The following is a 72089-nucleotide window of genomic DNA, read 5'->3' on the forward strand; positions in this document are numbered from 1 at the left end:
AACCCTGACGTGTTCCATTTCCTAAGTAAAAAGAGTTTGACAGATGTCCATTGACCCGGACTCGAGCGGTGGGGCCTGTGTACAGGGTCATGATGAAGTTGAGCATCTTCTCACCCAAACCCAGTGACACCAGAGACGCTTGCAAATAGTCCCATGCAATTCTATCAAAGGCCTTCTCTGCATCCAGGGAAAGGAAAAAACCGGAAGTGTTAGATTTGCACATCCAATGGTGAAGGTTAAGGGCCTTAATGGTATTGTCCCTTGCTTCCCTTCCCGGTATGAATCCAACCTGATCTAATTTGATCAAGGAGGGAAGCAGGGGGAGAAGTCTATTAGCCAGGATCTTCGCAAATAACTTAACGTCCACGTTCAGCAGGGAGATGGGTCTGTAGTTGGATACCTGCGTGTTATCTTTATCACCCTTGGGGATAACCGTTATGTGGGCCTCCAAAAGACGATGTTGAGGTAGGGGGGATTTGGAGAAAGTATTAAACGCCAAAAGAAAGGGGGTACCTAAGATATCCAAGAAGGATTTATAATAGGCTGCGGAGAAGCCGTCGGGACCCGGACTCTTACCAGGTTTTGTCTGCTTCAAAGCACACTGCAGCTCATTCAGGGTCAGATCCGCTTCCAGAGAGTTGGCCAAGTCTTCCGAGAGAGCCAACGGACCGTGGAGCTGGAGAAATTCAGAAATCAAAGAGGCCCTGGATTCGTCAGTGTGCGGAGGTGGGCGTTCAGGAGGAAGGTTGTATAAGGATCTATAAAAGTGTTCAAAATGGGCAGCAATATCAGGATTAGATGTGGCCATGGTGCCATCGGGACCTCTAATTTTATGTACCGTCATACTGGATCGTTTCTCGCGGAGAGCTCTGGCAAGGAACTTTCCGCTCTTGTTAGCAAATTCATAGTATAGTTTTTGAGAGAGAATGAACCGTTTCTTAACCACCTTCCCCAATTCTGTAAGAAGCTGTGAACGTGTACACGTAAGTTCGGATAGGGTCGACGCAGCCAGAGACCGCTTATGTGCCCTCTCTAAAGAATGGATCTTATCTGTGAGGCGTCTCAAACGCTCTTGTCTATCTCTTTTACGCTTCGACGCAGCTGCTATGAGGACGCCCCGAATGACACACTTATGAGCCTCCCACTGCGTGAGTGGGGAGGTATCAGGGGAGCAATTGAAGGAAAAGTATTCAACCAGATTGGTGCGGATCTCTTGTTCGATTGCAGAGTCTGCAAGAAGGGAGGCGTCTAGGCGCCAATATTTCGAGCGTGTGTAGGTATCTGGGAACCGTAAAGTCATGGTAATGGGATGGTGGTCGGAAAGAACCATTGTTTCTATAGAAGCAGCATGGAGTAGCGGGAGATCTGATTGCGACAGAAAAAGATAGTCTATCCTGGAGTACTTATTATGTGGTGCGGAATAAAATGTGTAGTCTTTCACCGTGGGGTAGAGAGTTCTCCAGGAGTCGTGCAGTTGTAAGTGTTGTAATTGTATGTTTATTTGTTTGAGGGTCTTAAACGGTAAAAAGGAGCTTCCGGAGGAGGAGTCTAGCAGAGGATTTAGTGGGACACTCAAATCGCCCCCTAAGATCAGAACACCCGAATGGAAAGCATTGCTTGGTATTAGGGGCGTACACATTAGCAAATGTGACGGGTCTATTGGCTAATGAACCCTTTATGAATAAGTACCTGCCTTCAGGATCAGCAAGGGAGTCTGACATAGTAAAAGGAAGATGTCTAGCGAGTAAAATAGCTACCCCTTTCGACTTGGCCAGAGGGTTAGTGGCATGGTGGACTATGGGAAAGTGGAAATTAAAAAGCTTGGGAATAGAGTCCTGACAAAAGTGCGTCTCTTGAAGGAAGACTACATCTGCCTTTTGTTTATGCAGATACGAGAGCAACATGGAGCGCTTTTCGGGTGTGTTCAGACCCTTGGTGTTGAGTGAGAGGATTTTCAGGGACCTTGGTCTCAAGACTGAGGTGGGGGATGGCATGTTTACCAATCAGTATTGCGAGTGTCCAAAGATGCAGCGCCCCGGGGGGGGGGGGGGGGGGGATTAAGGGAAAGAAAAAAAAAAAGGGGGGGACCGAGAAGATAGTAAGAGTAAACGGCTAGAGGAAGAGACCTGCTATTCCACGTGAGAGAGGAAGAGAAACCAGAAAAGAAAAAGACAGAAAGAGAAAAGAAGAGGGGAGGAGCACGTAAAAGAGAAGGAGACGAACAGTATGAGGCAAGTAAAGAGAAAAGGGAGAGTCGAGATAGTGAAGATAGCCATAAAAATATTCAGTAAGAGCTCGCAGAGCCTACTGTGTTGGGAACGAGGTAGACGACGAAACCAGAATAGAACCACCGCCGGAAACCACCGTGAGATGTGTAAAAATTGGTTTATAAGAGCGGAATTTGAAGAGGGAGGAGTCTACAGCGACCCATATTGCAGAATAAGCTCGGGGTACGATATGTAGCGCAGGGCCCCAGCCCTCGCTGTAGAGTAGCAGGGCACATAAGAGGGAAAAAGAAAAAAAAAATTTGGCGTCGAGTACAGCTGCATGGGTAGGGGCGGGGGTACAGTATGAGTGGGTTAAAGCCAATTTGAGGCTACCTTAATCAGAAATGTACCTAGAGCGTCAGGGTTTAGAGGCCACAGCTACTTGTGAGCCACCAGGTAATTTTGAGACATTTGGCAGGCAAGTAAGGGGGAAAAGGCAATATGTGGAAATGTAGGAGGCCGTATGAGTAGTACAAGCATCCCCTTACATGAAACATAGTATCAACAGGACAACATGTGCAATAACAGGGAAATCAATGCAAAAACAGAAAAAACAGCGTAGAGTCCCAAGCATCCTGCAAAAATATCTGGGCTACCCCAGGATCAGCACCAATCAGTATATCACATAGAGTAGAAAGGCTAAGTGTCAAAAAACAAAACAAAAAAAAAAACCCCATCTGTGGCATCCCCCTATAAGTCCCAGCTTCCTCCCCGCACCCAACCCCCCCTCCCTCCCAGGCCCCCAGCACACCCCCAAATGCATCATATACTGTACTAAGTCTGTCAGGGTCTCCTTTGAGGACACCGATTAAGCAGAGCATGTCGGGACGGGCAGCAGAGAAGCAGAGGTCATCTGGATACTTCCACGGAGAAACAGGTCTTCTTCCAATAAAGCGGGAGGAGGCTCTGGGGGAACAAAAAGGACAGGGACAATGGAAGACAGACGACTCAGAGGCCCACATTAGATTGGAGTGCGTGGGGGTCTAGCTCATAGGGCAAGTCGGTGCGAGGTCTGTTGGGTAAACCGGGATGCTGAATGTCGACAGAGAAGAGAGAGCTGAAGATTAGGTCATCTGTCCAGGAGGAGGAGCCATTCGTATGATGTATAGATCTCCTCTGACCATGGCGTAGAGACGATCAATAGGGGGCTCACAGAAATCCACCATTCGTTATTTGCGGAGCAGACCTCAGGGGCATTGATTCCCTTTTGGGAGGTCAGATAGTGAAATGAAAATAATGAAGGTCCACTGATCATTGCGTGGGAGAGCGAGGAATCGCCGGGACTCATGTGGAAAAATGGTATAGAAACATGAGGAGAACAGTAAAACTGCAGGCACCTGATAAAAAATGCGCATGAGTTGCAGGAGTAGATGAGGATTAGGTAGGATTAGGTCTCGTGACGTGACTTTCTATGCGCAGGCGAGGCCGTAGGGCTAGGAGCAGCCGCAGTACCCCCTGTGGGGTGTCTTGGAGGAGTCGATGGGACTGTCTGACGTCTACGATGGGAATGGCCTTGCCAATCCATTGCGTCTTCCGCAGATCCCGCGTCCAGGGCCGGCTGCAGTCCCAAGAGACCATACCAATCTGGCAGGTCTATCGGTGGGATATTCAAAGAGGAACAGAAAGACGGTAGATCTTCGGGATTTCGCAAGTTAAAGGTGTGAGCACCAGCCTGTACTGAAAGGCAAAAGAGAAATCTCCACCTATAGGACAGATTTCGGGAGCGAAGCGTGTCTAGTAATGGACGCAGAGCTCGTCTTTGGCGTAAGGTCATGCTGGATAAGTCCTGGTACAGTTGTATTTCCGCCCCTTTGTAAGTTATATGTCTTCTGTCCCTTGCACATCTGAGGATATCCTCCTTGATCGGGAAGCTGACAATGCAGCATACAACATCCCTGGGTGGGTCCGCGTCACCCCCCCTAGGCCGGAGGGCCCTATCTACGCGCTCGATGTCAATTGGAGTTGCTGGTGGGCGGCCTAGGAGGTCATTAAAGATGGTAGTTACTGCCTTAGGAATGTCAGTGGCTTCCACGGATTCCGGCATGCCACGTATTCTGATATTGTGTCTACGGCCACGGTTGTCTAAATCCTCGATATGCTTGTAAAAATCCCGGATAGTCGAGGTGTGCGACTCTGACTGTCGCTGTAAATATACTATGGCGGTCTTAGTTTGCCTAGCGGCCATCTCTACTTGTTCCATTCTGGACCCCATAGCGCGGATATCCTCGCGCAGGTCGTTAAGGGCAGTGGTCAGTGTAGTGGTTAGTGTGACCTTAATGTCTGCAGCCACAGCTTGTAAGTCCCTTAATGATAGGGACTGTGTGGCAGAGGAGATATCATGTTGTAGCACTGTATCCTGGCCAGCGTGTGTCTCAGAGCAGGGAGAGCAGCCTGTGTCCTCGGCTGCAGAGGGAGGGGGAGAGGGGGACGGAGAGAGAGAGAGGGAGAAGGCTGCGGCCCTGCTCTGTGTTGGTGGGAGCTGAACAGCTCCTTTATGTTCCTCCCAGTGGAGCTAGGGCCCCTTGCGGACCGGGACCGTGCGCCGGAGGGCATCCTGTCGGGTTTCCCCATAACGAAGGGGCACTGTCTCACCCGACTCCTCTGTGCGGTGTGGTGGATCGGTCCGGCCGGCGGGAGCTCCGGATTTAAGCAGCCATGCTTGTCGGTGGCTAGCCACGCCCCCTGTTAGTGGTATTATAACAAAGACGAAGCAACTGGGAACAACAACAACTCAGCCACATAAAAAGAAAAAGCGGTGTCAGTGCATGCTGAAGCGCACAATGCACAGAAGTTGCAATAGCTAAACTTCGTGTGGCCTTCAGATTAGCACAACAGTGTGTAGAGAGCTTCATGGAATAGGTTTTCATGGCCGAGCAGCTGCATCCAAGCCTTACATCACCAAGTGCAATGCAAAGCGTCGGATGCAGTGGTGTAAAGCACGCAGCCACTGGACTCTAGAGCAGTGGCGACGTGTTCTCTGGAGTGACAATTCATGCTTCTCTGTCTGGCAATCCGATGGATGTGTCTGGGTTTTTCCCAAGTGCAAAGTTTGGTGGAGGGGGAATTATGATGTGGGGTTGTTTTTCAGGGGTTGGGCTTGGCCCCTTAGTTCCAGTGAAGGGAATTCTTAAGGCATCAGAATACCAAGCCATTTTGGACAATTTAATTATCTCAACTTTGTGGAAACAGTTTGGGAATGGCCCCTTCCAGGTCCAACATGACTGCGCTCTAGTGCACAAAGCAAGGTCCATAAAGATATGGATGAGCGAGTTTGGGGTCGAGAAACTTGACTGGCCTGTGCAGAGTCCTAACCTCAACCCAATAGAACACATTTGGGATGAATTAGAGTGGAGACTGTGAGTCAGGCCTTCTCGTCCGACATCAGTGCCTGACCTCACAAATGTGCTTCTGGAAGAATGGTCAAACATTCCCATAGACACACTCCTAAACCTTGTGGACAGCCTTCCCAGAAGAGTTGAAGCTGTTATAGCTGCAAAGGGTAGACCAACTCAATATTGAACCCTACAGACTGGGATGTGGACATCATGTACATGTAAAGGCAGGCGTCCCGATACTTTTGGCAATATAGTGTAAGTGTGTATACACATGGTGGAAGAACTTACAATCTATTAGGGTACAAGAGGGGATGGAAAAGCTGGGAGAGCTTACAATCTATAAAGATATAGGGGAAGATATCAAAGGAGGCGGAGCATAGATGCTATTAGGGTATAAGAGAAAACAGAGAAGCTGGAAAAGCTTAGTATATAAGGGTATGTGGGGGGTACAAACAGTAGCAGAATTTTTATAATCTGTCAGGGTATTCGGGAGGATACAGATGATGGAAAAGCTTAAAATCTATTAGGATATAGGGGATAATACAAAAAGTGGAAGATCTTACAATATTTTAGGGTAGAAAAAGGATACAGGAGGTGGGAGAGCTTACAGTCTATTATGGTACAAGTAGACATGATATGATACAGAATGATGTAAAAAGGTTAGCTTTACAATTCTTCAAAGAATACCAGATTAATATTAGTGAATAATGTCACTGAAATTGTCTAACTTGCCAAGGGTCATGTTTAGTCTAATTTGCTTAAGGTAATGGCTGCCAAAATGCTAAACCTTGCCATATTTCCAGTCTGAGATTGGTGGTAACATATGATGCATGTTTCATCATTTTTATGCATCATATCTAAGGTCCCATTCCACCTGTGCAATGCTATGTGCTTTGGCGTGATAGCATCCCAATAGCATCCCAACACACCTTCATAATGTATAGCACTAGTGCATTGCATTGTAGTGTGTTGCATTGTCAAAAATATTGCATGTATGAATTTTGGGGTGTTAAGTAGCCAAATCAAATGCATAAGTTACCTTAATGCACTGTAAATTAACACATGACACAACGCACTTCAATGAGTTTGTGTTTAAAGCACTGAACTTAGTCTTCTGCAAGAAAAACATTAACAAATTATTTTAATCACATACAGATAGACTGATGCTCTGCATCTTATTTATTGTTTTAATTATAATTATTCATGTCTTTCATAAAACCTGATAATATGCTCTCAGTGTATGTTATATCTTTCAGACTTTAAAAATGAACTTGCTATGTTCAGAGGTATGGCTTAGGAAGATAATAAATGTTTGAAAGCACCTTTCCACAAATCCATTTCCCTTGGGGCTCCTCCCTGGGAGGAAGCCTGTGTGAAGATTGTGGTTTGGCCCACATAGCCCTAGTCTGGGTGCATGTGCTGAAGGCCCAAAGAACTAAGCTAAAGCTAAAATATATGATTTAAGAGAGCTGGAATGAGCAAGATCATTCCAGTCAGAGTGTCTCAGAGAAGCTGGGGAGAAGCACTCATCAGGTCAATGTAAAAAGAATTATTTACTCCCAAGCTCAGGTATTTTTGTCCAGGGGCAGACTGACCATTTGGAAACTCGGGAACTGCCTGAGGGGCTGGGGTCAGTAGGGGGCCCCATGAGATGCCCCTGGTACCTTTTTCATAGGCTTTTTTGAGTTTGGGCAAGGACACAGGGGCCCCACGATCCCCTATTGCCTGGGTGCCCCATGAGTTGTCAGTCCACCCCTGTTTTTGTCTACTTACAGGGAACAGGGCCAGATTAACATGACAGAGAAAGACAATGAATGCTCTTACAGGGTCATAGATTTGCCTGATTGCTCCTCTGCTTCCAGCATTTTGAGGCTGCTTCTAAGTGCCTTTTGCCATTGCAGAATATATGTCCTTCAATTGTGTATTTTGTGGGCATCTTGCATCTCCAACTCTCAGCAAAATAACAATTTAAAAAAAGAAATAAAAAGCTAAAAAGACTAAAGTCACTGGGTTCCAACTTATTTTTTGCTCTAACAATCACCAAGGATCAAATCCTAAGAAATGAGATGCTAGCCCTCTAAGTCACCTGGGAGTCACCTACCACTGCTGAGAGGTAAGGGGGTGCTATGTTTGCAACAACTAACAGGACATGGAGATAATAAAGATAACATTACCTGATCCAGACAATTTAAGCATCAGCCGACACTTTCATATCTCAGATACAATATGTCCTGCCTAGCAAAGTTAGGGAACAATACCATGGCCCTCCAAAGATAGAAATAGCACCACATGTGTTTACTGTGTACACAGGAATGCATGGCCTTGTATTTTGTATTATATATTGGACTGGAGAGTAAATAAAGCAGACATATGAAAAAAAACTGGAACAATGGTTTAGAAGTAATAAACAATTACATCAATAGAGGGTTACAAACCCTGCTCTTGGAGGTCAGGAATAGAATTGCATTCGTTGCCATGAATAACACAGGCTACACAATCCTGTGCTAATAAAGCTGTAGTTATGGGTTGTCAATCAACCCATATTCAACCCAACCCACATCAGCATCATATTCTCATGCAATGCCAAATTAACAGAGTCCAGTGCAATTGGTTGCACAGCTCAGAATATGACCCAAACCACACATATGGGAACCAAATTAACACAATGAAAAACTTGGCCAATAGACACTGTAGAATTACATATACAAAAAGCAGTACTGAACTTTTCACTGTCCCTGTCAGGGCCACTGATAAGGCAGTACAGCTGGCCCTCCTGTACCGGGCCCAAGTCCCATCAGTTCAAAAGGAAGTGATCGCTGTACCTCCTTGTTGCTGAAACCGATGCACTTGTGCCTTCCCTGCAGCGCTGTCAGCTTCTTCTCATCTCCCTCCCTCCAGCTGAGCTTCAGGGAAATTGGTTCCAGTATTTGTGCTCCCCTCTGCTGCAGTGGTGTATTTAGACTTTGTGCTGCCCTAGGCAACACAAATATTTTGCGCCCTCCCCCAATGAGAGAGCGAGAGAGTCAATAAGTCTTTGTATATATATATATATATATATATATATATATATATATAATTCTCTCTCTCTTTCTCCCTCTCTTCCCTCTCTCTCACCCCCCTCCCTCTCTTCCTTGTCCCTCTCTCTTCCCCCTATCTCTCTCTTCTCTCTTTCTCCTCCCCCCTCTCTCTCCCCTCACTCTCGCCCCCCTCTCCCTCCCTCCTACCTCTCTTCACTCTCTCTCTCTTTTCCCTCTGCCTCACCTCCTCTCTTTCTTCCCCCTCTCTCTCTTCCCTCTCTCTTCCCTTTCTCTCTCTCTCTTCCCCCTCTCCCCTCTCTCTCTCTTGCCTCTCTCTCATCCCCCTCTCTCTTCCCCCCTCTCTCTTCCCTCCCCTCTATCTCTCCCCTCTCTCTCTTCCCTCTCTCTCATCCCTCTCTCTCTTTACTCTTTCCCCTCCTCTTTCCCCCTCTCTCCCCCCCCCCCCTCTGTCTCTTCGCTCTCTCTCTCTCCCCCCCTCTCTCTCCCCCCTCTCTCTTCCCTCCCCTCTGTACCCCCTTCTCTCTTTGGTCCCCCCCCTCTCTCTCTTCCCCCTCTCCATCTTCATTCCCATTCTATCCCCCCCCTCTCTCTTCCCTTTCTCCACTCTCTCTCTCTTCCCCCCTCTCTCTTGTCTCTCTCTCCCTCTCTCTTCTCTCTCTCCCTTCCCTCTCCTCTCTCTCTCCCTCCCTCTCTCTTCTCTCTCTTCCCTCTCTCTCTCCCCCCTCGCTCTCTTCTCATTCCCCTCTCTCTCTCTTCTCTCTCTCCCCCTCTCTCTCGGTTCTCTTTCTGTCTCTCTTCCCTCTCCCCCTCCCCCTCGCTTCTCTCTCTCTCTTCCCTCTCTCCCTCTCTCCCTCCCTCTCTCTTCCCTCTCTCCCTCCCTCTTTCTCTTCCCTCCCTCCCTCTCTCCCTCCCACCCTCTCTTCTCTCTCTCTTCTCTCTCTCTCCTCCCTCACTCGCTTCTCTCTCTCCCCCCTCTCTCTCTCCTCTCTCTCTTGCCCCTCTCTCCCCTCTCTCTTCCCCCCCCTCTCTTTCTTCTCTCTCCCCTCTCTCTCTTCACCCTCTCTCTCCCCCCTCTCTCTTCTCTCACTCTCTCTCTCTTTGTTTCTCAGATTGTATGGGACTGCACACACACACACACACACACACCTCCTCCAAGGGCTGTCCCCTGGTTCTGGCTCGTCAGCTGCTGGAAGGAGAGGTACAGGAGCATCGTTCTTCAACTGCCCTCCTCCGCATTGATCCTCCTGCTGTCCAGGCCACTGCAAGAGTACCGAAGGTACCCCTCTGATGGAGGTCCTGCATGGCTCTGTCTGCCGCTTCTCAAAAGGTCCCTTCTTCCGAAGGGTGGTGACACCCCACTAAAAATTGCCACCCTATGCAAACGCCTTGTTTGCCTCACGGTAGATATGCCTCTGCTCTGCTGTCCAGGCATCCCTTGTGTGCCCCCCTCTCCTGCAGTTCTGCTGGCTTCCTTCCTCTCCTCTCCTGCTGGCAGCTGCTGTTGGCATACAGGGAAATGGTTTCAGGATGGAGGCGGCAGTAAATATGTCATTTACCGGACCCTTCCATTCCTGAATGAACACAGCTCTGATCGATCCTATGTCTTTTCATCACTAAAGCATAGTAAACTGTGTTAACTATGCTTCAGTTTGCGAATGAACAGGAAGCCTCAGAGAGCTTCCTATTCATTCATCTCCGGTGCAGTTGAGGATGCAGAGAAAGGAACTGCTAAATCTATGTCCTCAGTCCCTTTCTCAATCTCAAATGTGAAACATCTGTTTAGACCCCTGATATTTCACCAAAGTCCTCCCAACGGGGCAGTAAAAAAATTAAAAATAAATAAACAAATAAATAATAAGATTCTAATTTTTTTTTTTTTCTAAATGAAAATTGAAAAAAAACATTAAATTAAGGACTCCTTTACATGTGCTTTACTCTTTGAAGAGCAATCAGTATTTGGATCACTCTTCAGAGAGTATTTGACAGGCAGTGAGAAAGCATATTGCCTCTTCACCGCCTGCCTTAACGCCACACAAGTGCACCACAACTGTGTGCTTTGCATGTGGTTGAGGCACTTGTAGAGCAGCGCTATTCACTTGAATGTGTCTTGTTCCATAGGGACATAATTTCTGCCATGGCTGCAGGCATGTGTACACCCTAGCCACTGCCTCTGTTGCTAAAGATGATAGCAGTTGGTGGACAGTAAAAGAATAGCTCAACCGTGTAATTTTTACCGCCCCAAAGCTCATGTATGAATGAGTCCTAAGGATTCATTCACACAGGAACTCTGGCAATGTGAATGAGGAGATTGTTCACATGACCGATGCCACCTATTACCCTAAGGGGACACAGAAGCTATACGAGCACAATTCCAGGTCTTAATTTGACAGGGTGAAGGTGTGGGTGAGTGGCCCTCAATGTACAATGTCTGTGTTCAGGGTTCTACACCTGCACCCACATGTCTGTCAAATTAGGACCTGTGACTGTGTTCATGTAGTTGTTACATCCCCATAAAGTAATATATACTGACTGCACACAGCTCCAAGGACTCCAGCCACAAACAAACAAACCACTGATTCACACTGTACAGGCTACATCACCCATGTGAATGACCCCCAAGGCCTTATTCACACACAGAGCTTTACCAGGAATTTTGTTGTGTCCACTAATAATGATTTTAGTGTATTTTTGTCAAAAATATAAATTGACATTTTTGGGCCTGGGGGGAGGGCGTCTGTCAGCTAGACTGTACGTGGCCCATAATTTCTAACGGCAGCCCTGGTCCCTATTAACAGACCCTAAAGCTGGCTATAGATGGTTCTTTTTTTTTTTTCAGCCTGCAGGCCGAACCAAAAAAAATGAACAGATTCCTCTATCCACACAAGGTGGATATAGGAAACCCACGTCAGGACATTGTATGCTGTCAGTGTGCCAGTGGCTCCTACTGCTATCAGGATACACTGATCAGCAGCTACAACCTATAGTTTTCAACTGCTTCTTCCTAAGTTGTCCCTCCTTTGTACTGATGCACAGACCTCTATAAAAATGTATTATTCAGCTATCAAATGTTCTGCTATGCTAGAGCTTTATTGTAACCTCTATATTTTGACAATTTGTTTTTGAGAAAGCCAGTACAAATGAAAACCACACTTTTGTTGTTCCTAAATTCTTCATGGCCCTCATAACTGGAGTTGGAGCAAGGGAGTGTCCTATATGTAAATATAATTTGCGCTAAAAGGTTGGAAGGTATACATAAATTCATGTAGAAATCTGAGCACCCTAAATGGAGAACTTAAAGTGGTTCTAAAGTCACAAGATTTTTTTTTTGCTGCTGCCAAATCCAGTGAGGAGGGAGTGGGGAGCAGGACTGAGCTGTGCTGTGTGTGTCTATGGATGCACACAGCCTGGCTTCGGAGCAAGCCCATACATCTGCCCCCATAGCAAGTGGTTTGCTATGGTGGGAGACACAGAAAAGTAAGAGCTAAGAGCACTAGCGGGGGACTTCAGAAGAGGAGGTTCAGGGCTACTCTGTGCAATACATATGCACAGACTAGGTAAGTATAGACCTCTTTTTTAATTTAGGGTTGGTTCACACCACATGCAGTTCAGTGCATTTTGTTTCTGCATCAAAAATGCATAGATAATGGGTTATATGGTTTCCAATAGCATAGCTCACACCAGTGCGGTGAGTTCCAGGTCCAGAAAAAAAAGGTAGATCATGCTGCATTTTTTTGCACTGAACTGTACTGGAGTGTGGTAAAATGCATCAAAAATGCACTGGAACACACCAAAACACATTAAAATGCAAACAAAATGCACCGCAAAGCATAAAAAATACGTCAATAACACACATGCAGAAACGCATCCGGATTGCATCCGGACTGCGTTTCTATGGTGTGAGCTGGCCCTTAGGTGAAAACATTGGAGCCTTTAGAATCATTATAACAGTGAATGAGAGAAAACCTGTACTGAAATATGGAGGCTGCCAATTCTAAAATACTAGTTATCTGGCTTTTTTATTGATCCAGGGGTATCAAGACTTTCTAATTTACTGACCCGGAACAGGTTTGCAGACATTTGTCTGCCTTCATTAGTGCAAACTCAGGAGCAGCTTGTTCAATTATACTGTATATATATACACTATATTGCCAAAAGTATTGCGACGCCTGCCTTTAGACTCACATGAACTTTAATGGTATCCTAGTCTTAGTCCGTAGGGTTCAATATTGAGTTGACCCACCCTTTGCAGCTATAATAGCTTCAACTCTTCTGGGAAGGCTGTCCACAAGGTTTAGGAGTGTGTCTAAAGGGAATGTTTGACCATTCTTCCAGAAGCCCATTTGTGAGATAAGGCACTGATGTCGGACGAGAAGGCCTGGCTCACAGTCTCTGCTCTAATTCATCCCAAAGGTGTTCTATTGGGTTGAGGTCAGTCTAGTTCCTCCACCCCAAACTCACTCATCCATCTCTTTATGGACCTTGCTTTGTGCACTGGAGCGCAATCATGTTGCAACAAGCAGGGGCCATCTCCAAACTGTTCCCACTAAGTTGGGAGCATGAAATTGTCCAAAATGGCTTTTTATGCTGATGCCTTAAGAGCTCCCTTCGCTGAAACTAAGGGGCCAAGCCCAACCCCTGAAAAACAACCCCACACCATAATCCCCCTTCCACCAAAGTTTACACTTGGCACAATGCAGTCAGGCAGGTACTGTTCTCCTGGCAACCGCCAAACCCAGACATGTCCATCGAATTGCCAGACAGAGAAGCGTGATTCATCACTCCGGAGAACACGTCTCCACTGCTCTAGAGTCCAGTGGTGGCGTGCTTTACACCACTACAACCGATGCTTTGCATTGCACTTGGTGATGTAAGGCTTGGATGCAGCTGCGCAACCATGGAAACCCATTCCATGAAGCTCTCTATGCACTGTTGTTGTGTTACTCTGAAGGCCACACAAAATTTGGAGGTCTTTAGCTATTGACTGTGCAGACAGCTGTCAACTTCTGTGCACTGTGCGCTGCAGCATGTGCTGACCCCGCTCTGTCATTGGCCTACCACTTTGTAATTGAGTTGCTGTTGTTCCCAGTGGCTTTGTTATAATACCACTAACAGTTGACTGTGGAATATTTAGTAGCAAGGAAATTTCACGGATGGAGTTATTGCACAGGTGGCAACCTATCACGGTACCACGCTTGAATTCACTGAACGTCTGAGAGCGACCCATTCTTTCTCAAATGTTTGTAGAAGCAGTCTGCATGCCTAGGTGCTTGATTTTATACACCTGTGGTTACGGAGGTGATTGGAACACCTGAATCCAATGATTTGGAGAGGTGTCCCAATACCCTATTGTATGTAGATACAGTCAGGTCCATAAATATTGGGACATCGACACAATTCTAACATTTTTGGCTCTATACACCACCACAATGGATTTGAAATGAAACGAACAAGATGTAATTTAACTGCAGACTGTCAGCTTTAATTTGAGGGTATTTACATCCAAATCAGGTGAACGGTGTAGGAATTACAACAGTTTGCATATGTGCCTCCCACTTTTTAAGGGACCAAAAGTAATGGGACAATTGGCTTCTTAGCTGTTCCATGGCCAGGTGTGTGTTATTCCCTCATTATCCCAATTACAATGAGCAGATAAAAGGTCCAGAGTTCATTTCAAGTGTGCTATTTGCATTTGGAATCTGTTGCTGTCAACTCTCAAGATGAGATCCAAAGTGCTGTCACCATCAGTGAAGCAAGCCATCATTAGGCTGAAAAAACAAAACAAACCCATCAGAGAGATAGCAAAAACATTAGGCGTGGCCAAAACAACTGTTTGGAACATTCTTAAAAAGAAGGAACGCACCAGTGAGCTCAGCAACACCAAAAGACCCGGAAGACCACGCAAAACAACTGTGGTGGATGACCGAAGAATTCTTTCCCTGGTGAAGAAAACACCCTTCACAACAGTTGGCCAGATCAGGAACACTCTCCAGGAGGTAGGTGTATGTGTGTCAAAGTCAACAATCAAGAGAAGACTTCACCAGAGTGAATACAGAGGGTTCACCACAAGATGGAAACCATTGGTGAGCCTCAAAAACAGGAAGGCCAGATTAGAGTTTGCTAAAGGACATCTAAAAAAGCCTTCACAGTTCTGGAACAACATCCTATGGACAGATGAGACCAAGATCAACTTGTACCAGAGTGATGGGAAGAGAAGAGTATGGAGAAGGAAAGGAACTTCTCATGATCCTAAGCATACCACCTCATCAGAGAAGCATGGTGGTGGTAGTGTCATGGCATGGGCATGTATGGCTGCCAATGGAACTGGTTCTCTTGTATTTATTGATGATGTGACTGCTAACAAAAGCAGCAGGATGAATTCTGAAGTGTTCCGGGCAATATTATCTGCTCATAGTCAGCCAAATGCTTCAGAACTCATTGGACACCACTTCACAGTGCAGATGGACAATGACCCAAAGCATACTGCAAAGGCAACCAAAGAGTTTTTTAAGGGAAAGAAGTGGAATGTTATGCAATGGCCAAGTCAATCACCTGACCTGAATCCGATTGAGCATGCATTTCACTTGCTGAAGACAAAACTGAAGGGAAAATGCCCCAAGAACAAGCAGGAACTGAAGACAGTTGCAGTAGAGGCCTGGCAGAGCATCACCAGGGATGAAACCCAGCGTCTGGTGATGTCTTTGCGTTCCAGACTTCAGGATGTAATTGACTGCAAAGGATTTGCAACCAAGTATTAAAAAGTGAAAGTTTGATTTATGATTATTATTCTGTCCCATTACTTTTGGTCCCTTAAGAAGTGGGAGGCACATATGCAAAGTGTTGTAATTCCAACACTGTTCACCTGATTTGGATGTAAATACCCTCAAATTAAAGCTGACAGTCTACAGTTAAAGCACATCTTGTTCGTTTCATTTCAAATCCATTGTGGTGGTGTATAGAGCCACAAATGTTAGAATTGTGTCGATGTCCCAATATTTATGGACCTGACTGTATATATATATATATTGTGACAGTGTGGCGATCTGTCACCCTGGATTCTCAACAAGGCAGGTTGAGGGGCTCCAGGGTAAAGGTTTGATATGGAGGAAAGTGGCTTTTCATTTTCCTCCTTTGTTTGTAAGGTCTGTTTTGGGATCTGGAGCCTGGAGATTTCAAAGAGATCTGGGAGGGATGAAATCTCCAATCCTGGGACCAGGTTTTGGGATAGGCCAGGAGACTGATTGCACAGGTGTGTGCAGGCCTTTAGAGAGAGTCAGGACCAGGGTTCTGGGCTCCACCCCGGCAGCTAGGAGTCAGCAGGGCTCCACCCCGGCAGCTAGGAGTCAGGAGGGCTCCAATTGGAAGACAGGAGGTCACTGCCTGGAAGTCAGGTGGGCTTCACCTAGGAGAGGTGGAAGCCAAAAGCAGCAAGGGGCTGCTAGAGTCTAGCTGTGTGCTAGCGGCGTGCAAGAGCCATGTCTTGAAGAAGTCTGCAGGAGACAGACATCAAGTTGAGTATAAGCCAGGAGGCTGAATCGGTGTTTTGTGTGATGGTGGATACCCCTGCGTGGGAACCTCTTATGTTATTGAACTGTCATTTAAATAAAAGTGGGCTAAAAAAGGCCTTGAAAAATAAGCGAGTAGCTGTGTGCATTTAAAAGCTCTACCACGTTGAAGCGAGTTCCCACAATATATATATACAATGTATGCATTTACAGTAATAGAGAAAATGAGTAGTTACTTAAAAGTGAAGTAATATTAATTCAGTTTTAAATGGATGCCAGTGGATTGACTCTCCACTTTAATTTTCACTATTCCCCATTAAAGTTTTCATCTCTTGCTCATATTACTGACTACAATATCATCCAAGAGTACCTTACTTCATTGTTTGTAATGTAATATTAATGGCCATGGCAAGAGCATGGTGTGAGGATTTAATTTGAAGGGATCCTATTTGAATCTCTGAGAGATAAAATAAGCAAGTAGATTAATTACTTTGGTAGCATTATTTCCATGTATTTTATCAGCTTAAAGTAAAACTTCCCTTTCAATGTAAAAAAAAAAACTTTAAAGTGGAATTAAACCCTAGTGGTCTCTTCTGTCATAAATGCTTCTCTTGGCTTGTCAGTGGTAATGTACACTGAGCTGTCATTGCACAGCTCAGTGCACATTTATGACACTGCTCTGTGCTGTGATGATGTGACTCCTGTGTGCAAGGGTGGGAGCGATGACATTGCAGCCCAGCAATTCAAGTGGCTGAACAGAGCAAGCCGGAAGGAAGACTGGGTGAAGATGGAAGAACCTAAGCACTGACAGTACAACACTGGAGGGCTTCGTTTGACAGGTAAGTCTGTCATAATGTGCTAATATGCTGTGCATACTAGCACATTGTGACTAACATCTCCTGGGGGCCAATTTCATGAAAAAAGCAGAGTTTAATTCCACTGTAATTATTATGATAATATATAAAATTGCTAAACAAACTGTTTTGCAATTCAGTATTTTACAAATGAAATGTCTATTTTAATCTGCAGCCATCTGATTTTCTAAAACTGCCAAAAAATTAAAATGTTGTTTCCTTGGAACCATGGCAATGCTGTACATTGTATGTGTACAGAATATCACCAGCCCAATATCACCCAACATCCCAGCACCCTGGTAGTAAGAATATGAATACATGTGTCATTACCCACAGAACAGCAGTAAGTAGAAACTTACATTGATGTTTGCTGAATATCCTTGCAATGTATTTAATTGAGCTAAAGATCATTGTGTCTTTTCAACAAATTCCACAAATATGACTATACATTGAAGAATAAGTTCATTCAAACTTATACTTCATACATGTCTGCAAGCAGAGGCGTAGCTAGGGGGGTCAGGGGGGTACATATGTACCTGGGCGCCAAGGTACAGGGGCGCCAAAATGAGGTCACAAGATCACTGCAGTTGCTGCAGCAGACGTGTCATCTGATACGTCTGCCATCCACAGTGAGTTATGAGAGGAGAGAGCAGCCAGCCGGGAGAGGAGCGGAGAGGAGGGCAGTGAGCCGGGCATGTGCCGGAGGGGATGAGGGGAGAGCCGAGGCGGGTAAGTAGTGTCATGGATGAAGGGGGGTGTCTACAGGGACCATATGAAGCGGGGGGTGTCATGAGGTGGTTGTTCGTCCCCGGGTGCAAAATATCCTAGCTACGCTTCTGTCTGCAAGTCTAGTCACACAAGTCTATTGAGTGGAAGGACTGTGATCCTTACCCCACTTTGACAGCAGTAAATGCACGATCTTTTGAATTTTTCAGTCTTCACTATAAATAAATACAAATGATCACAATCAGGAACATACGTACAGTAGCTTGCATCTTGCCCATCTTTACATTATTCAGCTAATGTTCGCATAAGTAAATGTTAGTAAAATTAATATTCTATATAGTAATATACAGTATATCATATAGAAAGAACACATTAAAAATGGATTCTTTTTTACAAAAGTATGGAAGACTAGATTTGAAATTAGAAGCATACACAGCAAACTATTTTAAAACCTCAGCTATAAAATAAATGAATATGCTTAGTGAGGTTCCGTGGGTTAAACACACTGATCACCATAGTCTGTAATATTTATATAGTCTTGTATGTGCAAGGTCTATGAATTATAAATGTATTTCATAATTGAAAAACATTAATATGTCTTTAATACCTGAATTACAACTGGCATGTTTTTCAATACTTGGGAAAATTATATACTGAATTATTTATTACTAATTGGGTTCAGGTGAGCATAATTTGGATGGCCAAGGGTCACATTTTGTAGGCCTACTGAAGACCACTGAAATAAAAACCCCTACCTATATTATTTGTGTATTGCATTTAGTACATAAAAAATATATTTATATTTTCGAAACAGGTAAAGAACTAGTAAGAACTTAATTTAACTGTGGAGTAGATAATAGCTAGTACACTGTAAATGCAAGCAGAGCCAGCTCCATCCTCACATTGATCATAGTCTTAGAGGGGGGTGCTAAATCTCAGCTGTAAGCATGCAGATCAGTTCAACTACAAGTTAAGTCAGTCTAATGCTGCTTTTAAAGAGTTGATGTCATTGGCCATTGAGTAGAAAGCTCTGAAGCCATGAAACCAGCATTAGCCCAACTCTTTATGAAGTTGGCTTCAGTTACATACATAGGCAGATGGAGGCATGAATATGAATTAGGTTTTTTATGGATTAGGGCTATGTGATCTCAAGACTAGTGATGAGGACAAGGTCCAGTCCAAGCACAAGTTCAGACCAAACTTTGTTCATGTGTTTAGTCAAGTGCTGGACTTTTTACCTGTTCGGTGGGAGATAAACATAATAAAAAATTGTATTTCTACTGCTTTTATATATGACAGGCTCCTATCTGTCAGTGGTTGCTGAGGAAGCTGCAAGTGCCAGGACCCGCCACATCCTTAGCAGCCAGTGACATCACCCAGCCCTATTAATTTGTGAAATGTAAACAAAGGGGCGGGGATAAGGGGACATCACTGACCAAATATGGCCATATGCATTATTTGGGCAATGACCTTGACCAAATATGGCTGTGGCCATATTTGGCTAATAAAGTAACCTGGGATCCACATTTATTTTTAACGGCAGGGCACTGAAGATATCATTTAACACTAGTCAGAGGATTGGATGTGTTTGATCAGTCAGCTGTATTTTCTTTCGGTGGGCATTGGGTTCTGCTTGTGGTGATTGATTTAGATCTGCATTGCACGGTAATGTGATTGAGGATTGTGGGACTTTTTTTTTTTTTTAAATAAAGAAAATAAAAAGTGTGTACGTGTCTATTTACTGTTTACTTTTTTGTGCATGTCTATTTTCCATACATTCACTCACATGGGAGGACAGTGTCTGGGTTCCCTCTTTTTTTAAAGGGGGCTTACAGATTCTAATAAAACATGGAAAAATGGTGCTTTATTAGGGGGGTCCCCCCATGTTGAGTGCATATAGCCTGGTATGGTCCATAGGAGGCACAGGCTTGTCCCCGCCCCCTTTCCTTGCCTGCTAGGTTGCATTATTATTATTATAATTATTATACAAGATTTATATATCACCAACAGTTTGTGCAGCACTTTGCAACATTAGTGCAGACAGTACAGTTACAATACAAGAGGAGTCAGAGGGCTTTGCTCATTAGAGCTTACAATATAAGACGGAGGGTCAAGTGATACAAAAGGTATTAGCTGTGGGGGATGAGTTGATGGAGAAACATAAAATGCAATGTATTAGTTAGAAGCAGGATAGGCTTCTTTATTGAGAAGGGTTTTCAATACAGGAGGAAACAGAGGTACAAAATCAGAGGAATCAGAGAGAGTGGTACAAACGGTGATAACTGTGGGGGGTGAGCAGATGGAAAAAGTGGAAATATATTTGTCAGGTGGTGACAGGATAGGCTTCTCTGAAAAGAAGGGTTTTCATCTAAAAGTGGACAGAGTAGGAGATAGCCGGATAGATTGGGGTAGGTTCCATAGGATGGGAGAAGCTCAGGAAAAGACTTAGAGCAAACATGAGAGGAGGTAACAAGGGAGCTAGATAGCAGGAGATCTTGGGAGGAACGGAGAGAATGATTTAGCTGGTATTTTGAGACTATGTTAGTGAGGTAGTTGTGGATGGCTTTTTAAGTTATTGTTAGTACTTTGAATTTAATTTGTTGGGTGAGTGGCAGCCAATAAAGAGATTAGCAGAGAGGGATAGCAGACACTGAATGGGTGGTAAGATAGATAATTCTGGCAGCAGCATTTATGATGGACTGAAGAGGGATAGCCTATGCAAAGGTAATCCGATGAGGAGGGAGTTGCAGTAGTCGAGGCAAGAAATGACCAGAGAGTGAATTAGAAGCTTTGTGGTGTCATTGGTTAGGTAGGGGCATATTTTGGAGATGTTGCAGAGGTAGAGGTGGCAAGCTATGGACAATGATTGGATGTGGAGTCTAAAAGAGAGTTCAGAGTCTAGGATTACACCTCACACCTTGGCATGGGGGCAACGGGTCGGTGGTTGTGCCATTGATATGTTGGTCAGTAAATTAGTAATGTATGAGGAGACTGATGTTGTGAGTTGAGGGGTAGAGATATAGATTTGGGTTTCGTCAGAATTGAAATGACATAGAAAGCCATGGGAGGCTATCACCTGACCCAGGGAGGAGGTGTAGATCCAGAATAAGAGAGGTCCAAGAACAGAATCTTGGGGAACCCCAACAGAGAAAGCAAGAAGAAAGGAAGAAGTAGAATTGTAAGTAATACTGAAAGTGCAGTGGGATAGGTAGGATGAGAACCAGTGAAGAGTACAGTCATGGAGACCAAAGAAGTAAAGAGTTTTGAGAAGGAGAGGGGGTCAACTGTATCAAAAGCAGCAAAAAAGGTCCAGAAGTAGGAGTACAGAATAGTGTCCATTGGTTTTATCTGGCTTGGATAAGGATCTAGTATGAATTTTTTGGGGGACCTCACATTTTTTCTTGTTTCTTTGTGTGCAGCCCCCCTTAAAAGTCATACCAGACCAAAAGAGACTGGTATTTGGGGGGACACAACTTTTTTCACCATTTTGCATGGGGTCCCCCGTGACATATATACCAGAATCTTCTCAAGAATAAGGGTCTGGTATGTATTTGAAGGGAGAACCCGTGCCAAGTTTTGTGTGTGTGTAGGTTCCTTATTAACATCTATACCAGAGCTTCATCTAGGGAAAATGTCTGGTATTGATGGAGGTAATCCTCAGCTATTTGTCTACAAACAAAAGTAAAACAGCATTTGCTGGCAATTTAAACAGTAATCTTTTTTTTTTTTAAATCAGTTTTGCTAAAGTAGCTTGCATGTATTGTACAGATGTACAACTTCACAGGCTTGTTAAGGGAATCCACCATCATGATATTTAAAGGAATTTTGCATTTTTAATGCTGATCTTAAATTATTATTAAAATTGTTGCTCCCCACCAAACAGAAATTTAAAAAAAGAAATAGTTTTGCTTTGATAATTGTCCCCCAGGGCAGTGCCTAGCGTTCCATGCCGTTTGTTTTACAGTCTTTTGCGTATTACTGTTTTATCAGCTCCCATTGACTTTGTTGGGGTTCAGATTCCACACCTGAGCATTAGTCATATTCTGCAAGCCTACCTTAAACTGAACCCAGACACATTCAACTCACCCAACTCAAGACCTGACTAATTCTGTTTTGAGATGAATTGGTTGCTTAGGAGGTTAGTCCAAACAAAAACAAGGAGTTCAAACAAATTGTCCTATAAGCCAGTCTAAGACAGCCTGCAGTTAGCCAAGTGTATACATCCCACAATCCTCATTAATTTATAGTACTTACCTGCACTCAGGTTATGCAAACTAAAGTATTTACATACTGTATTATGAGCAAACATGAATTCACTTTTGAACAAAGATTCATAAATCCCTGTAGCTATGGGCATTTTGACGACATTCATTATAAAAGTTCAGCACTGAATTCTTTACTATTTTCCTATTACTTTCTATTACTGCAGAATCTCCTGGCAGCCTTCCAGTTGTAATGTGAAAGATAGGTGTTTCTAAGCTGTTAGATACATGCTAAAACTAACTTTAAAGCTGGCCTTTTTTCCCAGAGAATAGGTTCAGGTACTCCTCCCAAGTCACCCCTTGTCTCCATCCTCTACCCATCTCTGAGCACTGTCCATTGGTTCCACCCTCTACCCATCTCCCAGTACCATGCCTTTTAGAGAATACAGAACCAAGTATTATTTTGTGGTGCTAATGAAGTTGTATGGAATGTGTTAATGATAACAAGATAAACAGTAAAAAGATCCCCTGCACCCAGCAACAATAGACCCCTACCAGCAACAACAGATCTCCCAGCAGACAACATCAATATTACCTCCAGCAGCCAGCAACAGTAGACCCCACCCTCAACATTAATTCCTTCCCAGCAACAATAGCCCTTCCCAGAAATAACAGACCCCCCTCCCACAACAATAGATCACCCCCATCAACAATAGGTCACCCAGCAGCCAGCAACAAATGAGTTGTTAAAGTTCTGGATCCTGTCAGACTGTCTTGCAGGATCCAGGGTACTCTGCAGAGTAGCAGTTGGTGCCCTGTACTGAAAAAGCACTGTTCGAACAGGCATCATCACAGATACAGTCAGGTCCATACATATTGGGACATCAACACAATTCTAACATTTTTGGCTCTATACACCACCACAATAGATTTGAAATGAAACGAACAAGATGTGCTTTAACTGCAGACTGTCAGCTTTAATTTGAGGGTATTTACATCCAAATCAGGTGAACGGTGTAGGAATTACAACAGTTCACATATGTGCCTCCCACTTGTTAAGGGACCAAAATTAATGGGACAATTGGCTTCTCAGCTGTTCCATGGACAGGTGTGTGTTATTCCCTCATTATCCCAATTACAATGAGCAGATAAAAGGTCCAGAGTTCATTTCAAGTGTGCTATTTGCATTTGGAATCTGTTGCTGTCAACTCTCAAGATGAGATCCAAAGAGCTGTCACTATCAGTGAAGCAAGCCATCATTAGGCTGAAAAAACAAAACAAACCCATCAGAGAGATAGCAAAAACATTAGGCATGGCCAAAACAACTGTTTGGAACATTCTTAAAAAGAAGGAACGCACCAGTGAGCTCAGCAACACCAAAAGACCCGGAAGATCACAGAAAACAACTGTAGTGGATGACCGAAGAATTCTTTCCCTGGTGAAGAAAATACCCTTCACAACAGTTGGCCAGATCAAGAACACTCTCCAGGAGGTAGGTGTATGTGTGTCAAAGTCAGCAATCAAGAGGACTTCACCAGAGTGAATACAGAGGGTTCACAACAAGATGTAAACCATTGGTGAGCCTCAAAAACAGGAAGGCCAGATTAAAGTTTGCCAAACGACATCTAAAAAAGCCTTCACAGTTCTGGAACAACATCCTATGGACAGATGAGACCAGGATCAACTTGTACCAGAGTGATGGGAAGAGAAGAGTATGGAGAAGGAAAGGAACTGCTCATGATCCTAAGCATACCACCTCAGCAGTGAAGTATGGTGGTGGTAATGTCATGGCGAGGGCATGTATTGCTGCCAATGGAACTGGTTCTCTTGTATTTATTGATGATGTGACTACTGACAAAAGCAGCAGGATGAATTCTGAAGTGTTTCGGGCAATATTATCTGTTCATATTCAGCCAAATGCTTCAGAACTCATTGGACGCCGCTTCACAGTGCAGATGGACAATGACCCAAAGCATACTGCAAAAGCAACCAAAGAGTTTTTTAAGGGAAAGAAGTGGAATGTTATGCAATGGCCAAGTCAATCACCTGACCTGAATCCGATTGAGCATGCATTTCACTTGCTGAAGACAAAACTGAAGGGAAAATGCCCCAAGAACAAGCAGGAACTGAAGACAGTTGCAGTAGAGGCCTGGCAGAGCATCACCAAGGAAGAAACCCAGCGTCTGGTGATGTCTATGCGTTCCACACTTCAGGCTGTAATTGACTGCAAAGTATTTGCAACCAAGTATTAAAAAGTGAAATTTTGATTTATGATTATTATTTTGTCCCATTACTTTTGGTCCCTTAACAAGTGGGAGGCACATATGCAAACCGTTGTAATCCCTACACCGTTCACCTGATTTAGATGTAAATACCCTCAAATTAAAGCTGACTGTCTGCAGTTAAAGCACATCTTGTTCATTTCATTTCAAATCCATTGTGGTGGTGTATAGACCCAAAAATGTTCGAATTGTGTCGATGTCCCAATATTTATGGACCTGACTGTACATTGGAATTCCCTGTCCCCCGTTTCTTCTACCTTCACATGAGTGTGGAGAGAAAAAAAGGAGTTTTATTTCTCACTAGGTGTTTGTCTGACAGTAGGGCTGAAAATAAATACAGGATATAGGAAGGAACAGGAGATTACAAACTTCTACACACAATGCCTACCCTGCAGTGTAATGCACCCCCTCCCTTGCCTCCTAAAAAGCCTTCATGAAGTGGAGTTCCCCCAAGACCCTGCAGTACATTGCCCCCTACTGCACTACAGGTATGAGGCACTACACTGCAAAGGGCTGAGTTTGATAAATCTCTGCTACATACAGTGCCCCTGGCAATGTACTGTAGTGCTCCCCAATCCACAGCAGTGCTCCTAATCTACCTTTAGTGATCCCTCAGCCAGTCTGAGTGTTAGAACTCCAGAGTCCATATTAGAATTCCACGTTCTACCTCACATTGACCCAGGCATTCTTCTTTCTGCTTACCACCACTTTAAAGGAATTTTACTTCCAGTGACCACCAATACCAGGGTGTTCTTCCTTCAACTGGCCACCAACAATAGTGCGTTGTTTCTATTACTGACCTCTAGCACAAGGATGTTCTCTTTCTCACTGACCATTAGGCATAATTCCTTTTAATCACCACCGCTGGGACATTTTTACCTCCCACAGACACTTCAACGGTCTTCCTTTTTCTGACTACCACCATCAGGGGCTTCTGCCAGTCAATATGGTACTGAGTGTGTCACTGTGGACATGCTTCTGGTTTTCTTGGTGTGAGTCTAATTGTTTCTCTGTGGATATTTTTGAGCTTGAGTCAGTTTGGTACTGATTGTGTGGTATAGTTCTCTTATTGTCTATTCAGGTATAGTACTGGTTGTGATTAAATTCTTTTTTTTGTTCAACTTCTGTGAGTATGATAATAATTTTGCTATTGTTATAATATTGTAAGTCTTCACAAATGTGTTTTTCTGAACATGCTGTGTGTGCTGGGGGAAGGGGGTCAACGTAATGACCTACAGGAGAAAAGGGTAAAAATATGGCCTGCTTGTAAAGTTTTTTTCTGGATTATTTCAATTAGGAACTAGCACAAATAGAGCTTCATAGACATTTTTTCAAACTACACAATGATGAAACTGGCACTCACATCTTTGAAGTCAGTGGTAACTAATAAATCATGACATCATTATATCTACTAACCGTAGCACAAGACCGCCCTTGCTTTTCATCCTTGGGGAAAGTCCTGCGTGAGCTGTATGGTTTACATTGAGCTGTGACTCTACATGTGACAGAGCCGATTAATCCAGCACTTGTGACGTATCCATAATATGTGGTCCCCAAGCAGTGATGCCGCTAACCATGCCTCCTGTCTGTACACAATCCCAGTGGTGGTGGAGGCAGTTGTGTCTGCTGGTCCAGCTCTTTGTCAACCCCAGTTCCCACCCCCAGCTTACAACATCAGTGTAGTGCATGCTGAGCTACTAGTGGGATTGGACATGTATGCAGATGTAAAAGTGGTGGCATGGAGACTCAGCTAGGTCCTGTGACTGAGTCAGCCACTCTTTTTTACCTACAGCCTGGGAGAAATCATAAATGTGAGGGTTTTTTTTTATATTCTTCAATGCAAACCAATGTGTGTGTGTGTGTGTGTGTGGGGGGGGGGGGGGGGGGGGGTAGCGGGTTAACAGCTCTGACCACCAATGCAGGAAAAATATGGGTTAATTAACATTGTCACAGACCACCAATATAGGGGGAAAGAGATAACTAACACTGCCACTGACCATCAAAGTAGGGGGAAAGGCGGTAATGAACACTGCAACTGACCACCAGTTCGAGGATGGGAAATAACACTGCCACTGACCATCAACACAGGAAGAGGATTAAGGAGGACAAATAAAGGCATTGCCACCGATTACCAATAAAAGAGGTCTAAGTAGCATAACACTACCCACTGATGTGAGTGTTATCATGAGTGTGGATACTGGGGGTTACTATTGCAGCACGTGACACATACTGGGAGTTATCATTGTGACCACTTACACCAATGCAGGGCTTGTTACAGCAGTCACTGGCACAAATTTTCGGGGTTATTATTTCGCAATCACTATTACAAATGCTGGGGGTTATTATTGCAGTCACTGACACCAGTGCTGGAGGTTATTCTTGTGTCTACTGACTGCAATCCTGGGGTTTATTATTGAGGTCAGTGACACCAATGCTATAGGTTATTAATTCAGTCACCAGTTCAGCAGCATAGTAAGCCATGGCCAACATGCAGCATGAGGTAAACCAACTAGTTTTTGATGCAGGACGCTACATTTTCTTTTTCTCAAGGGACAGGGCCCAACTTATGAACTTACACACAGTCCCACTGTATTCACTGTATTCAGCACTATCCTAAGGAGTGAGGGAAAGGGAAGTACATTTTTGTGGGAGGCGATGTGGTGGCGATAAAGCAAACCGGATCCACATCTGCTCCTTTCAACCTACTTTGAATTACTTCTAAAAATGTGTATTAATGGCACCATGCAGATTACTGTAATTATTTTAATTGATTTAAAGTGACTGGTCTGTGAAAAAGGGAAGGGTAGAAATGTAATAATTAAAGCCTTATGTGACCTGCTGGGGGAAATCTACGAAAAACTGGAGCAGATAGAACCTGAAGCAAGTATGCACAGTTACTAATCAGATTCTAACCACAGCTTGTTCAGTTAAAGTGATACTAAACCCAGGACCCTGCATTCAGTATACCTGGTCTCCCACAGTACACAGAACATGGAAATGCAATTATTTTAGTCAATACAAACTGCTCAATACCTTTTCTCATCAGCAGTTAGAGCAGTCTTGTGACTTCAGCAGAGCACTTGATAAAGCTTGTAGGAGGAGTTTTCTTTCTGCACTAGGGGGATGTGAAACCTCTGACCCTCTGTGTGGACAGGGCTGATTGGCCCTGTGCTGATCACATGCACTCTCCAAAGAAACAAAATAACCTCTCTAGCAATACACACCAAACTGAAAATGTGCAGAATGGCTATGGATTCAGTCTGTATCAGGTGGTCATTTCAACAAAAGGAGGGGCAGAGAAAAATGGATAAAACAGTCTTTTTACACAATGAAGAGGATTAACCCCTTGGGTTCCATGGTGAGTATAACAAACATGCTTTACTGCATATACAGATTGATTTTACTGCTGTGGGTTTAGTAACACTGTAAGCATTGTAAAAGAAATCTAGAAGCTGGTTGGCTGCATTGCGCAGCTGCTTTAGATTCTGTCTACTCCAGTATTAGTAAATTCCCCTCAATGTTCCTGAACAATCACACTTTATATCAGGATATTTTTCACTATTAAGCTGATCATACACTATACAATCTGATTTGATCACCTCTTTTGGATCTATCAACTATGTAACGTAACAGCCTGCTCATTGGATACAAACTGATTGTTTCTGTTTGTCCTTATAATACATATATTGGTAAATTTAAAGGCAATCATACAAAGACATTCCAAACAGACAATGGGGTTGATTTACTAAAACTTGAGCGTGCAAAATCTGGTGCAGCTGTGCATGGAAGCCAATCAACTTCCAGGTTTTTTTTTTTTTTAAAGCTTAAGTGAACAAGCTGAACTTAGAAGCTGATTGGCTACCATGCTCAGCTGCACCAGATTTTGCACTCTCCAGTTTTAGTAAATCAACCCCAATGTATTACCACCCTTACGCAGTCATGTTTGCAAAATACGACTAATACCACTACTATAACACAAACATTGTTAAACCCCTATAAACATATTTACTAAAACAAATAGCAATGTACCCAGTAAACCATCCAAACCAATCAGCAGTCATATTTTACTGTCCTGACAGTTCTACACAGAAAAAGGGTAACGTCTAATTGGTTACCAAAGGCTACTACATTTCCAAACCATCAGTGTTCTTTGTACTACTCTAATAAATGAACCATTTTTTTTCTATCAATACTCAGTATTTCATTAAATAAGTTTGCCCTATTGCGGACCAAAAGAGAAGAAAGTTCCACTAAAAATTGGAAAAATATTTATGTATTTTATTTTTAGATTTAGTTATCATGTAATTTGCGTTTGCTCATTCTACACATTCATCATATTAGAAGTAACAAAGATGTACTGTGTGTGGGCAACTAACACAGCCAAATCACAATTCGCCCTAATCAATGTCTTTCAATGTTATGGCTTCTTTTAATTAAACCTTACTCACAGTGTGCATGGTTTCAAGCAAATGAACACCGGTTAATAAACTGCAATGACAATATTTAGATATGATAATAAAATAAACTGATCTGATTTATTCAGTCATTTATTTTGCACGTGAGTGACTTTTTTGGAAATATAAACTCATTTGAACTTTTTGACAGTGTACAGCAAAATACATTTTAGGTAGATTTATTTCTTAAACACGCAAAAAACATACATTCTCTGTGCTTAATGCAGTAGGGGTGTGCATCAACCATAATTATAAGTACTGTCTATAGTTTCATACCTAAATGTTAAAATGTATGTCAAACCCTGTTTTAAGAGAGAGAGAATGACTTTCCTGATAGTGCTGCAATATCTCCTCACTGCAATAAAAGGCAAGTGCCATTAATTTAAAGGGCACGTCAGTCTATTACACATCCATCATACAGGTGATACATTAACACATACATCATTTAGCTGGAATGATTTGGGATAATTTATGAGTGTGGTATTATATTGATTGGAACTGGTGTAGTTTTTGCACACTCCTGCACACCACATTTACCAAGAAAGCTTGCGATGAATGAGCCACTTGCACATGGTGACACATCTTTAAAACATTTCTTTTAAATCATATTAACCTTTTTTTTCTCTACAGAAATAAATTACAAGCATACACATAGACACATTAATACTAGTAACATAAAACATAGCAACTGTGCACACCCCTACAGTGTGCATGGGAAGAATTCCACAGACTCTTTAAAATGCCAAAAAGGCAATGATGTGAAAGGAAAGGGGGAAAAAAAAGAAATAAAAAAAAAAATGGAAACAGAAGTCTAAGTTAATTTTCCAATCCAGGTGTCAATTGTAAGCATTGTTCTGAAGATGAACTCTTTGCATTTGACATGGGTGAATATTTAAGCAGCATCATTGCTAGAGTCATAGCAGTGAAATGCAGAGCTGAACAGTAGGATAGCAGTATGTATTGACGTTTGTGCTCAGCAGCATTCATGAGTCTGACAACTCAGGATAGGGAGTTTCAGGCAGTGATTCTTTACAATATCGACTGGGTTCTGCAGACAAAAGGAAAACATTCATAGAATTATTGATAGAGTGTCATAATGGGCTATATAGAATAAAAACCAACTACGATTTATTGGGAATTCATTGCTAAGTGTGTTCATACACTGTGCGATTTGATGTGCTGAATACTGGGTCAGTATGGCCACTTGCTAAGTGGCTTCAGCAGCCAAAATAATATAAGTAAAATGATCTCATTTGAACCATGATAGCACACCAAGGGCAGTATGAATGCAATATGCTGCCACAGAAGGCACCAAGCCATTGTGACCCTGTGGAACCTTGCTGCAATACTTTATAGACCTCGTGCTACGTAGATGCTGTATTAAGGTATATGGTGTTACATCAGACACTGTGGGATGCTCATACACAATGAAGAGTTGATGAAATGGATCACCAAGGATTTGATCAAAATGTAATACCTGGTCATTAACAATAATAACATTCCTGATTATATTAGATGTTCCCTTCCTGTAGGAAAGGTTTTTAATGCTTCTGACTTTTGCTGGACACCGTATTATTTTTTCTATTCTAAGAGATGCCTAATGATTTAACCACCCTCTAATTCCAATATATCCACGTCAGTTTGTCTATTGAACCTCAATTAGATGCTTCATCAGCAAACTCAGTTAACTCAGGTTGAACTCCAATAACTGGAAAACAAATCTGCTGATCGATCCAATGAACACAGTAGACACCAGTACATCTCAGAAAGAATTTTCCAAAAGCTGACATAGAAAAAATACAAAGTGAAGGTTGTAGGCAATGAGCGATCCACCCACCACAGATCAGTCATACACATATACAGGGGACACTGAGGTGCTACTCTTGACTCTTGGCCATCTCATTCTACTTGACCTCACCTACTAATCCTCTATTATCTGCAGCCAGAAGGAAGGGTAACTTACCTGTGACATCAGACCCAAAACAAGTGCATTCATGTAGAATTGAGAAGCAGAAGATGGCTAGATTCATGAAGAGCAGCTACAGCGATGTATCAGTTTGTGAAAAGCTTGCTTGAAGTCCTCGTTTGACATTGTATAGATAATGGGGTTTATTAAAGAGTTGAGATATCCAAGCCAATTGAAAAAGTCAAATATAGCAGGATGAAACCAGCAAGCTTCTTTGCAGATGGGCATAACCAGTGAGATGATGAAAAATGGTAACCAACACACGATGTAAGCTCCAAGTATAATTCCCAAGGTCTTGGTAGCCTTCTTCTCCCTGGCAGCCATGATCTTCTTCTTCTCCAGTAGAGCATCTGACACTTTAACTTTGACTTGATTCAGGTATACAGGAGAACCTGTGTCACTTGACAGTTCTGCAGCCCTTGAGTTGGTGGAGGACACAGAAGAAGATCCGGGAGAGTCAGTAATTAGATGAGCCCTTGTCAATCTTTTGCCTGTGCTCTTTGGAGATTGTTTCAGAATTCTAGACCTGGCTTCTACATAAATTCTCCCATAGAGGGCTATTAGAAGTAATGTAGGGACATAAAATGCTCCAACTGTAGAGTACACCGTATATAAAACGTGATCTGTATTCACAGAACACATGGTGAGCTCTTCCACTTTTGATTGACGCCAAAAAAGTGGGGGCATAGAGATCGATATGGAGAATACCCACACTAGAGCTATCATAATGACTGCCCTTCTAGGAGTCCTTTTCTTGGTGTATTCAACTGCATCAGTGATCGCCCAGTATCTATCCAAGGCTATAACACATAAATGGAGAATGGATGCAGTGCAACAAGTGATATCAGATGATAACCACATATCACATATAACCTGCCCCAAAGTCCACTTGCCAATGACAGTATACAAGGTGCTGATTGGCAATACAAGAATAGACACTAAAAGGTCAGTGAATGCCAATGAAGCTATGAGATAGTTGGCAGGGGTGTGCAATTTTCTGGTCTGATAGACTGTTGCAATTACAAATGCATTGGACAACAAAGTGGCAAGAGTGATGAGAGCCAAGATGATGGTGAGGACAACGCTCCAGAAGGACAGCTCAAACTCCTGTCCATGGCTGTCCAGATTTGCAATACAACTTGTGCCATCGTAGGAGTAATTGCTTTGAGAGACATTCAGTTCGTCAGCAGCCGGCTGGCATTGGCTTTGTGGCTCCATCATGGAGTTTTCAGCATTCAGGTAGCTTAAAGCATCTATGAGACCTCCAGGGATGGAAGAGAACTACCTCAAAGCTACAAGGACTAGGACACTTGGATGCACCTTCATATTGGTTTGAAATCCCTGATGACAGTCCTTCAGACCTGGATGGTGTGACCAAAAAAATAGGTGTTGTGCTCTTTACACTCTACTTGCAGATGGCTCATAGATCCAAAAACTTTAACAAATCAATGCAAAAACAGAATTTCAAATCCCCAAACGCTGAATAAAGCGTCACAAAGCTTTTTTTTTTTTTTTTAAACAAGGATCAGTCTGCACTAATAAAGCAAATCCGATAATCCATCAGTGACTTTAAGCATCCATATTACCGTTAATTACAAACATCTATAGAAATCTAGTTCACTTGTCATCTAGCTGATTTAGATTAAATGTAACCATTCAATGCCTTTTGTATCATTAGCCCTCAAATCGCTGTATCAATAAAAAAAATGGCATTATTGCTCTTTAGAATGTAATATTGATGGAAACATCAATAATCACCTCATCTGTGCTGGTACTTGTCATTGTCAGGCACAGAGGACATCCATTGTTACATTCACAAATGATGCTGTCGTCCTTAGCAAGGTTGGCTTCTCCCCAAAAAAAGAAAAGAAAGAAAAAAAAAAAAAGTCTTGTCAGTCTGATCTCCTGGTTCATTCAAGCTGTCCTGCAGGGATTACTCCAAGACTTGATGGCTAGAGCCTTTAGAATATGCATGGAAGTTCTTGATGCTGGTGCTGTCCGAGCAGAGAAAACTTAAGTGGAAGTCAGGATTTCTTGCAGACTTTGAAAATAGTAGATGGCTCATTGCCCTGGGTGACAGCAATGCATGTGCTTGTAGAGGGAGCCTCAACTTCTAGGGAGCTCCAGGGATCCGACTTCTCTCCGCTGAGCTGTGCAGCCAAGTGACCAGGGCAGTTGGTGGGAGCTGGAGTGGTGCTGAAAGCTGCCGTTCATTTCTCCCCTGTCTTGTGTGTGCTCTTTTATTCTCAAGCAGCAGCACTAGTACTTCTCCTGGTGCTGCAGCTGACATAGAGGCTGATGTAGGAGTGGAGGAGGAGAGGTGTGGGGGGGGGGGGGGGGGGGGTGTAGGGAAACGAACAGAAGCTTTTAACACTGCATCTAAGGACTGAACAGTGGGGGGAGGCAGCTGGCTGTTTTCTAGGTACTATCTTCCCTCTCCATCCTTGCTTAGTAGAAATGTGACTATGTGTGAGATGTGTGGAGTGTATGCAGCATCACTGTCTACTCATCCTGCAGTCACCACTGTAGAGTTGGGGAGGCAGGACAATCACATCTGCTAGCTTCATTGTATAGCACAAGTGCTGCTTCCTAAACCCACCTCTCTGTACATATACTTGCTTTGTTGTTGTTTTTTTTCCTGTTTAAAAAATATGTATCTTTAAAAAAAGAATAGCAGGTGTGTTCATAGCAGATATTTGCAATATTTTTTTTAATCCAAACAACTTTTATTGTCAAGAAATGTGACTGTGTGTGAATGTACAATATATATGTGTAAAGTGCTGTGTAAACTGATGGCGCTATATAAGTACCTGAAATAAAATAAAAAATAAATAAATGTGTGAGATGTGTGGAGTGTATGCAGCATCACTGTCTACTCATCCTGCAGTCACCACTGTAGAGTTGGGGAGTCAGGACACTCACATCTGCTAGCTTCATTGTATAGGACATGTGCTGCTTCCTAAACCCACCTCTCTGTACATTTACTTACTTTGTTGTTGTTGTTTTTTTTCCAGTTTAAAAAATATGTATCTTTAAAAAAAGAAAAGCAGGTGTGTTCATAGCAGATATTCGCAATATTTTTTTTTAATCCAAACAACTTTTATTGTCAAGAAATGTGACTATGTGTGAATGTACAATATATATGTGTAAATTGCTGTGTAAACTGATGGTGCTATATAAGTACCTGAAATAAAATAAAAAATAAATAAATGTGTGAGATGTGCGGAGTGTATGCAGCATCACTGTCTACTCACCCTGCAATCACCACTGTAGAGTTGGGGAGGCAGGACACTCACATCTGCTAGTTTCATACTATAGGACATGTGCTGCTTCCTAAACCCACTTCTCTATACATTTACTTGCTTTGTTGTTGTTGTTTTTTCCTGTTTAAAAAATATATGAATCTTTAAAAAAAGAAAAGCAGGCGTGTTCATAGCAGGTGTTTGCAATATTTGTTTTTAATCCAAACATTTATTGTCAAGAACTGTGACTATATGTGAATGTACAATATATATGTGTAAAGTGCTGCGTAAATTGATGGTGCTATATAAGTACCTGAAATAAAATAATAAATAAATGTGTGAGATGTGTGGAGTGTATGCAGCATCACTGTCTACTCATCCTGCAATCACCACTGTAGAGTTGGGGAGGCAGGACACTCACATCTGCTAGCTTCATTGTATAGGACGTGCTGCTTCCTAAACCCACTTCGTTATACATTTACTCTTTGTTGTTTTTTTTTCTGTTTAAAAAATATGTTTTTTTAAAAAAAAGAAAAGCAGGTGTGTTCATATCAGATATTTGCAATATTTTTTTTAATCCAAACAACTTTTATTGTCAAGATAATTATGAACATGAAACAGTACTTACAGAATCCACAATGACATTACTGCAACAGCAGGATTACACATAAATAGAACAATGTGGAGACGCAGATCCCGTAATAAACAGAATAACAGAAATGGTAAACAAAACAGAGACCACAAGGATTCAAAACTTTCTTGACAATATCGTGCTTTTCCTTTTTACGTCTTATTCCTTCCCGACCAGAGATATTTGCAATATTAAAGTGTTAGTCAACCCAAAAACAAAAATGTAATACTGTATAGTGCAGCTTACCAGTCTTTAGATGCGATAGCTGAATCAGTTTACCTTTTCTTTATCTTTCAATAGATTTTGTTGAAATTTTTTAAAGTTACAAAGTTTACCTTTTTTATGGCTTTCTTTTAGTCTTATTGGGGTTTAGTTGTCAGGAGCTGACAGGGGACAGGTCTGTGTTGTTTATACACAGGTCTCTCCCCCATCAGAGATCCTTGGTGATACTGCATCAGCCTATGCTTGAGAAGGGAGAGTGCTTGCCCTTTATTGGCCTCGTGCATGCTCCGAAATGCGTTGCATGCTGGTCCCTCCTACATCATCATGCTGATGCCAACGTTGCGCTCCAGGGTGCGTTCCAATGCCCATCTTCTGAGACAAACACACGCTGGCCGGCTTCCTCCGTCTACAGTCTCCCCTAGCGGGGACCACAGCATACCCAGCGAGGACTTGGACACCATTTGACACTCCACTATACCGATAAGCTTCTTTTACACTTTTACCATGTGAGTGTTTTTACATTGTTCCTGAACAAATGTCCTTTATACTGCACATAGAGGCACTTTTCTTCTTCGTTTGTGTCTTCACCTAGAGCAGAGGTGTCAAACTGGCGGTCCTCCAGCTTTTGCAAAACTACAAGTCCCATCATGCCTCTACCTTTAGGAGTCATGCTTGTAACTGTCAATTATGCAATGCATCATGGGACTTGTAGTTTGGCAACAGCTGGAGGGCCGCCAGTTTGACACCTGTGAGCTAGAACCTGCTACAGCATCAAGAGCTTGCCCTAGTGCTATATGGACTCACATATATAGGACTTTATTATGTAGTTTTACTTTGTTCCTTGGCATTAGGATTTGGAGAATTTGTTTGCGCTGAATGTTTTGTTCTTTGTCTTCGGGACCCTGGTGATTGACAGTCGAAGCCACAAATATACGTGAATTTGCGCACCTGTGCCACCCTGTAGCAGTATTTCTGCTATACGGCGGCGTGTAACTGGTTATAAAATATGTATCTTTAAAAAAAGAAAAGCAGGTGTGTTCATAGCAGATATTTGCAATATTAAAGTGGTAGTCAACCCAAAAGCAAAAACGTAATTTAGTGCAGCTTATCAGTCTTTAGATGTGACAGCTGAATTAGTTTACCTTTTTTATGGCTTTCTTTTAGTCTTATTGGGGTTTATTTACTAAAACCGGAGAGTGCAAAATATGATGCAGCTCTGCGTGGTAGCCAATCAGCTTCTAACTTCAGTTTGTTCAATTAAGTTTTGACAATAAAACCTGGAAGTTGATTGTTTCCTATGCAGAGCTGCACCAGATTTTGCACTCTTCAGTTTTAGTAAATCAAACCATATATATATATATATATATATATATATATATATATATATATATATATATATATATATATATATATATATATAAATGTATATACAAAACTGGTTTAGAGGCAGTCACAGGTCTTGCAGCAGAGGAGAAGGATCAAACACTGCATTATTTTTATGGTCAATGTTTGATGAAGCTCAGCCCATCTTTCTCTCTTTTTTTAACTACTTGTCCTACAGAGGATTTACCCCCCTTCCTGACCAGGCCATTTTTTGAGATATGGTGTTGCATTACTTTAACTGAAATTTGTGCGGTCTTCACCCAAATAAAATTTATGTCCTTTTTTTTTCCACAAATAGAGCCTTCTTTTGGTGGTATTTGATCACCTCTGCATGTTTTATTTTTTGCGCTATAAACCAAAAATGATGACAATTTTGAAAAAAAACAATATTTTTGACTTTTTGCTATAAAGCATGTCCAATAAAAAAAATAAAATGTCTTTATAAATTTAAGCCAAAATGCATTCTGCTTCATGTCTTAGCTAAAAAAAAATCATGGGATTTGTTATATCGTCTACAAATGGCGGTATGTATACTGGAATTTTTTTTTTTTATACTAGTAATGGCGGAGATCAGAGACTTGCAAGATTGCGGCGAGCATTCTGATACTGGGTGGGAACTGACTAACTGCCACTGACATCACCAGTGACAGTAGTGCAGTGATCAATGCTAATAAAAAGCATTGACACTGTACTAATGACACTGGGCAGGAAGGGATTAACATCTTGGGCGATCCAACTGTGTGCTGTGTGTGTTTTACTCCGGAGACATGCTGCTTTGTATTTCTTTGCTGTGCAGAGAAATACAAAGCAGCATGTCCTTGCTGACAGGAGAGAGACCTGTGTTGTTTACACACAGGTCTCTCTCCTGTCAGCTTTACCCGATGATCGCTGGGTGCTGGTGGGGAATCACTGGCCGGGACCCGGTGATTGACATCACTAACCAGCAATAGTGGAGCGGGTAGGGCGGCGCATACATGCTCGTGCGTGGGCCCCCTACCCGAAAATGCAAATCACGTATATATACGTGATTTTGCACAGCCCTGATGCCCTGTAGCAGTACTTCTACTATAGATTGATGGGCAAGGGTTTAACCATTTCAATACCGGGCACTTTTACCCCCTTCCTGCCCAGGCCATTTTTCAGGTTTCAGAGCTCTCACACTTTGAATGACAATTGCGCAGTCATACAACATTGTACCCAAACTAAAATTTTATCATTTTCTTCACATAGCTAGAGCTTTCTTTGGTGGTATTTAATCCCTGCTGGGATTTTTACTTTTTGCTAAATTAACAAAAAAAAATGAAAATTTTGAAAAAAAAACACGTTTTTCTTTGTTTCTGTTATAAAAGTTTGCAAATAAATAATTGTTCTTCATAAATTTAGATATATTCTGCTACATGTCTTTGGTGAATATAACCCAAATTAGGATGTATTTTTTAGTTTGTAGGAAAGTTATAGAGTTCACAAGCTATGGTATAGATCTGAAAATTGATCAACCCTGAAGTACTGACAGCCAATCTAATTTCTTGAGGTCCAAGAATGTCAGAACAGTACAGATATCCTCCAAATGACCCCTGTTTGCAAATTAGACAGTCCGACGTACTTCCTAAGAGGCATGGCGAGTTTTTTGAAGTTGTATTTTTTTGTCATAATTTTTCGGAAAATTAAAAAATAAAAAAAATTATTTTCACTATTTTTTTTTACATACTGTTACCAGCGCAGTACAGCATCATCATATAACTTGCATGGCGGTGATCAGGGACACTGACATTATGAAAAAAAAATATAATTTTTTTTTGTTATTTTTAATTTTTTATTAAATTTTTTTTCTTTTTTTTAAGATTTTGTTTTCATATTTCACTATGACCAAAGTAGTACAATGTTACCATAGTAACATTGTACTACTTTGGGGAAGTGATCAGCATTTTTTTTTTTACACAATTTGCTTATGGCAAAGAATTACTTTGCTATAAGCAAGCATTTACCTGAATGACATCGATTCATTCAGGGTTTTTTCTTTTTTTTGTGCTTAGCTGTGATTTGGCCACTGCTAATCACATGACACAGCTGGGCTGTGATTGGCCCAGCTTGTGCATGTGATCGCTGTGACCATTCACAGCTAGGCACACTAGTATACAATGGATGGCATGAATGAAGCCATCCATTGTATACAACTGTCAAGTGACCTGCTGTGATTGGTCACAGCAGGTCACATGGTACTGGCAACGGGGCCGGTACTCAGATCTGTCATCGGCCGTGTCCGAGGTACAAACTGTGCATGCCCGGGAGGTCGCCATATGGCGTCCACCCGGAACGCTGAGGGATTTTGCCGGCCACCAAACGGCCACTGGCCGGGCAACAAATGGTTAATAACAAACATGCCAAACCACTGTGCAGAGCACAAAGCAGCCCTGATCCTACAATTCTTGGGTCTCCCGCCAGGGCCCCTCCCTCCTGTCGGGAGCTTGCTATGGGAGCACCTGAAGACGTGCAGTCCCAAGCCACAGCTATGTGTGTCCATTTACACACAGAGCCACGTCTCAGCCCTGCCCCCTCCCTCTCCTGGTTTGCTCACTGGCTGTGATTGACAGCAGCAAGAGCCAGTGGCTCCTGCTCAGGAGTGAAGATCCCTGGAGAACCGAGGCTCTCGTGGACATTGCTGGATTGGGATGGGGCTCAGGTAAGTGTTGGGGGGCTGGGGGGGTTGCTACACACAGAGGATTTTTTACCTTCATGCATAGAATGCATGAAGATAAAAAAACCTTGTGTCTTTAGAACCAATTTAAGGTTTGCTTTTAGACTTGGGATTTATCCACTAAAACTGGAGAGTGTAAAATCTGGCACAGCTGCACATAGGAACCAGGATTTATTGTCAAAGCTTATTGGAGAAGTACAACCAAAACTCTTTGAATGTACTTCTCCTGTGGACCACAAGAGTGCAGTTCGTTCTGCACTCCTGTGACCCGATTTCAGCTGACAGCGCCTCTTCTCAGGGGGTGCTATCCTCTGTAGGAGACAGTGGGACAGAGGAGATCCTCCATTCCAGCAACTGCCTGCAGGTGGGATCCCCTCCCAGGCTCCACACTCCAGCTCCTCATTCGATCTTCCACTCACTGACTCTGCTCCTAGGTTCTGGGATACTTAAGGGTTGCCCTGGTCAACATACCAAGCCTCCTGCTAGGGGATTGGCCAAGGTCCCTCAAGTATGCAGATATGAGCCTCCTCCTCTCCTTTGTCCCTTATCCAGAAAGCTCTCAGGTTTCTCTCCAGAAGCTCTGACCTTCAGAAACTCCCTAGCATGGCCGGATCTAGGGGGGTGCTGGGGTGGACTGTGCCCTCCAAATTTCAGTTGTGCCCCCCCCCATCCAGGCCAGTGTCCCTCATGGAGATTGTACCCAGGATCACTGAGCTTCTCCCCCAATCTCTGCAATCGGTGCTAGAACAAGGGGCAGCCTAGTGCGGTAAACTAATTACAGGTCAGATGGGAGACGTGTCAGTGGCAGACAGGAGGAGGAGGTGTGGACCCGCTGTGATCCCCCCCACTCCTGTCATAACAGCAATTCTCCCTATGGCAGATTACACTGGATCGCTCTGAGATCGGATGGTACACAGCTTGATTACCCATCCCGGATCTTATCCATGGATTGCTCACCTCCTGGAAATGTGAATGGGGCAGGTAATCAAGCTGTGTACCTATCTCAGAGCAATCCTGTGTAATCTGCCATAGGGAGGATTGCTGTTATGACAGGAGAGGGGGGAGCACAGACAGCCCACACCTCCTCACTACTCCTGTAGTTCCCTTCTGCAAGATCAGAGGAGGGAAGAAGTAAAAGGAGAGGTGAGAAGGAGGGGGGGGGCTTATGGAGGAGAGGTGATGGAGGGGCTGTTTGTGCTGGGAAGTGTAAATGGGGGGGGATATGTGTTAGGAGGTAGGATTTCTGGAAGAGAGGGGATTAGGGGGAGGGGGATTTGTGCTGGAAAGGGTAATTTGGAAGAGGCTGTGCTAAGAGGAGGGATTTGTGCTAAGAGGGGGAGTTTGGAGATGAAGATTTGTACTAGGAGGAGAGATTTTGGGGGAGGATTTATGCAAGGAGTGTTGAGTTGGTGAGAGGATTTATGCTAGGAGTATTGATTTGGGGGAGAGGATTTGTGCTAGGAGTGGAGATTTGAGGGGAGGATTTGTACTAGGAGTGGGGATTTGTGGGGAGGATTTATGCTAGGAGTGGGGATTTGGGGGAGAGGATTTGTGCTAGGAGTGGGGATTTGGGGAGAGGATTTATGCTAGGAGTGGGGATTTGTGCTAGGAGTGGGGATTTGGGGGAGAGGATTTGAGCTAGGAGTAGAGGTTTGGGGGGAGGATTTGTGCTAGGATGGGGGATTTGGGGGGAGGATATGTACTAGGAGGGGGGATTTGGGGGAGAGCATTTATGCTAGGGGTGGGGATTTGGGGGAGAGAATTTATGCTAGGAGTGGAGGTTTGGGGGGAGGATTGTGCTAGGAGGGGGGATTTGGGGAAAGGATTTATGCTAGGAGTGGAGATTTGAGGGGAGGATTTGTACCAGGAGTGGGGATTTGGAGGAGAGGATTTGTGCTAGGAGTGGAGTTTTGGGGGGAGGATTTATGCTAGAAGTGGAGGTTTGGGGGGAGGATTTGTGCTAGGAGGGTGGATTTGGGGGAAAGGATTTATGCTAGGAGTGGAGATTTGAGGGGAGGATCTGTACTAGGAGTGGGGATTTGGGGGGAGGATTTGTGCTAGGAGTGGAACTTTGGGGGGAGGATTTATACTAGGAGTGGGGAGTTGGGGAGAGGAATTATGCTAGGAGTGGGGATTTGTGCTAGGAGTGGGGATTTGGGGGAGAGGATTTGTACTAGGAGTGGAGGTTTGGGGGGAGTATTTGTGCTAGATTGGGGGAATAGGATATGTACTAGGAGGGGGGATTTGGGGGAGAGAATATATGCTAGGAGTGGGGATTTGGGGGAGAGGATTTATGCTAGGAGTGAAGGTTTGGTGGGAGGATTTGTGCTAGGAGGGGGGATTTAGAGGAGAGGATTTATGCTCGGAGTGGAGATTTGAGGGGAGAATTTGTACTAGGAGTGGCGATTTGGGGAAGAGAATTTGTGCTAGGAGTGGAGGTTTGGGGGGATGATTTGTGCTAGGAGGGTGGATTTGGGGGAGAGGAGTTATGCTAGGAGTGGGGATTTGGGGTAGCGGATTTGAGCTAGGAGTGGAGATTTGGTGGGAGGATTTACTCTAGGAGTGGGGATTTGGGGGGAAGATTTATGCTTGGCATGAAGATTTGGAGGGGGGGAGATGTACACTAGAGGTGGGAGGATTTGGGGGGAGGATTTACATTAGGAAGAGGGATTTGGGGGGAGGATTTACACTAGGAGGGGGGATTTGCGGGAGACAATTTGTGCTAGGAGTGAGGATTTGTGGGAGAGGATTTGTGCTATGATGGGAGATTTGGGGGAGGATTTACGTTAGGACAGGAGATTTGAGGGGAGGATTTGTAATAGGAGGGGGTATTTGGGGGTAGACTTTATGCTAGTAGGGATTTGGAAGGAAAGAGGATGTGTGCTAGGAGGGAGGATTTTTTGGGGGCAAGGGAGATTTGTGGGAAATTGGAGGGGGGGGGGAGTTAGAACTGGAAAGTGGGATTGGGGTGGGATTGGGGTGCAAAATATGTGCTGTAGGGGAAGTTGGACTGTGAGAATGGGGAATTTTTGTGTCTTTGTTTGGGGAGAATTTTGGCTTGCAATGGGAATTTATGCTTAGGGGTGAGCATGTTGATTAGTGCTGCTTTTTTTTGGGGGGGGGGGATTTTTGCTGAGACATAATGCTTACATATCAGGAGGGGATGTGCAGTTTGTCACCTTCGCCTGGGGTGCTAGATGACCTTGGCCTTGCACTGCCCACACTAGACCCAAGGCACTAAACAGATCTCCTCCTCCCCACATAACATATAGCTGAGATTAGATTATTTTACAGACACAGCCTCAATCTGCACAATGTGTAGCTGACTGCTATTCTGCAGTTCTGACTGTAAGGAAATTTTGTCTTATTAACTGTCATCCATTTTGTATAATGCCTCCATTTCTAGATGTGTGAACAGTTAGTTTCAGTTTTGTAACTTCTCTCTCGTTTTCTTAGACTAGGTTCATTTCTGTAAACAGAACTACCTGCTATCCCTCAGTTTCTGTTCTTCAGGTAACTACATTGATAAGAATGGAATGTTTCATTGGTCATCCTAGGATTAAGCAACACTCACTGAGTTCTGTATGACCGTTCTTGTCTTGCATTAAACTTTCAGAGATTTAGCTTGCACACTTCGGTGTCTGGAGCTTTATTTCTCCCAGGCCTGAGGCTGAAAACAATGGGGACAGGGGCTACAGACATAGGCTGATTCCTATCACTGACCGGTGAAGTCCTAAGCTTTCCTTCTTCCAAGATCCTCCTGCCTGAAGATGAGCTCCTCTCTATCTGGGCCCCTTTCCCAGATCCTGCTCTCCACTCGCACTTCCTCATCTTCCACCCGAACTCTCCTGCTGCTGAGCAGGCTCAGTTACTTAAAGGCTGTCCTGGACCCTTGTCAAGCCTCCCGTTGGGGACTGGCCAGGATCCTCTAAGAGTACAGACCAGCCACTCCTCACCTCCACCCACTGCTTCTAGATCTTTCTCCAAAGTTCAAGAGAAGGGAGAAATCCCAGAAAGCTGGTCTGCAGAGTCGTTCAGCTCTGACCGCAATTTGACCCACCTGGCTATCACACCCAGGCTGCTACTCACACACTCCTCACTAACAAATAGAACTAGAGCTCCCTCTAGCTGATTAGGAGGGTGCTACATTTACATGAATCTTGGTATGTGTTGTGTCTTTCTTCCAAATCTGTGAAGTAGTCCAGTGTGAAACCTTGCCTCTGTGCAGGAGCGTCTGATAATAAAGGTCACTGCTGCCCTTTCTCTTTGTAAAGGGTGACTGGTCTTGTCTCCGCCCCCTTGTGTAGTTCTGTGCAGGCAGCCTGTAGCAGGTGGACTTGCTGGGCCCCTCCCAGAACTCTGTTGTTTGCACAGACTGTGAGCAAGACAGTGATGATGTCACTGTTACTTTTAAAAGGTAATATCTGTATTGGTAAAAGCATTTGTGCACAGAGTTCAGCTTTAAGCTGTTCTGGACTGCCCAGAGTACATATATGGGGGGGCAAAATATTGTTTTTTTTTTTAATTTTCTGTATTTTTTAGTTTATATATTAACTGCTTCCCCTCTGCTCTATAGCAGAAATACTGATACACGGAGGCAGAAGTGTGCAAAATCACATATATATATATGTATATATATATGTGATTTTGCATTTCCAAGGCCATTTGCGGTCTCGGCTGTCAATCACCGGGTCCCAGCCGGTGATTATTCGCTGGCATCCAGTGATCGCTGAGTATCTCCAACGAGGAAGAGACCTGTGTATAAACAACACAGATCTCTCCCCTGCCAGCTTCTGCACACTGCTTTGTATGGCTCTGCATAGCAGCGTGCTTACAGTGGAAAGCACACACACATCATACTGTGAAAAAGCACACAGCACACAGTTAACCCTTTGATCACCCTTCATGTTAACCCCTTCCTACCCAGTGCCAGTGCTTTTTTTTAGCACTGATCACTGTATTGGTGTCACTGGGGATGTCAGTGAAACCAAGTCAGTTCCCCCCAGTGTCAGAATGCCCGCTGCAGTCCTGCAGTCCCGCTATAAGTCACTGATCGACACCATTACTAGTAAAAATAAAACAAAATTCCAGTATATATACCGCAATTTGTAAATGCTATAATGTTCACGTAAACCAATTAATTTACACATATTGGGATTTTTTTTGCAAAGACATGTAGCAGAATACATTTGCCCTAAATTTATGATGAAATTTGATTTTTTAACCGTTTTTATTGGACACGTTTAATAGCAAAAAGTCAAAAATATATATTTTTTTCTCAAAATTGTCAGTCACAAAAAATAAAAAACGCACAGGTGATCAAATACCACCAAAAGAAAGCTTTATTTGTGGGAAAAAAAGAATGTAAATTTAATTTGGGTGCAGCATTGCATGACCACACAATTGTCAAAGTACCACAGTACCGTAACACAAAAATGGCCTTGTCAGGAAAGGGGGTACATTTTTTTTTCTCATTTAACCAGTGGGCTGAATGAAAAAAAAACTGACCTGATTCCCCCATCCACACATTTAATGTGGAGGGGGGAATCCTCTCTGCTGCGCTGTTGTATTTGTATTGTGATAGTGAGGATACTCCCCTGCTGTCAGATTACACTGTTCAGTGCTGCAGCCTATTGCATGCGACACTGATCGAGAGGTTTTTATTTGACAGTGCGGTTGAACAGAAGTTGACTTCTGTTCAACCGCAGTGGCCACACATGGATCGAAATTCGGCCTGTCCTTGCTGAACTGGCTGAATTTTGATCAATGTATGGTTGGCTTTAGTTGATTCCAACCTTGTGAGCCAGAGTTGGTGGTAAATAGAGCTGCCTCACTTGAGGCAGAAGCTCTCCGATTATTAAAGATTTGAAGTGCATGTGATATGACATTGGCTGGCCTCCCTATCATCTGCAGCATCTCTTCCGATCTATCATACAGCTTTCTCACCGTGTGCGGCAGCCAGTCGGCAGGGTTGGTGTGAATAGGCAATTTGGTGTGCATGTGTAGACTCCAATGAAGGACTGACAAGTAGGGTGGGTTAGGGTAGTGTCTAATGTTATGTAGTGCCATTCAGTTACAATTAGAGAGGCAGCATATAATGCTGCTATATGTACTCTTGTGTCATTTCTATTTTGAAAGCTGCATGCCAGAGCCATTTTGTATTACTGAGAATCGCACTAGTCATCACAGTGCCACTGCTCGTGTCAGATTGCTAACAGAGAAGACTGACAGGCTCAGGCAGCTTTCGTTTTGTCACTTGGCAGCAAGGTTGACACTTGTTGATACTTTCTATCTTAAAAAAAAAAACGCCTGTGGCATCTTGTGTAATAGTACCTAGATGCAAAAAATTCACTGCAGTGCTAATGTATTCGCCAAATTGCTAACTGAGGCACTGACAAGCTTCCTTTTAAAGGCTCGTCAGCAATGCTGACACTTGTTAAAAAAGGTCATGCTGGTTCTGCATTTTCCAAACTGCAAAGAGATTACTCTGCTGCTTTGCTTTCTTTATGTTCTTGCCCACAGAACTGACACACTAAAAAATGTTGCTGGTTTTGTTTCTCTTCTGAGATAAACACTAGTGGCATTCACAGTGCTGAGCAAACTGTTGGCGCTATATAAATACTGTATTATAATAATAATAATAATTCTTGATAACCGGCTACAGAGCATTTGCCAGCTTAGAATTGGATAAGTCTGTCAGTCTCTCATCTTTATGTACAATCACCTCAAGCATTATGTACTTCCCGACACAACTAACATTCATTACACTGCCAGTAGAGGACACAGACGGCAATAAAAATCTGGTACGGTTCCAACTTCCCCTTTTCCTTAACCACTTGCCCTCCAGAGGATTTACCCCCCATCCTGACCTGGCCATTTTTTGCGATACAGTGCTGTATTATTTTAACTGACAATTGCGCGGTCATGCTACGCTGCACTCAAATGAAAGTTATGTCCTTTTTTTCCCACAAATAGAGCTTTCTGTTGGTGGTGTTTGTGGTTTTTATTTTTTGTGCTATAAACAAAAAAAGAACAATTTTAGAAAAAAAACATTTTTTACTTTTTTCTATAAAACATATCCAGCAAAAAAATTTTAAAAATCTAATTTCATCATAAATTTAGGCCAAAATGTATTCTGCTACATGTCTTTGTTAAACAAAAATCCCAATACCTGTAAATTAATCACTTCCCGCCCGCCTGCAATGTACTGTGACTGCGCGGCTGGTACAGGCAAAGCGACGTTCCCGTACGTCACTCTGGCTGTACTAACACAAGGAGGTGCCGTGCACCCGAGCGGACACATTGCGCTCCCTCACCACAACTGCTGTGCCCGGTGGACACAGCTGAATGGAGATCCCGGTGAATGGGATCCGGTAATCATGTGATCACTATGCGATTACATGATCACAATGTAAGCAAAGCTGTTGTGAATCAATCTCATTCATAACAGCTCTGCTTCTCTTCCTAGTGAGCTGTGATTGGCCCACAGCTGTCACATGATACATGGGGCCAATCATAGCACCCTGTACCATGTGACCAGCCAATCACAGATCACTATCCTGAGCTGTCAAAAACCTAACTCATTGATGGCAGTTCATGAATGAGTTAGATTTATGATATAAAGCTTTGCATTGCAGGAGAAATTATCTTTATTTTTCTGACAAAGCAAAGTATAAAAAAAAGAAAATCCCTGATCACCCCCTCCCCCCACAGTAGTACAATGTTACTTTGGTTAAATTGTACTATTCTGATAAAAGTATTAAAAAAAAAAAAAAAAAAAAAAAAAAGCACATCACAGTTTCTGAATTTAAAACTCTTTTGGACCTAATTCTCAACATGGGCATTACAAAAGAGAATGAATTGTGGTCATATTGGTCCACAGACCCGATTCATCATATGCCCGTGTTCTCTGCTGTTACATATATGCCCAACATGGACCAGCAATGTATTAGTATGTTGCTGGACTTTGAGTGGTTATACTGAGATGATGCCTACAGCTACAGGCATCATCGTGGTATCGTTTTTTTCAGCTGGTGGTCAGCTTCATTTAAAAGCAATCCTAGTGGCCAATTAACTGCTGAATTGTTTTTACAAGCAGCAGAAAGGGGCATTACCCCCCTTCCTGCTGCCTTCCATAGTATTCTCAGGCTCTTATGTCCCACAGGGGAATTCGAAAATGCAGCCGGCAAATCTGCTGGCTGACCATAAAGCTAATCTGAGACCAGAATGGCTCCAGTTATCTCTATACTCTAAGAAATCGGAAGCTACAAGCATTTCATCACTTCAGTTTTGCAGGATAAAAACAACATCATTTGTAAATTGGGAAAGCATCTGATCACACCGATCTTGGGGAGATCAGATGATGTAAGGACAGATGAGATATCTGGAGTCTAATAGACCCCAGATTTCTCAAAAAAGAATACCTGTCAATGCCTATTGCAATCAGAGGGGATATTTACATTCCCTGTGATAGCAATAAAAGTGATTAAAAAAAAAAGAAAGGGACAGTGTAAAAATAATAAACAAAATCAAAATAACAAAAAAAAAGCACCCTTGACCCCCTGCGCGCGCGCACGTGTGCGTGCAAGCGTTGACCCCGTGACAGTATATAAACAGCGGTTGCACAATGCATGTGAGGTATCGCCGTGAACGTCAGATTGAGGGCAGTAATTCTAGCTCTAGACCTCCTGTGTAAATATATAATATGGTAACATGAAAAGGCCTTTAAAGTATCGCCTATCACTAATAAAAATGTATGTACTTTGTTACCATTGCACAGACGTGCAATTTTAAAGCATGTTATGTTTGGTATCTATTTACTCGGCGTAACATCATCTTTTATATTTTATCAAACAATTGGGCAATATATTTTGTTTTTGTGCATTAAAATTCTAAAAAGTGTATTTTTCCCAAAAGATTTACGTTTGAAAAATCACTGAGCAAATACTGTGTGATGTAAAAAATTTCAACACCCACCATTTTATTCTCTAGGGCCTCTGCTTTAAAAAAAATATATAATGTTTGGGGGTTCAAAGTAATTTTCTAGCAAAAAAAAAGTTTTTTCATGTGAACAAAAAGTGTCAGAAAGGGCTTGGTCTAGATGTGATGTGTGGCATAAGCCAATTCTAAAGTTAGCCCTGAAATGCCAGGATAGTAGAAGCCCCCCCCCCCCCCCCCGTGCAAATTACCCCTTTTTGGAAAGTAGACACTCCAAGGTATTTGCTAAGAGGCATGATGAGTATTTTGCAGATCTCATTTCTTACCACATGTTTTTGGAATAGGAACAAAGAAAACAAAAATTTATTATTTCTTTTCTATTTTTCTTTTTCAAAACCCTGTGACAAAAATTATATCTGAAAAATACTCACCATACCTCTTATGAAATTCCTTTGGGTGTTTCCAATTTACCAAAAAGGGGTCATTTGGGGGAGTGTTTGTACTATCCTGGCATTTTAAACCTCCGAAACTGTGATAGGTAGTGGGGAAGTGATATGAGGAAATATGCCCTTTGAAAGCCTGGAGGTGGTCATTGGATTTTGGGGGCTTGTATGTAGCTAGGCTGCCAAAAAAGTCTCTCATATGTGGTTCTCTCATACTTGGGAGAAGTAGAAGAATGTGTTTTGGGGTGTTATTCCACATATACCCATGGCATGCATGAGAAATATATCATTAAAGTGTCAACTCTGTGTAAAAAAAAAATTGTCATTTTCAAAACAATTGTGGCAAAAAATAAAATGTTCCACTAACTCAACTTGCCTCTCTGCAAAATCCTTGGGGTGTCTACTTTCCAAAAAGGGGTCATTTGGGAGGGGGGGTTGTACTGCCTTGGCATTTTAGCACCTCAAGAAATGTGAGAGGCAGTGAGAAGCAACGTAAATTCCAATATACTGTATATACTATAGTTTGTAAACGCTATAACTTTCACACAAACCAATTAATATACATGTATTGAGATTTTTTTTTTATCAAAGACATGTAGCAGAATACATTTTGACCTAAATGTATAACTAACTTTGAGTTTATTGGATATTTTTTATAACCAAAAGTGAAAAATATTGTTTTTCTTTTTAATTTTTGGTCTTTTTTGTGTATAGCACAAAAAGCAAAAACCGCAGAGGTGATCAAATACCATCAAAAAAAATTTCTATTTGTGTGAAAAAAAGGACAGAAATTTTGTAAATCTTCTAGAGGGCAAGTGGTTAATTGGTTTATGTGAAAGTTATAGTGTCTTCAAATGGCGGTATATATACTGGAATTTTTTTTATACTAGTAATGGCAGCAATCAGTGACTTATAGTGGGACTGTGGGACTGCTGCGGGCATGCTGAAACTGGGGGGGGGGGGGGGAACTGACTAACTGTCACTGACATCTCCAGTGACACTAATACAGTGATAAGAGCTAATAAAAAGCACTGACACTGGGCAGGAGGGGGTTAGCATCTGGGGCGATCTTGGGGTTAACTGTGTGCTGCATGTGCTTTACTATGTGGTTTACTATGTGTGCTGTGTGCTGTGTTTTACTGTGTAAACACACTGCTTTGTATTGCTCAAAGCAGCGTGGTGGAGCTAAAAGGGGAGAAATCTGTATTGTTTACATACAGACATCTCCCCCGTCAGTAATACTCGGTGATCCACAGCTGTAGCAGCCAATGGGTGGCATGGGTAGGGTGCGCGTGCGGTGAGTGAACACCCCCTACCCGTAAATACACAATCACATATATATATATGATATATATATATGACGTGATTTTGCACAGCCCTGCCACCTTGTAGCAGTAGTTCTGCTATAGGGCGGTTGGGAAACGTCCACTTTTCTGCTTCCTCTTCCCCCTCCGCTGCCACATTTGGCATCTTTTGGGGGGAAGCAGGTACCTAATTTTGACAGGTGCCTGCTCCCACTTCCAGCTGAGTTCGCTGCACCGAAATGAGCCAGATGTTCAGCACCTTTGCTTCCAAGGTCCCAAAAGACTGTAGCCCATTCACAAAGCGCATGTGCAGTAGCAAACTGATGGTGAAGCCGCAAGGCTTCACTGCCGGTTTCCCTTAGTCAAAATGGTGGAGCCAGCACCCAACAGCTGATTGAAGAATGGGCTCGGGGTGAGGACACCACTGGATGGCTGGAAAGGTAAGTGTCCTAATATTAAAAGTCAGCAGCCATAGTATTTGTAACTGCTGACTTGTATTTATTTTTATTGGGAGGTGGCAGGGGTCGAAACTCCGCTTTAAGGTGAAAAAAGTCTGCATGCAACTCCACCCCCCAGCCCCCCATAATACTCACCTGTGCCCAATCTGCACCCAGTCTCGATCTGCATGAGAGCAGTGTCTCTCTGCTCTCTCCCTACTTATTGACTCAGAGACAGCAGCAGGAGCCATTGTCTCCTGTTGCTGTCAATCACAGCCAGTGATTGACAGTAAAAGAGGGGGCCGGGCTGAGCCATGCTCTGTGTTTCTATAATGTGTCTTATGAAAACACATTCCAGGATAAAATAATGAACTTCCTAGCATAGAACAACAGTAAAGTGAGGAGCGTGTGGATTGCTTTAGTAGTGGCTAGTGGATCGACCAGACTGAGTAGGCAGACTTCTATTGAAGAAGGTACAGTAATGGAAATAACTGAAGTAATACAAGCTAACACTGCTTGCCAAAATTGCTCAATACTATAGCACTACCAGAAAATCTGCATGAAGTCTGCAGGAGGCGCTGAGCACCTCCAGCATAAGAAAGGCTGACCACCTCCAGCATAAGGAAGGCTGACCATTATAAATCCGAGCAAGCTTAGCTGGGGTAAAATAAACCCTGTGCAAAAATTCAAACTGTATCAGGTGGTCTCTAGTGGAAACTAAACAGCCAAAAGGGGCTTCCCAGATATCATACCAGTCATCTCGGTCTAAAACAGGAGCCACAGCATCCCAGGCTGACTTACATAGGCTGAGCAAGTTGGTCATTTCTGGGAAGAGGTCGTTATAGATAGTGGACAGCGGTTTGGTCAATGAATCATCCCGAACCAAGGATTCCATATGGGATTCAAGGATGACAGACTTAGATCTGAATTGCTTCCTAAAGGCATGCCTTAATTGACTGTAGCTAAAAAACTGTGAGTTGGGTAAGTGGTATCACCATTTCAAGTCATCAAAGAACATCAGATAGCCTTGACAAATGTTGTGTTGTAACGTCTTCACACTATAACTAGTCCATACTACTGGTGTGCAAAAACCAATAGGCTGGCCAAAAACAAATTGTAAAAATTAGGTACTGCTAGTCCCCCCTCCTGCCATCACTGTTTCAATATAGACAATTTAAGGCGAGGGGTCCCTCCATGCCATATAAAGGAGGAGAGCAGGCCATCTATTGCTTTAAAAACCAACTTGGGAATCCACACTGGGGAGTTTTTAAACACGTAAATAAAGATGGGAAAAATTTTCATTTTGATCAGGTTAATTCTCCCGATAAGAGACAAAGGGAGATTCTGCCAGGCAGCCACCTTGTCTTTAAGGAGACTAAGTAGAGGGGAGACATTCAGGGAAATATAATCAGCCACTGAGTTTGTCACCACCATACCCAAATACTATATATATGACAGTGTTATTAACAAATGTTCCAAAACAAATATAATCATATAGATACCCAATTATTATAAAATGAATCCACTACCAATACAAAGTCCACTATGATTTTTATGAAAATACGCAAAATGTCCCATCAATAACTCCAACGGTGTTCAAAATTAGTCCACCTCAAAAAAAAGAAAAAACTCATATAGTGCATTAACCTTTATCAAATAAACTTTATCTATATTTCATCCAGTGAAAATAAGTAAAAGTTGTGAAAAACGTGAACCACACGTGATCAGTGAAAACCCACTTCAATGTGCATAACACTATTTCAGTGCCACATCACAGAAAACTCCAATATAAAAGGATGTATCCACTTCTAAAAGCAGTGAGGATACCCTTACCAACTTCCCACTATAATGGGCTTTGTAGTCATCCAGGGAATTCACAGGCTGATCCACTCAGGAAACTCTGCTGTATCACGCAGCCACCCCACTCTCTGGATTCCTTAGACACTTTGCTCCCAGTGTCACCACAAAAAAACACAGGACATAGTGTGATACCGCCAATAAAATAAGTAACATACACTTTATTAAAACTGCTCACATTGCCAAAGCTTTTTAACCGCATTAAAGGGAGTACAGAAGGTGTAGGAATCTCACGGTCATCCAGGGAGACACGTCCCGTTGCTCCTGCTCGATCTCTCCCTTATTAGAAATGGCCGCCAGGTAACTTCCGGTTTCCGGGAAAACGTCTCGACGTCACTCCACCTTGACGCGTTTCGTCATCGACTTAGTCATAAGGGGTCATGACTTATGACTAAGTCGATGACGAAACGCGTCAAGGTGGAGTGACGTCGAGACGTTTTCCCGGAAACCGGAAGTTACCTGGCGGCCATTTCTAATAAGGGAGAGATCGAGCAGGAGCAACGGGACGTGTCTCCCTGGATGACCGTGAGATTCCTACACCTTCTGTACTCCCTTTAATGCGGTTAAAAAGCTTTGGCAATGTGAGCAGTTTTAATAAAGTGTATGTTACTTATTTTATTGGCGGTATCACACTATGTCCTGTGTTTTTTTGTGGTGACACTGGGAGCAAAGTGTCTAAGGAATCCAGAGAGTGGGGTGGCTGCGTGATACAGCAGAGTTTCCTGAGTGGATCAGCCTGTGAATTCCCTGGATGACTACAAAGCCCATTATAGTGGGAAGTTGGTAAGGGTATCCTCACTGCTTTTAGAAGTGGATACACCCTTTTATATTGGAGTTTTCTGTGATGTGGCACTGAAATAGTGTTATGCACATTGAAGTGGGTTTTCACTGATCACGTGTGGTTCACGTTTTTCACAACTTTTACTTATTTTCACTGGATGAAATATAGATAAAGTTTATTTGATAAAGGTTAATGCACTATATGAGTTTTTTCTTTTTTTTGAGGTGGACTAATTTTGAACACCGTTGGAGTTATTGATGGGACATTTTGCGTATTTTCATAAAAATCATAGTGGACTTTGTATTGGTAGTGGATTCATTTTATAATAATTGGGTATCTATATGATTATATTTGCTTTGGAACATTTGTTATTAACACTGTCATATATATAGTTTGGTACACCTTCAGGGGAAGGTGTTGTTTGTGTTATAGGGTAATTATAGTAGGATAGGAGGTGGTTGATTTCTAATCATACCCAAATACTGTATCCTGGAAACCCATTGAAGTGCACTAGTGGGGTCCAATGGCTCAGATGTCGAATGGGAGCATAGGGGCAGAATTTTAGACTTAGTCCAATTAACTTTCAGGCCAGAGACTACAGAAAAACTGTTGAGAATAAACAATGCTGTTTGCAGTGAGGGGCGAGTGTCCCTAAGAAAAAGTACCATATCATGCGCTTAAAGGGCCATTGTTTCTACCTGGCTACCCACCTAGATCCCATGTAGCTCAACACTATAGTGAGCGGCTCCATCATAAGGACATAGAACCCCAGAGAAAGGGGGCAACCCTGGCTGGTGCCCCTGGATACTGGAAAGGTGTCAGGCACCTGACCATTAATAAGGAGGGCAGCTACAGGATGGCCATACAGTAATGAGATCCATTTTAGGATCCATGTGTTGCAGGATGTCTCATGTGTGCCCAATCTATGGAATCCAACGTCTTTTCCGGCTTGAGGAACACCATGGCACCATTGGTAGATACCTCATGGTGTAATTGAGTATTTGTTTACACCCTATGGATATTAAACACTTGCTCTCAAGAGGATTTACCCCCCTTCCTGACCTGCCATTTTTTGCAAAACGGAGCTGCGTTACTTTGACAATTGCGTGGTCATGCAACGCTGCACCTAAAAGAAATTTCTTTCTGTGGTATTTGATCGCCTGTGCATTTTTAATTTTTTGTGCTATAAACAAAAAAAGACCTTTTGACTTTTTGCTATTAAACATGTCCAGTAAAAAAATAAAAAAAATAAAATTTCGTCATAAATTTAGGCCAAAATGTATTCTGCTACAAGTCTTTGCTAAAAAAAATATTTCAATACGTGTAAATTAATTGGTTTATGTGAAAGGTATACCTTTTACAAATGGCGATATATATACTGGAACTTTTTTTTACTAGTAATAGCGGCGATCAGCGACTTATAGGAAGACTGCGGTGGGTATTCTGACATTGGGAGCAACTGACTTGGTGTCACTGACATCCTCAGTGACACCAATTCAATGATCAGTGCTAATAAAAAGCACTGACACTGTACTAATGGCACTGGGCAGGAAGGGGTTAACATGTGGGGCGATCAAAGGGTTAACTGTGTGCTGTTTTACTATGGGGGCTGTGTTTGTGTTTCACTGTAAGCACACTGTTTTGTATGGCTTTGCTATGCAGAGCCATACAAAGCAATGTGCAGGAGCTGACAGGGGAGAGATCTGTATTGTTTACATACAGGTCTCTCCCCCGTCGGAAATCCACGGAGATCGCCGGGTGCCGGCAGGTAATCACCATCTGGCATCCGGTGATTGACAGCCGAGGCCACTAATGGCAGCGCAGGAACTGCAAAATCACGTATATATACTGTACGCACCCGTGTCTCCCTGTAGCAGTATTTCGCGGAAGCGGTTAATATCTGTTGCCTTCTGGAACATAAAGCCCATATGATCTGGGGCTGGATTAAATGATTTAGCACCTTAATTAACCAAACTGAAATCATCTTGGTGAATATTTTAAAATCCATATTAAGGAATGCTATCGGGTGATATGAAGAGCAGTAAAGAAGGTCTTTGTCTGGCTTTGTTAGCAAAACTAAATGAGCTTCATAAAAGGAGGGCGGTAAAATTCCAGTCTGCAAGCACAGCCCATATATTTGTAGCAGCTTAGATGTCAGAAATTCTGAATAATGTTTGTACCATTCAGTTGGAATCTTGTCAGGACCCAGTGATCTCCTACTAGGGAAGGAACCAATCGCTGCTGTTAGTTCCTCCACAGTAAAGGGTGCATCCAATGAGGCGCTGACAGAAACAAGTAGTGCTGGGATCTGAAGGGAGTCTAGCAAATCAGTAAGGACACTTTCCTCATAGGGGGAATGGGAGAGTACAGTGTAGAGTAATATTCCACAAATGCTTTCATAATCCCCCCTCCTGTCCTTCACCAAAGTACCATCAGAGGAGTAGACACAGAGAATAATCATATTGGATAGTTTATAAGCAATAAGTAATGATAGTGTTTCCCATTCTTGTCCCCTTTCTCAAAGAGGTCCTCCACCCTTTTTCAGAAGACGCAATGAGTTAGGTCTTGATAGTGAACAAGAAGCACCCACTGAGCCATCTGCCTAGCAGGTTGGAGGTATCTAATGCATAATCTAAAATGTTATTAAAGTCACCCATGGCAAACAATATCAACGGCATAAAGGTGACAACTTTCTCGAGAACCGCATACAGTACTATGCTGTGGAAGGGGGTTGGAACATATAAGTTTACCTCAGCCAGCAGTTGGGAATCAATTGAAGGATAACAACTACAAAGCACCCCTGGGAATCTGAGACCTCATGCTCTATAGTACAAATTGACATCTTATGTAATAATATAACTACTCCTCTAGCATAAGATAAATAGGTGGAATGTATGGATCTGTATCAAGTTCCTGTTGAGGGAGAGTGTTCTGTTGCCAACCAGATGTGTCTGTGGAGACTTGAGAGAAAAACACATAACAAGTGGCTGTTTTAAAATTATGTGCAGATATGGTCCATTGTTGTCATCATCAGGTAACCTTCTCTGAGAATTGTTATGTAGCCATCACTGGAGTGCAGGTATGTAGAAAGGACATGGCTGAAAACAACCTGAAGGAGATTAGCAGCACTGAGATGCCCTCACGTTGTAAATCGCTGAGCAAATTGTTGGCACTATGTAAATCCTGTATAATATTAAGTAATAATAATAATTATGGTAAAAATAAAATTATGCTGATTTACATTGTATTATACACAATGGAGTTGATTTACTAAACCTTGAGAGTGCAAAATCTGGTGTAGCTCTGCTTAGAAACCAATCAGCTTCCAGCTTTTATTACTTAACTGAACAAGCTAAAGTTAGAAGCTGATTGGTTAGCATGCATAGCTGCACCAAATTTTGCATTGTCCAGTTTGAGAAAATCAGCCCCAATGTTTTAGGACTCATTCACTCCTTCAGACGCTGTGCACCTGCGTTGCCAAGCATTGTAGCAACGTTGCTGAAAGTTAAAAACCCGCTCAATTTAAGTCACTGTCATATGCTGTAATGCGTTGTGCACTGCAGACATGCTCCATTTTTACACAGTACACCTGTGTGGTTTGAACAGAGCATCAATTTGGGTCATTGCAGCTCAACACACCTAGTGTGAACAAGTTTAGGCAAACTAATTACACTGTTCAACAGGTAAAAAGTTTTGGGCATAAAATTAGCTAATCTTACATAATTTTGGGGTGCTGAAAACGAAAATGACCCTAAAAAATGTTGATTGGCTCTAGTTTCCATGATATATTCACCCATCTAATGACGTAAGCCATTCAAAATTATGATGCAACTTCAGCTGCATATTGCGCAATTGATACTGGTGACCAATAGAAAATTGCATGTATACTGAGGTGATGCAATATTAGCCTTTAATTGCATCACTTCACTGCATAAAAGCTGCAGTATCTGTAGCTGATTGTAGTTCGACAGCGTCTTTACATTTCGTTTTATGCTTATATAGGCTACTCAGTAATGCCTCGAACTTGTGTGAATAAAGCAGATAATTTCTGCTATATCTGCGGTGAAATAACTTTTATCTCACAAACAAGGAGGATAACAGGAATGATTAAGAAAGCCTACAACTTGTATTTTGGTTGCAAGATAGGAGACCAGGACAAGAGCTGGGCACCACATATATGCTGCAATTCTTGTGGGGCGGCACTGGAGCAATGGTTGAATGGAAAAAAGGCATCTATGCCTTTCGCTGTGCCAATGATTTGGAGAGAGCCAACAGATCATGTTAGTAATTGTTACTTTTGTATGGTGCCTCCAATTGTAAAAGGGCTAAATAAGAAGAAAAAGTTATCTGTGCACTATCCAAATATTCCATCGGCAATACGTCCAGTTCCTCATGGAGAGGGGCTACCAATTCCTAAAGCACCAGAATCCTTCGTGGTTGAGTCAAGTGAGGAAGAACCTGAAGCGTGTAGTCACGTGCAGTTGTAAGAGATAGCCCTTTCCTCGAATACAAGAGAAAAGCCAAGAGAAGCAAAACCAACACAAACTGAAGACAAAACTAGTGAGAATCCTAAGTATTAAAATGATTCAACTTAGCTTATGGCTATCATTTTTCTTGGTAATCCTATGCAATATATTATGCCATTTAGGCTTTGTTATGTAGTCAATATCACTTGCTTTATATTTGTGGAAAGACATCTATCTATATAATTATTGTGCATTATGTAGTCATTACGCCTATAGTAGAAAACTTTCCGTTTACAGAAAAACTAGAGCCAATTGACAAATTTCATTGTTATATTTGAACTCAGAATGTGAAATTCATTAAGAAATGGATCCTTTTGTTTCCAAAACTGGCAAAAAATAAAAATTTGTTGAACAGTGTTAGCATTCACTTACGGTTTATAGCTAATTTAAATTAATTCACCCCTTATGGGCCCTACATCCTTTGTTCTGCTATGAGAAGAACTTAGGAACCCTTGAATGGTCAACAAGTGCAAACAGGAAAAGTATGAAAGTAGCTACAGGCCCCCTGAGGCCAACTTAGATGACTGCTTTAGGTGGCACTCATGGTGGCATGGTGTGGGGTGGCACTGAGATCAGAGTGTCCATAACAGATGCCCTATCCTCAGTGCAGCTCAGTAACACTAATTCTGGTAAAATCACAGGCTTAGTGTTACTGAGCTTCCTGCCCAGCCACTGCACCTATCACACCTCACTGAGACAGAGCCTGTTAATTGTGCATCACACACACACACGATAGGGAAAGTGGCTGCTTCGGGTGGCATCTGTCCCTGGTATGACCCTGGGTAGAGGGGTACGTAAAGATGGATAAGTGGAAAAAACTTACTACACTGTGCCTAAAAGCTGTATAATATCTTCCAAGGAGTACATGCATCAAATTGTTTTTCTTCTCAAGCACTGAGATAATAAAAGCAAGCAACAAGCTAATATGTATGCATTTATGAAAAGTTCAAGCAGTCGGGGTTTGGCTGAACGTTTAAAAAACGTACAAGCCTGTGAAGTGCTACCTTTCTGAAAGTCTCATTAAAGTCAATATCAACAGGGCTCCACAAATGTGTATTACTGAGCAGCAAATGATACAAAATTGCCCAGGATGGTTTGAGAGGTTCTTGGAAGCCCTTGCTAACAATGGGGCCAAAACAAAATACATGTTTTAACACTTTTTCCAGGCATACTAAGGTGAAGGGTGGAACCTGAAGGAACTGGCTATCAAGCTGAACCTTTTAAAAATTAAAACCACAAAATTTAACAGTGAAATTGGGATTTGTGTGTGGCCTTCTAATCTTGCAAAATTTGCCTTGATTTTAACATCATCACAAAGTCAGAATCAACTTCATGTTCCTGAGTCCTTTATGCCTGCATATATTCCTGTATGCCACACACAGGGTGTCCCAAAAGCCTGGATTTATAGACATAAAATTATTAGAAAACATCATGTCCATCTGTATAAAGTGCCTCTGGTCCAGGAACTTCACAGTTGTGACAGAGAGACGTATGGAATATTGTGGGTGGTTCTAACAATAGCAGAAATTAACAGAATTTTACAGCAATGAAGCCTCATTTCATCTCAATGGTAGTGTCAACCAGCATAATGCATACTATTTGTCTGAAAAAAGACTGGATGGCTGAAGGTTATTTTCAAACTGATCCATGAATTATGGTGTGGGGACATATGGTGACAGATTAATTGAGCCATATATTTTGATGGTAATGTAAAAGTGGAAACTCACCTCTGTATGTTACAGTATTCTCTCACTTAGATGACATTCTTTGTTCGAATGACATAAAATGTGGTTTCAGCAAGACAAGACCCCATTATACTATGCTATTGCTGTGAGAAATATTTCAATCAAATGTTTCCAAACACGTGACTCAGAAGATGAGGTTCAATCCAGTCAAATGGCCTCTTAGGTCTCCAGGCCCAACACCAAATGACTTTTTCTTTGGGGTCATCTGACGTCAGTAATCTGTTAGAATCGGCACAGAACAATCATTGCACTAAAGAAGAAAATCATCTCTGCATGTACCAACATCAGTTCAGTTACATTAAGAAATGTTCAATTTTTTTTTTTATTTCACATATACATGAGTGTTACAAAGTCAAGGTCACCAATCTCAGTATTTACAGTAATACAACTTTGAAATAAATTTTTGCCTATGAATTTAGACTTTTATATATTTTTCAATTTATTTTCTTTTTACATACAGTGTATTATTTATGTTACCCTATGCTCCCTCCTGGCTAATGCTGCAAAAAATGCAATTTCTCTTTGATTGCTTCTTTCTTGATCAGTAGTGCTTCACTACAAAGTGTCCAAAGAGAAGACTGACTAAAGTGACAAAACAGAGAAATCTCTTCCCGTTATGGGGTGCAGAGTGAACGTTAATTAAAAAAAAAGAACCATAGCCAGCACTCAATAAAACCTATTTTAGCAGAATTTGTAATTCTTAGGTCAGATACTTACTGGTGAAACATGTTTTGGGTATAAATCACAAGAATCTAAATTTTGATTGTACTTCTATAACCTTTGTAAAGAGATGGAGGATTTAAATAGACAGTCAGGCCACAAGAAAAACATGCTGTAGAATGCCAAAGTTCACTAATGAAAATAACATGTTTCTGCAAAGTCTGTCAGAAAATGATTACATGAGAGAATTAATTAGTATTTCAGTGTTTAATTAACACACACATACATTTCTCTTTAGTGGAAAAAACATGCAAAACAGGAGCTAATCCTGGCTACCAGAGCGAAGTGACCAATGCTAATGGGTCATGCTTTTTTTCATGTATCCAAGTAAAAACCTACGTCATGCATGTAAATTAGTAGCAGTTTAAAAATAATCATATTAATTATTACTAAACAGAGCAGGAAAATATGTACTGTTCATGTTTAAATAAATATTCTTTATAATGTCTAATGAAGGCCCTTAATATAAATCAGTAAGAGCATTAAAGGTCACAGAGGAGTTCCATAATAGGATAAAAAATTGTATACACGATGACAGAGATTTGTCTTTTACTATCTCCCAACCATAGGAGTATTAGCTGTTTTAAGCTGGCCTGCATGAAAAGCAAACTGGGGAATTTACAAAAGAAATTCAGTAGATATGATTAAGATATTTACAGTATATTGGTTATAAAGAAATATCAAGGGAAGATCAACCCTTGGCTAAGTACATGATTTCTTCAATACTGACTATAAAATGGGAGAGTAGACTTATTTTCTTCAGACAGCATAGTTTTACATTTTCCTATATCCCTAGATATATGGATGAATGATACCGTCTTTCTTTTATCACATTCTTTATAGTCCCGAGCAGCCTCACTCACCCACCTTGCCATGGATTGAGTTCCCAAAAGGGCACCATGTTTTCTGATGCTTTTTTAAAGTGTGCCTGCAAAAAACTCTTTGACTGCCATTTGAACTCTCCACAGTATATCAAGGAGAAAGCCACTTGTGTTCATATTATAAGCCTAATTATTCTGGTTCTGCAGGGATGTGCTATATGATCATTATAACAAGAGCAGTAACCCATAAGGATCTCTGCATGCTTTCTGTGGGTGGTTTTTAGACTATAGAGAATGCTTCAAACAGAATATGTGGGTAAGAGCTCCCCTCTGTGATTCCTCTGTGAAGTTAGGACAGTTGAAAAGGAATTCCTCCAGGAAAAAAAGACTATCATCCTCCTAAATGTATATGTGTATATATATATATATATATATATATATATATATACACACACACACAGTCATGGCCAAAAATATTGTCACTCCTGCATTTCTGACAGATAATGCACCACTTCGCCCAGAAAATTGTTACAATTACAAATGTTTAGGCATTCTCATGTTTATTTCTTTAGTTTGTATTGGTATGACACAAAAAAGTGTAGACACAAAAAAACAAATCAGACACTCTCCACACAAAACTCCAAAAATGAACCGGACAAATTTATTGGCACCCCCAATTTAATAATTGGTAGCACACCCCTTGGAAAAAATAACTGAAATCGATTGCTTCCTGTAATGAGTTTCTTACACCTCTTTATTGTAATTTTGGGCCACTCTTATTTTGCCAACTGCTCAAGGTCTCTCAGATTGGAAGGGTTCCATTTCCCAACTGCTGTTTTGAGATCTCTCCATAGGTGCTCTATGGGATTGAGAACAGGACTCTATGCTGGACAGTTCAGTACTCTCCAGTGCTTTGTCTTAAACCATTTCTGGGTGGTTTTTGACATGTATTTGGGTCATTGTCCTGCTGTAAGACTCATGACCTCTGATGGAGACCCAACTTTCTGACACTGGGCCCTACATTGCATCCCAGAATTCTTTGGTAATCTTCAGATTTCATAATGCCATGCAGCAAAGCAACCCCAAAACATTAGGGAACCTCCACCATGTTTGACTGTAGGGACTGTATTCTTTTCTTTAAAGGTCTCATTTCTTTTTCTGAAAATGTCACCAAGTGATACTGCAGTGCTGGTATGTGAAAGACCAGGATGTACTAGGCCGCTGATGCTTGCCAGTTCACCAAAAGGTAGAGCAGCACTAGTACTGGCACTATGCTGCATTTGAGAGTCAACATGCGATTGTAACATCTCAGCAACCTGGGAACGGGGTCGGGTACACCTGATCTTAGAAGGAACCTCTTCTCCATCGTTTGAGCTATCTATCAGGGTGCTGCTGCTGTCTACAGGTTCATATTCTGAGGCTAATTGTGTCAGTGAGTCTTCCCCTTCGCTCTCATCTGACATGCTCAGAATCCTGTAGGCTTCTTCACTAGAGTAAATAAAACAATAAAACACACCAGGATTCCCAAAACTCAGGGTCAGAAATTACCGAATAAAGATAGTGACCCAATTATAAATAATGCTGACTCACATAATATATATATGTGGTGTCCTCGGGACCCTAATCATAAATGGAAAAATAAAGAAGACAGACCAGAGGGTAAAGGACCCAGAGGCCAAAAAGGGGGTCCAAATGAGGACAAACTGCAGCCTTGAAAACCAAATAGCAGACAAAAATAATTTAATTTGCAGTTAAAAAAGGTACAAATATCACAAAGACATATATGGCATGGTAAGCCAAAATATAAAAAAAATTAAATCTTATTACATCAAAAATTTTGCGAATTGTGCAACAACACGTGTAATATACATGTTATCCTGTCCCTGTGACAAGATATATGTAGGTAAGACAAAGCGATCATTTAGAATACGCATAGGGGAACATATTAGCAGTATTTCCAATAATACAGATCGTACTCCAGTGGCTGAGCATTTTGCTCTAAAACACCAATCCTCTCCGTTTGATTTGCGTGCCAAGGTCATTTATGTGCTTAAACTGTCCTCAATACGAGGAGACTTTGATACTGTTCTCCTTCAGAAAGAAAAAAAATGGATCTTCAAATTAGGATCCATAGTACCCTTTGGCCTCCACAATGAGTTTAGCCTCCAGGCATTTTTGAAGCCTTAACTTTGCTGTCTTTAGTTATTAAAGTGTGCCCAAGCATTCACAACCAATACATAGGTCCCCCTCCCCCCTTTTTTTTTTTTGATCGATTTCTTGCATTTTATTTATTTATTTATTTATTTTTTTCGTGGGCATAAAATATCCCTTGTCTTTTGTTTTCCACTTTTTGTTTATTCAAACTTTTGTTTTGATTATTTTATTTACCTGTTTCAGCCATTTATATATATGTCTTCTATCTATGGCTGATTTATGGTGGATATATATAACTTTGATATAGTTCGATCCTTTGATTTTCTTTTTGTTTCTTTTAAGTGTTAACTGCATCTATTGGTGAATGTCATTGATCCTTTTTGTTCCCTCTCAGCCTTTGTTAAATTTAAAGAACACACATATTGGCCGGTCTAGGGCTTTGTGATACTATATAAGGACTCCATTAACATGGCTGCCTTTATCTGAAGAAGCCCATGTGACGTAGTGGGCAAAACGCGTCAACGTCACCTCCTGGACACGCTGGCACCTGCGCAGTCCTGCGGAGCGGCTCAGTCAGACTGCAGGACCTGACATCCATACATTTTCTCTGTGGAGCCATGGCTTTCCTTGCGGCATGTATGTCCGCCATCTTTAGCCACTCTATTGCACCGCTATATGCGGTATTTTATATATCAATCCTTGCCTATCATCATGGCACATTTTGGGCTATCAACAGGAGTCTGACCCAGCAGTGACTGATAAGCTTTCCCTACATTGGGAGAAGCCTCACTTGCTAACACACAGGATTCAACTTCACTGACCTCAGCAACTATCTCTGCATGGGCTATAGGTCTGTGGATGATTATCAGCTGCTACAGGTTTGACACAAACTTTCCACTTTATTATACCTGTATCTTTTGTGGACTTTTATTGAACTGGGTCTCTATCTGATAATCTCCTGTGCTCCATTATTCAAGGCATTTATATATTATGCATATTACCGCCTCCACCAAACAATTGTGCCATCTGCATGATATATGTTTACATGACAATCATTGACTGGCCAAAAGATCCCTGGGATATTGGGCACATTATGTCATATATTGCCATTTTTCCTGCCATCATGTAACCACTCTTGATATATTATAGAGATGTATTCTACATAACTCTGCATTACAAGCCTATCATCATATTTGGGGCTGGCAACAGGAATCTGACCCAACAGTGGCTGATAGCTTTCCCTATATTGGGAGGATCTTCACCTGTTAACACACAGGATTCAACTCCACTGACCTCAGCAACTATCCCTGCATGGGCTACAGGTCGGTTGATGACTATTAACAGTTACAGGTTTGACACAAGCTTTCCACTTTACCAGATCTGCATTTTTTCAGGACTTTTACTGAACTGGGTCTTCACCTGACAACCCCGTGTGCTTCAAGTATCCAAGGCTTCTATATATTATGCATACTATGGGCTCCACCAAGCTAATATGCCATCTGTATGATACATGTCTACATGATAATCATTGACTGTCTAAATGACCTTTGGGATATTGGGCATATTATGTCATATATTGCCATTTCCCTTCCATCATCAAACCACTCTTGCAATATTGAGGAGATGTATTCTACATAATTTTGCACTATAAGCCTAACCGCATATTTTTGATGAGAGATCTGTAATACTTTCATACTTTACTTGTACCTGAGGAATGACTTTCAGCTCTTTACCCTGTTACTAGGGATTATACCAATTATTTTTGATGGTTGCATCAAGGATCATGTTTATTTAGATTGATTATTATGCACTTCTCGTGTATGTTTATATGGTTATGTGATTTATACATGAATCCTGTCCTTGGTAATCACCATACCTTCTTGAGCTATCTATATCATCACCTGCTTGTCATCTTCACTATCTTGTTCAAATTTTGAGACTATAATATTCATCACAGGTCTACTATTCATCACATCTTTATGGGACCTTTTGCATGTCTAGTGCTGTCTAGGTTGATCTTGCCATTCTGCTTTTGACTTTCTTTCCCCCTGAGTGGTTGTGAGGTAATTTCCTGTGTAATTTTTTGTATATTTTGGCTTACCATGCCATATATGTCTTTGTGATATTTATACCTTTTTTTACTGCAAATTAAATTTGGTTTTCAAGGCTGCAGTTTGTCCTCATTTGGACCCCTTTTTGGCCTCTGGGTCCTTTGCCCTCTGGTCTGTCTTCTTTATTTTCCCATTTCTTCACTAGAGTACCTTTCCATTGACATTTTGGCCACTAAATGTATAGGTACTTGTGCAACTCATGGGAAAAAGAGCACCTGGCTGTCAGGGACTGCTTGAACCGCTACAAAAAAAATTTACTGGCAAGTGCTAACAGAGATCAGGCCTGATTCTGCGAATTCTGATTCTCTGGGAGGGGCGCGAAAACTGTGGGATCGTGATTTTGTGCACCTGTGCTGCCCTGTAGCAGTATTTCTACTACAGGGTGGCGGGGAAGTGGTCTAGTAAAAAATATTTTTTAAATCACATTTTGTCATAAATTTAGGCCAAAATGCTACATGTATTTGCTAAAAAAAAAATCCAAATACGTGTAAATAAATTGGTTTACGTGAAAGTTATAGCATTTACAAATGGTGGTATAGATACTGGAATTTTTTATTTTTCTTTACTAATAATGGCGGCAATCAGCGACTTATAGTGGGACTGCGGCGGACATCTGACACTGAGGGAAACTGACTTGGTGTCACTGACATCCTCAGTGACACCAATACAGTGATCAGTGCTAAAAAAAGCACTGACACTGTACTAATGGCACTGAGCAGGAAGGTGTTAAAATAAGGGGCCATCAAAGGGTTAACTGTGTGCTGAGAGTGTTTTACTAGGGGGCGGGGGGGATATGTGCTTCACTGTAAGCACACTGCTCTGGATGGCTTTGCACAGCCATCCAGAGCAGTGTGCCCGAGTTGACAGGGAGGAGGACTGTTAGTAAACAAAACAGCCCTCCTCCCCGTCAGTAATCACTGATCGAGATCCGGTAATTGACAGCCACAGACGCCTACCTGGAGATGTAAAATCATGTATATATACGTGATTTTGTACACCCATGCCGCCCTGTAGCAGTATTTCTGCTATAGGGTAGTCGGGAAGCAAGTAATGTGTCCATTTGTAAATACACCTGAACTTGGAATGTGGACTTGTGCTTTATATACCAATACAGCACAAGTGTGTTTGACCAAAAGAGATAAACATTAGGCTGCATCTGCAGGAACACAGAGGAGATCAGAAACCACAGTGACTGGTGCTGGATAAACCTGGCCTGCATATGATGTAGGTCCTCTTAATAAGAGACTATTATTTTCAGCAATTCACAAATTAGATGTATTAGACAGACTGAGGTTTATTACTAAAACTGCATGGTTTCCAGATTTCACTGTCAAAGCTTAATTGAACAAGCTAAAGTTAGAAAGTGATTGACTACCATGTACAGCTGCACCAGATTCTGAGTGCTTCACTTTTAATAAATCTCCCCCATATTCACTCTTAGTATTCAGTTTAATATTACAAAATAAAAATAGATAATTATTCTTACTGTGGCCAGGTTATATACTGTACATCTAGACAGCAGGCAGGGACATTGCAATGTCATTAGGTTTGACTCCATGTAGCCTCTATGTAGCTGCACTTTGAAAAAATGTTGTATATAATTAAATGGTGCTGTTGATTTTGTAATGCTCATTACTTAGTAATGGCAGCGTGAGTTTAGAAGTCAGGACAAAGGCTGAGAACTGGTCAACTCTTGCACATTCATCACGTTAGCCATAACAATAGGGCGCAGCACAGGCTCTTGCCTTCCACAAAATAACAGCTATGAGATATGCGCAGTTCTAGCATTCTTTTTTTTTATTGTATAATAAATAGAGATGAGCGAAGTATTCAAAAATTCGATTCGGCTGATTCGGCGAATTCGAGGAATAAATTTGATTCGATGCGAATATATTCGCTGCGATTTTAACTTATAAAAGGGTGTTTCTAGGCTTCAGAGAGCCTTTATATTAGTGCAGAACACTGTACCTTTAATTTAAATGCCCTTGGAGTCTGCTGGGGAAGAGAAATAATACTGTCAGTCAGTATGACATGCAGATGAGTGCCGTCGATCTTAGAATCACCGCACACTTCACTCATTTGGGCAGTCACGGGGCAAAAACCAGAGTGTGGAGCCACAGTGCGGCGGTTGAGGTAGCAGCAATGGGAGGCCATACAGCACCCTATGACAAAAATGGAACCCACCAGCAGTGTGAGGAGACCTGAAAGTGGCACATGGCAGAGTGTGGCGATGGAGACAGCAGCAATGGGAGGCCGTACAGGGACCCATGAGAGACTCTGGACCTGGCAGCAGCATTAGGAGGCGGTACAGGGGCCCATGGCAGATTACAGGCCTGGCAGCAGCAATGGGAGGCCCGTAATCTGCCAGCACCCTATGACAAAATGGAACACACCAGCAGTGTGAGGAGACCTGAAAATGGCACATGGCAGAGTGTGGCGATGGAGACAGCAGCAATGGGAGGCCGTACAGGGACCCATGAGAGACTCTGGACCTGGCAGCAGCATGAGGAGGCGGTACAGGGGCCCATGGCAGATTACGGGCCTGGCAGCAGCAATGGGAGGCCCGTAATCTGCCAGCACCCTATGACAAAATGGAACCCACCAGTAGTGTGAGGAGACCTGAAAGTGGCACATGTTTGGGGCATGATTCATGGCGGATTTAGTCAGTTGTGTCAGGAACTGGTGGTTTGAAATCCAGACTAATCCACGCCTGATTCATTTTCACAAACGTGAGTCTCTCCACACTTTGGGTGGACAGTCGTGTCCTCCGCGGAGTTACAATACCTCCTGCCGCACTAAACACGCGCTCCGATGCCACGCTACTGGCCGGGCATGACAGCCTTTCAAGGGCAAATTCAGCTAGTTGGGGCCAAAGGTCAAGTTTCGTTGCCCAGTAGTCAAGGGGATTGTCTACCTCGGTTGGCAGGGTGCTGTCCAAGTAGGCCCAAGCCTGTTGTTTGAGGTCCTGCTCCAGGTCCACCTGATGCTGCTGCTGCTGCGGCTGGTTAGTAGTTTCCTCACTGCGCTGGTGAAGAAAGCTACTCATCATCGACTCCAGACTGAGGCAGCCGCTGCTGGTGGAGCTGCCACTGCTCCTACCACCCCACCCCTCCCCTGCTGCCATGGCAGCGGAACGCGAGCGCACAGGGCCCACAGTGTCTGAGGATGGACGTTGGCGCAGAAAGGCAGAGACCAGCTGACTATATAGGTGGTTTTTATAGTACTTTATTTTGGCCTCCCTCTCAGCAGGTGTGAAAAAGGCCACCATTTTTGAACGGTAGCGAGGGTCCAACAAGGTGGACAGCCAAAAGTCATCCCTCTGTCTGATGGTTATTATTCGGCTGTCGCTACGCAAGCAACCGAGCATGCTATGGGCCATTTGTGCCAAGGAATGCGAGGGACTCCCTGCCTCCATCTCCACAGCATACTGCCACGGTGCGTCTGGGTCCTCTGTCTCCTCCTCCTCTACCAGATGCTCCTGCTCCTCCACTCCTGTCCGCTGAGTGGAAAAACCACCCATATCACTCAATACTTCCTGAGCACCAATGTCCTCCTCTACCTCCTCCTCTTCTTCCTGTCCTGCCCCCACAGGGGTCATGTGGCGTTGAGATCTGTGCGCCACGTCTACCGCACCCTGACCAGCCATTGTTAACAGCATTTGTTCCAGGACGTGCAACAGAGGAATGATGTCGTTCATCCCATAGTCCTGCCGACTCACGAATAGCGTGGCCTCCTCAAAGGGCCTGAGCAAGCGGCAGGTGTCACGCATGAGCTGCCAATGGCTGACATCTAAGTTACACAGGGAGTACCTTTATCCGCTTGTAACATCAGGAAATCTGTGATGGCCTTTCGCTGTTCGTAAAGGCGGTCTAACATATGTAGGGTTGAATTCCACCTTGTTGCAACGTCACAGCATGAGGAGTCGGTACGGGGGCCCATGGCAGATTACGGGCCTGGCAGCAGCAATGGGAGGCCCGTAATCTGCCAGCACCCTATGACAAAAAATGGAACCCACCAGCAGTGTGAGGAGACCTGAAAGTGGCACATGGCAGAGTGTGGCGATGGAGACAGCAGCAATGGGAGGCCGTACAGGGACCCATGAGACACTGTGGACCTGGCAGAAGCATGAGGAGGCGGTACAGGGGCCCATGGCAGATTACGGGCCTGGCAGCAGCAATGTGAGGCCCGTAATCTGCCAGCACCCTATGACAAAAAATGGAACACACCAGCAGTGTGAGGAGACCTGAAAGTGGCCCATGGCAGAGTGTGGCGATGGAGACAGCAGCAATGGGAGGCCGTACAGGGACCCATGAGAGACTCTGGACCTGGCAGCAGCATGAGGAGGCGGTAAAGGGGCCCATGGCAGATTACGGGCCTGGCAGCAGCAATGAGAGGCCCGTAATCTGCCAGCACCCTATGACAAAAAATGTAACACACCAGCAGTGTGAGGAGACCTGAAAGTGGCACATGGCAGAGTGTGGCGATGGAGACAGCAGCAATGGGAGGCCGTACAGGGACCCATGAGAGACTCTGGACCTGGCAGCAGCATGAGGAGGCGGTACAGGGGCCCATGGCAGATTACAGGCCTGGCAGCAGCAATGAGAGGCCCGTAATCTGCCAGCACCCTATGACAAAAAATGTAACACACCAGCAGTGTGAGGAGACCTGAAAGTGGCACATGGCAGAGTGTGGCGATGGAGACAGCAGCAATGGGAGGCCGTACAGGGACCCATGAGAGACTCTGGACCTGGCAACAGCATGAGGAGGTGGTACAGGGGCCCATGGCAGATTACGGGCCTGGCAGCAGCAATGGGAGGCCCGTAATCTGCCAGCACCCTATGACAAAAAATGGAACCCACCAGCAGTGTGAGGAGACCTGAAAGTGGCACATGGCAGAGTGTGGCGATGGAGACAGCAGCAATGGGAGGCAGTACTGGGACCCATTAGAGACTCTGGACCTGGCAGCAGCATGAGGAGGCGGTACAGGGGCCCATGGCAGATTACAGGCCTGGCAGCAGCAATGAGTGGCCCGTAATCTGCCAGCACCCTATGACAAAAAATGGAACACACCAGCAGTGTGAGGAGACCTGAAAGTGGCACATGGCAGAGTGTGGCGATGGAGACAGCAGCAATGGGAGGCCGTACAGGGACCCATGAGAGACTCTAAACCTGGCAGCAGCATGAGGAGGCGGTACAGGGGCCCATGGCAGATTACGGGCCTGGCAGCAGCAATGGTAGGCCCGTAATCTGCCAGCACCCTATGACAAAAAATGGAACACACCAGCAGTGTGAGGAGACCTGAAAGTGGCACATGGCAGAGTGTGGCGATGGAGACAGCAGCAATGGGAGGCCGTACAGGCACCCATGAGACACTCTGGACCTGGCAGCAGCATGAGGAGGCGGTACTGGGGCCCATGGCAGATTACGGGCCTGGCAGCAGCAATGGGAGGCCCGTAATCTGCCAGCACCCTATGACAAAAAATGGAACACACCAGCAGTGTGAGGAGACCTGAAAGTGGCACATGTTTGGGGCATGATTCATGGCGGATTTAGTCAGTTGTGTCAGGAACTGGTGGTTTGAAATCCAGACTAATCCACGCCTGATTCATTTTCACAAACGTGAGTCTCTCCACACCTTGGGTGGACAGTCGTGTCCTCCGCGGAGTTACAATACCTCCTGCCGCACTAAACACGCGCTCCGATGCCACGCTACTGGCCGGGCATGACAGCCTTTCAAGGGCAAATTCAGCTAGTTGGGGCCAAAGGTCAAGTTTCGTTGCCCAGTAGTCAAGGGGATTGTCTACCTCGGTTGGCAGGGTGCTGTCCAAGTAGGCCCAAGCCTGTTGTTTGAGGTCCTGCTCCAGGTCCACCTGATGCTGCTGCTGCTGCTGCGGCTGGTTAGTAGTTTCCTCACTGCGCTGGTGAAGAAAGCTACTCATCATCGACTGCAGACTGAGACAGCCGCTGCTGGTGGAGCTGCCACTGCTGCTACCACCCCACCCCTCCCCTGCTGCCATGGCAGCGGAACGCGAGCGCACAGGGCCCACAGTGTCTGAGGATAGACGTTGGCGCACAAAGGCAGAGACCAGCTGACTACATAGGTGGTTTTTATAGTACGTTATTTTGGCCTCCCTCTCAGCAGGTGTGAAAAAGGCCACCATTTTTGAACGGTAGCGAGGGTCCAACAAGGTGGACAGCCAAAAGTCATCCCTCTGTCTGATGGTTATTATTCGGCTGTCGCTACGCAAACAACCGAGCATGCTATGGGCCATTTGTGCCAAGGAATGCGAGGGACTCCCTGCCTCCATCTCCGCAGCATACTGCCACGGTGTGTCTGGGTCCTCTGTCTCCTCCTCCTCCTCCTCTACCAGATGCTCCTGCTCCTCCACTCCTGTCCGCTGAGTGGAAAAACCACCCATTTCACTCAATAATTCCTGAGCACAAATGTCCTCCTCTACCTCCTCCTCTTCTTCCTGTCCTGCCCCCACAGGGGTCATGTGGCGTTGAGATCTGTGCGCCACGTCTACCGCACCCTGACCAGCCATTGTTAACAGCATTTGTTCCAGGACGTGCAACAGAGGAATGACGTCGTTCATCCCATAGTCCTGCCGACTCACGAATAGCGTGGCCTCCTCAAAGGGCCTGAGCAAGCGGCAGGTGTCACGCATGAGCTGCCAATGGCTGACATCGAAGTTACACAGGGGAGTACCTTTATCCGCTTGTAACATCAGGAAATCGGTGATGGCCTTTCGCTGTTCGTAAAGGCGGTCTACCATGTGTAGGGTTGAATTCCACCTTGTTGCAATGTCGCAGATCAGGCGATGCTGTGGAATTCCGTTCTGCTGCTGCAGCTCAAGGAGGGTGTGCTTTGCGGTGTAGGAATGGCTGAAATGCATGCAAAGTTTAAGTGACATTTTAAGGATGTCTTGCAGTGGGATGGTGGATTTTAGGAACCGCTTGACAACCAGATTGAACACGTGAGCCATGCATGGCGCATGGCACAACCTTCCTTGACGCAGAGCAGACACCATGTTCTTTCCGTTGTCGGTCAACATGGTTCCGATTTTGAGTTTGCGTGGAGACAGCCATCTGTCGATTTCTCTGTTCATTACACTGAGAAGTTCCTCCCCTGTGTGACTACGTTCGCCAAGGCATACCAGGTGCAGCACAGCGTGACACCGTTGCGCCCTGCACATGTGATATGCCGGTCGGGTAATGGGACTTGGCACGGGGGTGGCGGCTGAGGACACGGCGGAAGAAGAGGTGGTAGAGGCGGACATCTTTTGTGGACCAAGGACGTGCAAACGTGGAGGCAAAAGCGGCGTGACCTGTCCAAGTTGCTGGTGCAGCTGTGCCGGCACCACGTTCACCCAGTGGGCCGTAAATGACATGTACTGTCCCTGACCGTAGTTACAGCTCCACACGTCGGCACTGCCGTGCACTTTGGCAGAGAC

At 43.2% G+C, this 72089-nt stretch overlaps 1 protein-coding gene across 1 annotated transcript; it reads right to left on the reverse strand.

Moving 5' to 3' along the window:
• Positions 1–28737: 28737 nt before the first annotated feature.
• HTR1B (5-hydroxytryptamine receptor 1B) lies at positions 28738–33141 on the reverse strand. Its single transcript, XM_089681408.1, has 2 exons — positions 30624–33141; positions 28738–29708 (listed from the first exon to the last, which is right to left on the reverse strand). Exon 1 carries the CDS (start codon positions 31845–31847, stop codon positions 30687–30689), a length of 1161 nt encoding a protein of 386 aa, XP_089537534.1. The 5' UTR covers positions 31848–33141; the 3' UTR covers positions 28738–29708; positions 30624–30686.
• Between the last annotated feature and the right edge of the window lie 38948 nt (positions 33142–72089).

The sequence above is a fragment of the Staurois parvus genome, unplaced genomic scaffold (assembly GCF_062004578.1).
Source record: "Staurois parvus isolate SC_StPar_1 unplaced genomic scaffold, SC_StPar_1.0 ptg000264l, whole genome shotgun sequence".
Taxonomy (NCBI): Eukaryota; Metazoa; Chordata; class Amphibia; order Anura; family Ranidae; genus Staurois; species Staurois parvus.

Excerpts from the sequence above, each read along its gene's own strand:
- HTR1B (XM_089681408.1), bottom strand. The coding sequence starts at position 31,847 with ATGATGGAGCCACAAAGCCAATGCCAGCCGGCTGCTGACGAACTGAAT.